Here is a 72,089-nt window from a genome sequence, read left to right as displayed (position 1 = left end):
ATCGTTAGTGGCGATGTCCTCATCATCCTTCCCTTCTTGCATTTGAGTTATCTTCGACTCAAGCTCATCGTCCTCTCCCAAATATGGCTTCAAATCTGCAATGTTAAATGTGGGACTAACCCCAAAATCCACAGGCAGGTCTAGCTTATATGCATTATCATTAATTCGTTCTAGCACTTTAAACGGTCCATCAGCCCGAGGCATCAATTTAGATTTTCTCAAAGCAGGAAACCTATCCTTTCTCAAGTGCAACCAAACCAATTCACCAAGTTCAAAAATCAATTGCTTTCTACCTTTATCACCAGCAAGCTTATACTTAGAATTCATCGCTCGATGTTTTCTTTAGTTGTTTCATGCAGTTTTAACATCAGTTTAGCACGTTGCTTAGCATCAAAGTTCAATTTTTCAGAAGTGGGCAAAGGCATTAAATCAATAGGAGCACGAGGAATCAAGCCATAAACAATCTCAAAAGGGCACATCTTTGTAGTAGAATGCATGGAACGATTATAAGCAAATTCAACATGAGGCAAATATTCTTCCCACAACTTAATATTCTTCTTTAAAACAGCCATCAGTTTGACCATCTTCAAAACATGGTAGACAAGGTTCGATTAACAACTTCAGTTTGACCATCAGTTTGGGGATGACAAGTGGTAGAAAATAGAAGCTTAGTTCCCAATTGTGCCCATAAAGTTCTCCAAAAGTGGCTAAAAAATTTGGCATCACGATCAGAAACAATTGTGTTTGGCACACCATGCAAACGAACAATTTCTCGAAAGAACAAATCAGCAACATGTGTAGCATCATCAGTTTTATAACATGGAATAAAGTGTGCCATCTTGGAAAATCTATCCATAACCATAAAAACGCTATCACGTCCCTTCCTAGTTCTAGGTAATCCCAACACGAAATCCATAGAAATATCCTTCCAAGGAGCACTAGGAACTGGTAAAGGCATATACAAACCATGCGATTTAAACGTGACTTAACTTTTTGACATGTAGTGCAGCGTGCAACAAATCGCTCCACATTGATGACATAAGGAAAAGATTCAATAAATTCAACCCACTTAGTATGTCTACGATTCAGTTTTCTTTGACTATGAATATGTTTTAAAGATTCATGATCAGAATGGATAACAAACTCTTTGGGCCACAAATAATGCTCCCATGTTTCTAATGTGCGCACAAGAGCATACAATTTCTTGTCATAAGTAGAATAATTTAGAACAGGTCCGCTCAATTTCTCACTAAAATATGCAACAGGTTTACCATCTTGTAACAAAACACCACCCAAACTAATTCCACTAGCATCACATTCAAGCTCAAAGGTCTTATTAAAATCAGGAAGTTGGAGGAGAGGTGCATGTGTCAACTTATCTTTCAACATGGTGAAAGCATTCTCTTGTGTGGTGCCCGAAGAAAAGGGCACCCCCTTCTTCGTAAGCGCATTCAACGGTGCCGCAATAGTGCTGAAATCTTCACGAAGCGACGATAGAACCCAGCAAGTCCTAGAAAACTCCGCACCTGTGTGATGGTCTTTGGTACAGGCCATCCCTGAATAGCTTCCACCTTGGCTTGATCAACTTCAATTCCCTGTGGAGTGACAACATAGCCAAGAAAAGATACTCGATCTGTGCAAAAGACGCACTTCTCAAGGTTACCAAATAAACGTGCATCACTTAAAGCAGTAAAAACAGCACGTAAATGATCAAGATATGCCTCCATGGATTTGCTGTAAATCAATATATCATCAAAGTAGATCACAACAAATTTGCCAATGAAAGCACGCAGAACCTCATTCATTAATTGCATGAAGGTACTAGGTGCATTAGTTAACCCAAAAGGCATGACTAACCACTTATATAACCCGAACTTAGTTTTGAAAGCAGTTTTCCATTCATCTCCCAATTTCATGCGAATCTGGTGGTACCCACTACGCAAATCAACTTTGGTAAACACAACAGCACCACTCAATTCATCAAGCATATCATCCAAACATGGAATAGGATGTCGATATCGAATTGTGATATTGTTAATAGCTCTACAATCGACACACATACGCCACGTTCCATCTTTCTTGGAACTAAAATAACCGGAACAGCACAAGGACTAAGGGATTCACGTACATAACCTTTGTCGAGTAGTTCTTGCACTTATCGCTGAATCTCTTTCGTTTCTTTCGGATTGGTCCTGTACGGTGCACAGTTAGGCAGCGATGCTCCTAGAATCAGATCAATTTGGTGCTCAATCCCTCGTATTGGTGGCAGCCCCGCTGGTATTGCACTTGGAAACACATCAGAATACTCCTGCAAAACGTTAGCGACAGCAGGGGGCAAAGAGTGCTGCGTATCATGAATGGAAATCAAAGCATCTTTGCACACCAAAGCATAGGCAACAGAAGTGGTAGCAATCAAGTCATTAATATCAGATTTAGTAGCAAGCAAGCAAGTCCCTCTCAAGCGTATCTCATCTTGCTTATTAGCAACCGACTTGACAATTTTATTGGTCTCACTTTTAGCTTTGGCAGCTCTAGCAGTATCATCACGCACAATAGCTTCAGGAGACATAGGAAGCAACACAATTTTCTTATCATGGTGCAAGAGCGAAAACTGATTTGATCTACCATAATGCACACAATCCGTATCAAATTGCCAAGGCCTACCGAGCAGAATATGACAAGCTTGCATAGGCACAACATCGCACTCAACAACATCATGATATGACCCGATTGCAAAATTAATGCGCACCAGCCTCGTTACGTTAGCCTTACCACTGTTGTTTAGCCATTGAATGTGATACGGGTGTGGGTGTGGTTTGGTGCTGAGTGCAAGCTTCTCCACCAGTTTGCTGCTAGCAAAATTGTTGCAGCTACCTCCATCAATAATCATATGACAAGAACGCTCTTTAATGATACACTTAGTTTGGAACAGCGTGTGTTGCTGATTTTGCTCCGCCTTCTCCATTTGTGCACTAAGCACACGCTGCACAATGAGACTCTCGTAGTGTTCGGCTGCCCTGCATCAATATGTTCGTCTGGTGGTCCCTCATTACCTGCATGGTCAGCAGCAAACAAAGCAAGTGTATCGTCATCAAAATCACTAGCAGAGGAATACGCACCATCATCTTTGACCACCAAAACACGCTTGGTAGGACAGTCACGCTGCACGTGCCCAAAGCCCTTGCACCGATGACACTGGACATCCCTTGTTCTACCCGTGGATGCAACCGAGGAAGCACTAGCGGCTGGCTTCTGGACAGTCTTGGTTGCTAAAGTGGTGGGAGGAGCACGTGGCTTGTCGCTGGATGGAGAAGATGCTGCTGTACGACTCGGTGAAGGAGCTGGTACAGGTGCACGTCCGCCCATAGAAGTAGTCGTGCGTGGCTGCCATGATGTAGATTTACCTGCAGAAATATTAGACCTAGCACTAGCACGTCGTCCCTGTACCTCCCTTTCAGCTTTACAAGCAAGATGGAACAAATGGGTTACGTTAGTATAATCTTTATACGCAAGAATGTCCTGAATTTCTTTATTTAACCCGTCCAAAAATCTAGCCATAGCAGGTTCCTCACCCTCCATTAAATTACAACGTAGCATACCCATTTGCAATTCCTGATAATATTCTTCTACACGTCTAGTGCCCTGCCTCAATTGTTGTAACTTATGTAACAGATCACGTGCATAGTAAGAAGGAACGAATCTAGCCCGCATGACTCGTTTCAAAGCATCCCAAGTTTGTGGCATGTCATCAGCATTTTTCTTGCCATGTTCTATCCACCAAACAGAAGCAAAATCAGTGAACTCACTAGTAGCAGCCCTAACACGCGCATTCTCAGGAAAATCATGGCATGCAAACTTTTGATCAACAGCAATTTCCCAAGTAATGTATGCATAATGGTCATATGTACCATCAAAAGGAGGTATCTTAAATTTAATCTTGCTGAAAGCATCATCATTGTTGCGTACCTCACGGCGGCGAAAACCACCCATACCTCTACGATTAGTGCGTAGCTGGCGGCGATGGCGAGCATCTTGTTCATCCTGTTCAGTATCAGCAATATATTCATCCACCCAATCATCACGCTGTTCGTTGGTCTTCGCATGGAGCTCATCAAAACACCGCAAAAGAGCAGCGAGACTCTTGTCAATATTGCCGACCGCTGTCTCCAGGCCCGTAAGCCGTGTGTTGGTGGCAATCTGCGTAGCCTCCAATTGTCCAATCTTGTCATTCGTCACCTGCATATCATTATCAAGTCCCTCTGTGTGCCGCTGCACTTGCCTTTCAAAATGTTGTATGATGCCCCTGGTACGTGGAGACTGATGCAAGCTATGATCCTCCTCCTCGGAGCCTGCTATGGTGAGAAACACAAGGACAACAAGAAAAACAAGTGAAGTAGTAAAATCCCTACAACTAATAGGGTGTAGCTACTGCAAGGCGCTCACTCTCAACCTGTTGCACAAGTTCTTACCAATTCTTACCTTGCTGCTAGGAGGGGACGACAACCAACAAGTCCGCAACCGTGGAATGAAGTGTATCAGCGCTACAGCAATAAGACCTGTGGAGCTGTAGTCGGATATGTGGAGCTGTAGGTGGGCTGGAATAAGAAAGTACTAGCACCACATTAGTCACAAAAGCAAGCTGAATAATCGTTCAACGGTGGTACTGTGATGGTCCTAGTCTAGACCGTGCTAGAGACGCGAGCCTGAACACAAAGGAAGTCACAAAGCACCACTCCAAACAGAAGGGAAAAACAAACGCAATGAATTAGCCCCTTGCTTCTTTTTTTCTTTTCTTTTTTTAACACTGATCCTTTTTTTCTTTTTTTCTTTTTTTAGGGGAACCTCAAAAATAGATTCTATGAACAAAGGAATACAAGTGAGCACGTCACCACACACACTTTTGCCAGAAAGAGTAGGGGTATACAGGTAATTAAAAGGTACTCTCTCTCTCTCTGGAGTAGGCCGAACACTTAAATATATGTGGGAAGTGTTATTGCCTCTAGTGCACAGTTCGGACTCAGATTCAACCAGCACCGAATTCAACTCAGACTTAATAACAAAGAGGCACCGATTCCAACTCGGACTTGATAACAAAGAGACACTCAGATTCGGCAACCGCAAGATGAATAGGTTACCTGAATTCAAGTCGGTCTCGGCCAACACGTGCTTAACCGATTCCAAGTCGAACTTCACAGCCAAAGTGTATTCTGATTCGACCAAAACAGTGATGAAAAGGCAGCGTACGTGACCAAACATGACAAGAACTCGAAATTCTAAAGGACTACAACTAAGACAAGCAACTTGACACAACCGATGCAGCCGAAAACTCAACAAGCCCTAACTAAGCAGTACTAGTAAAAGCTCAAAAGGGTCTATAGGATTGCGGTGGGGAAAAAAATTCTACTATTTTTGGCTTTTTCTGGAATGTAGGAAAATAAAAATAGCGAAGGATTGGAAGTCTCTCACCGAACAACCTTGTTCTGATTACCAACTGATGTGAACCCGTTAGGGTTTGTTCCTGATCTTTCGATGAGAGGTGTGGAATAACTCGATTGATGGAGAGACGACATTCACGGCCCGACTACAGCCTTCCAAGGATGCTGCGCCTTAGCAACCGATACACCACCTCCTTTGGTTGCCGCGATCTTGTGGAGCGCGACACCCGGCCACTAGGGCACTCATCCTACAAGCAATCGAAGAACTAGCAAGAACAAGTAGAATAAGTACTAAAATTATGAGATATAATTGAAGATCTCAAACCGAATCTCAATATTGATGGGGTTCCGAAAACAAGTGGACGGGCGGCTGGATCAGCACGCGCGTCTACAAGGAAGTAGCAAAAGCTAAACTTGCATCTAACAAAACCCGAATGTTCTTGATGGCGGCTAAAGTTATAAAGAAGTGGGAGAATGACCATAAGGGTGCTGGGGTCGTGTTCCAACCCTAGGACGCATCCGTCTTGGACTCAACTTGATACACGGCCCGTTGGGCCAAATTAGGGTGACGCAGCACCGTGGCTGAAAAGGAGTCTGTAGTTAATCTAGGATTGCGGTTGACTCCAAACAGATATGGAGGTGATTCTGGATCCGTTGGATAGTAGATTTGATAAGCTTTCCAGAAAATACACGACCGACCAAAACGGAGTCCGGATGAAGTCGTGGTGGCTGTCACAAGTCGTGTCTGTCCTGCAGTCCGAAACCAGCCTGCGCGATGCCTCTTCCCTTTTGATCCAATCCATTGTTCCTGAGTAAAATAAGAGTGCACGTGTCTCCATTCTCTAAATATGATGAACCTGAGCTTAAGAGTGAACTTACTTGATGGGTAAGCCAACGAGCACGAGCGCGAGTAATAGGACCAAGAGGTGTTGTTGAAGTAGATACTGGTGTAGGTGTGGATGTATCGTTAGTGGCGATGTCCTCATCAGGTATAACATTCTTACGTCATCTTCTAATTTGAGTAAGACTTAATTTGTTCATTTTCACATCAGACGTGCTGAGAAAAAAAGTGAAATACTATAAATACTCAAGAACAAAGGAAAACATTCCATCAGTGATTTAGTAATCTAATCATAACAAGCAAGGATATTGTATATAGCATATTTATAAATTTCTCACAATACCATTAAAAACAAATAGAAACTTAGTATCCACTTTTAAATTAACCACTTCTACAACTACAAAAAATATTAAGCTAAGGTACCCTCGGTATATATATACTTCAATAATCCAACTCTATCATTATATAACACTAACCAAAGAGCCCAAAAATCTACTTCTAAATTACCTTATTGCGGCCATTTTAACATAATTATACTGAATTCTTCTTGTCTTGCTAGATTCCGTAGACCAAACTAAAGAAAGGCAATATTATGCCATGGATGGCATGTATACCATGCAGTGGTGGAGCCAGGAATTAGACATAGAGGGGCCGGCCAAACAAAAAATCTTCTTATTTAAAATTAACACGCCTAAGAATCTATTACATACTAACTTTTTTCACTCCTTATGTATGCATTGAGAACCTAAAAGCATGCAAACTATTTTTCCATAACCCATACAATTGAAGTGGAAACTACATGAACAAATATTTAGCGATGCCTAGCCTTAGTGTGGAATAATAGAATTGGTGTATAATGCATTGATTGTATTGCTGATCGTCATGGGCGGATTATATAATTGTACATTGCTTAGGGGGCAAGTAGCCTCCCTTAGAGATAAGGCAAGCTAGGATTACACAATCCTAATCTACCATATCTGGAGATATCCCAATATACTCTAACATCCCCCCGCAATCACATCAGGAGCGGTGTAGACGGTGAGACTAGAGAAGGAGAAGATGCCGAAGGCTGAAAGCCGACGAGCTGACGTCCCCGTAGTCACAACTGCCGATGCGTCATGAATGCTGAGGCTGGAGGTTGCTTAAGCAAGGCGGTAGCCCTTTGTGCCAACGTCGAGGTAGCCGAGCATGAGAACGAGTAGCTATGGTTGAAGATGCCGTGCGTAGAGTAGCCATGGTCAACGTAACTGTCGAGGTTGCCAAAGATGAGGGAGCCGCACATGAAGCTGCAGGCGCACGAGGCACCACGAGGATGGTGGTGCACGGGGGAAGACGCTAGAGATGAAGATGACAATGTGTCGAGGCAATCGTAGAGGGAGGTCGATGCCGAAGTCGATGCAGTCAGGCTGTCAGGTGAGACATTCCCATGTTTGCCAGGCCTGTGAACGCATCGGGGACAATGGGCAAGCACCGGTGCTGCCAATACCGGATGTGCAAGTGAGGGTGCACAACCTGATGTTGTCCTCAGAGGGACCAGCTGTAGGATCGAGATGGCGGACTAGAGGGGGGGTGAATAGTCCTTTCTAAAACTAATTGCACCGGCTAACCGAAACTTATGCGGAATTGAAACTATTAGCTTAGCCAAGACTTCACCCCTCTAACTATGACTCTAAGGCACTTCCAAAAAGATCCTACATAAAGCAAATGGAGTGCCAAGCTAGTAAGAGCTATCCTAACAATTCTAATGCCAAGCCACACAAGTCTAAGCACTAGTACTTCACAAACAAGGGGAGCTCCTACACAATTCTAATGGGCAATAGCACAAAGCCAAACCTAAGCTCACTAGATGCTCAAGGATAAGGATACACAATACAAACTCAAGAGCTCAACTTGCTTAGCTACACAATCTAAGCAAGAGCAACTAATTAAACTACACAAACTAACTAGTTACACTATGATCTCTACTTCTAGCTACACAAGCAAGAAGATGATTAGCAAGCTACACAAACTAACTAAACACTAGAGAGCAATTACAGAAGCATAAGATATATATGAATGTAAATACAAGGCTTGTGATTTGGAGAATGCAAACCACCGAGAAGAGTAGACAAGATTGACACGGTGATTTTTATCCCGAGGTTCACTTGGTTGCCACCAAGCTAATCCCTGTTGAGACAAGCTCCAAGATTGCCGCCGATCCTCTTGCTAATGGTGACTCTCAAGTCACACTCTCCCACGTGGAGTGCTCACACCGAGCTCTAGCACATGATCCGGACGAACCACTTGTTGCTCTTCACATCTCGCTCAACTAGAGTTGCTCTTCGCGGCTCCCGCGGGGTGAGCACAATACCCCTCACAATCTCTTCTCCGGAGTACCACACAATCTTCTTGCGGGCTTCAATAGAGCCTCTTCCCACCAAGCCGTCTAGGAGGTGGCAACCTCCAAGAGTAACAAGCACACCGGCTTGCAACACGATCACCTAGTGCCACTCGATGCAATCTCTCAAAGCAATCGCACTAGAATCGCTCTCTCACTCAATCGGATGATCACTATCAAGTTAGAGTAGAGGGCTCTCAAGCACTCTCACACATGGACACCAAGTCCCCAAGGTGCTCAGCCCCCTCAAATGGCCGGCCACACCCTCTATTTATAGAGGGAGGCCCCAAACTAGCCGTTACACTCAAATCCCGTGAAAATAGAGATTTCGCGGACTGTCCGCCTCACAGAAACCGGACCGTCCGCCATTCAAAACCAACGGCTAGAACTGCAATTATTATGTATCAGAGTCGACCGTTAGAGCCCCGGGTGGACTGTCCGCGCCCCTGGGGCGGACTGTCCGCGGTTCAAAACTTCGAACCAACCGATTTGTAAACGTCTCTGACTAAAGCTGGAAGTGACCGGCGGACTGTCCGCTCCCCATGGGCGGACTGTCCGCAGATCAAAAAGTGAGCACACATAGAAACCGTAGTGTTTCTATCCCAGAATTTTCAGTAGCAGGCGGACCGTCCGCCCCCAAGGACCGGACGGTCCGCAGTTTATTTTGGACACCCAAGATAGAACTACCAAGATTCTGCGCCCGTTCCAGCTTTTAAGGGCGGACCGTCCGCCCCCATGGACCGGACGGTCCGCGATTCATTTTGGACCACCAACAGAGCCAAAAACGGCTCTGTTAGAGCTCATCCGGGATAACGGCGGACCGTCCTCCCCCCATGGGCGGACCGTCCGCAGGTCTATTTCCAGCAGAAATGTACCCCGGTAAAACGGCCATAACTCTTAGCTCCGATGTCCAAAATAGGTGATCTTGGACTCTATGGAAAGCTAATTCAGAGGACTACACAACCCAACTGAATACATGGTCCAAAACACAATGGATCAAAGCAGTATTCCACTCCAAGAAACAACCTAATTTCCGAAGAAAACCGAAAAACCTTTCTTGCTTCCCAAAGTTGATCAACATCAACTCCAACTCTTTCTCCTTTGCAAATGTGCAACACCACCGTGAACAACACCATGTGCATGTGTGTTAGTATTTCACAATCATTTTCAAAGGATTTTCACTTGATCTCACCACGCCACTCGATCCTAGCAACATCGCAATGTTAGATCGCTCAAGTGGCACTAGATGACCGATATGCAAACAAGTTTGCCCCTCTTGATAGTACGGCCATCTATCCTAAATCCGGTCATGCACTTCTCTACACAACCTTTGACCGGTGAAATGAAATGCCCTACAAGTCATACCTTTGCCTTGCGCATTTCATTTCATTTTCCCAAATGTTGATGCCACACAAGCACCAAATTCCATCAAGCCTTTTGATCATCTTCATAAGTCAACACTTGGCTTGATCTTCCTTGAATGATATGATCCACTCCATATCATCACATGACCTCTTTGGTCCATCGATCTTGACCTTGCTCGCTCTTCACCGTTGCCTCGGTCCATCGGCGCCAAATCTTGCCCAAGCTTCACCGCCTCGCGGTCCCTCGCTTCAAAGCCTTGACTTGCCCTTCTCCATTGCAACCGGTCCATCAAGCCAAGCCTTGTCTTGATCTTCTCCATTTTGGTCACATAACTCCATGTTATGTCTCATAGAGCAATGAGCTCTTCGATCACACTATATGAGCATAGCATCAACCCTTAGCCATTTCTCCTCCATGGCACATGTTGCTCATACTAGTGTCTTTGCGTGGACTAATCTCCTGTGTATCTCAACATAAACACTTATTGGTCCACCTAAGTTGTCACTCAATTAACAAAACCAAACAAGGGCCTTTCAATCTCCCCCTTTTTGGTAATTGATGACAACTCTACAAAGATATGGAAATTAAGCATATTCCAAGCTAGCACTTTACACACGTGTAAATAGCTAACTTGGTTTGGATTTTATGTTTCTTATCCATCATTAAGACCACTTGTGAAAGATTGGATAAGCACCATAAAGATCCGACTTGGTAGTGATAACTCCCCCTACATGTTTGTTCAAGAGATTTAATTTTTAGACTCACACACATGCATAAATATGAAATTTGTGGGATTGTTATCACTACTAAGTGATGCTAAGGTATATAGGATAAACCTTTGAAGCGTGATACCAATTTGAGTTGCATCCTTGAAGTTCATTCCTTAGCATCAATGAGTAACTAGATGTTCATCAAAAACTCAAGATACCTCATGAGATCAACAATATTAGAAAGGCTCTTGATTCATTTGTAAAAAAAATCTAGCAACAATCTATGCATGCTAGTTATCAAATCATCAATCAAGTTCTATGACTAGCATACATCACACACACGCAATGCATATATATATTTTAAAACTTATGCAAATACAAGCAAGCACACGAATATGCACATATCAAATGCAAACAACTAAGTTCATGAGCTTGCTCCCCCTACTTGTGTGCTCCTTTTGTCCAAGAATATTGATCCTCCTCAATATTGCTCCTCTTGATCCATGTCCATGATCGCACTCTCATCTCATCTCCCCCTTTGTCATCCAAGGATAATTCATATCTTTGTTCATTTCTCTCCCCCTTTGTCATCAATGACCATAAAAAAGGGCCGAAACTACATGAAATTTGCCATGTGAAGATCAATGGCTACCACTTGAAGTTGTACCTCTTGTACTTGTAGGGTTACCACTTGAATACCCCTTGTAGGCAATCATATGAAGCGCTTGTGGTTTGATACAAAGAGTTGGACTTGGGTAGATGGCTGAGTCTTGAATCTTCATTTTTGATGGACACTTTAAATTTGATTAAAACTGACACCACTTGTAACAACAACATGTGAAAGCATGAAGACCACATTGAAATGCCACATGTAGGATACTAGTAGGATTGTTGACCTTGATACCTTGTAGTGGGGCTCCTCCCCCTATGTCAAAGTGTTTGTCAATCTACTTGAATGTTGAGCTTTTCTTGATGAGGGTTGTTTTCTTGATTTGAATTGATCACTTAAAGTAGAGGATCACTTGTGGAACCACCATTGTTGCACTAGATCTACTTGAATGAATACCATTTGTATGACCATGTATATCACTTGTAGAGATATAGTGATATACCTTTTGTTGAATCTAGTATCACTTGTAAAATCATGATGGACCACTTTGTTGAATTTGACATTGATAATCAATTCTTGAACTAGATTGTTTCCATGAGATTCTTTCTCTTTGACTTAATCTAGACTACTTGCCCAAATAATTCAACTCGGTTTGAACAAATGACAAGCTTCTTCACACCTCATTCTAAGGGTTATCTTGACAATGTTGAGTTAAACACTTGAAGCTTATTTTCTATATCAACTACTTGAGTTTACTAGCTCATAAACATATCATATGTTACCACTAGATCATATCAAGCATAGAAGCAATAGTGGCATCATAAAACATTTAAAATTATTTTATTTTTCATGAATGATCACTATATATGACTATATGCACTAATCATATCCTTAGCATAGTATGAATGCATATGTCAATTAATTTCACCTTGCTATATTGGAGTAGAGGATAGTCATTAGATTCTAATTTAGCTCTCCAAATAGCATCATGAAGTCCAATTATAATAGCTTGGTGAAGACAATGAATACCAATATGAAAACCATTCTTCACCCATATGAAATGAATACCACTTATCATGAAATGCACTATCTTGTTGTGGTTGGCTTGCTTCATCTCTTTGATCCTTGCTTGCATGAGAGAATACCATTTGAATATCACTTGAATTATCATGAATCTCTCTATGTTCGGTGTTGCTTGCTTTTCTTGATCTTCCAATTTAAGTACCAAAAATGTGATAAGTACACACTACAATCAAATGGCCTTGTACCTAATACTTGTCATGCTTCTAGCTCCTCTCAAAACCAAACCTAGGTTCCTCAACCACTTGTAACGATGATTCCAACTTGAGGACCTTTCAATTTAAGTGACTCAAGATCAATCCAACATTTGTCACTTTTCTGGCAGATTTTGTACTTCTCAAAGAATACATCAAATCTCTCAAAGTACAAGTTGAATTGCCACGAAAATTTGTGGAGATGTGTGGCACTAAGTCATCTAGTAGCCATAAAAATTTGAGCTTCAATGCATTTCTAGATTGCTACCAGGTTTCACATCTTCACTCATGGGTGCATGCTGAAAACTGCTGCACATGCATTGACAAGATCCGCTGCAAAACCAAAGTATTTCTCATCATATTCTCATGAAATTTGTACAGAAACTAGTACCATAAGTGTAGGGCATGCATACCAAATTTCAAGCCAATCCAATTCTATTTGATCATCCAACTATGGCTATCTTCTCAGCTTACTCAGATTTTCAATAAAGGACAGATTTTGAGCAATTGAGCTATACTTCACCAAATTGAATCAAACTTGATGTCAACTTGTTTGAATACTCTCAGAAGACATATATCTAATTATATCACATACTAAATGTCATCTCATGATCATATCCATTCAAATTAACTCAATTTTGATTACAAGCATTTAATCCATTCAAACATCTTATAGCAAGCAATAAGAGCATATATATCCAATTCAAGCATCTCATATGCACCCAAATGAATGTGATCAACTAGGGATATACCTTTGTAGCTCATGATAAGTTTAGCTGCTTGGATCCACCTGAAAACCGCATGAGCGGACTGTCCGCGTTCCTTGGCGGACCGTCCGCGCTTGCTTAGTGGACACACCATCGGTGTAACCGAAGCTTGCCGGTGCATCTGGCGGACTGTCCGCGGACAATGGCGGACTGTCCGCGCTACCAAAATTCTGACAGCCCAGAATTTTGCCAATTTTCATAATTTCAACTTTGAATTGGTATCATTACTCATATAAAAATCTAAAAATCTCAAATCTTGCATGAAAACCTTCCAAAGACTCATATGAACAAGTTACAACAAGAATTCAAAAATAAAATGAGTAAAATCATAAAACTCATAAATGGATCAAAATTGCTTCAAAAATTCAGAAAAATGAAACAAAGAGTATACATAAGAACCAAATGTCATATGTTTTTTCAAATCATTTTTGAGAAGTCAATGTCATTTAACTCATTTTCCAATATGCAAAATGATTTTTCTTCTAAAACAAGATTCAACTCAAATAAATTTGCAAGCCATCAAATATTTCCAATAAATCATCACAATTAGAATAAGACATTTGTATGTTGTAGTACTTGGACTTCATTGTTTTGACTTGACATTGGGATGAGAATAGCACTAGACTTCAATTACTTGACCCAATCACATAATGAACAAGATAAAACCAATTGAGTCAAGCCTCCAATGTCATTGGTACCTACACACATTTATCCACGTTTTGATGGTACCCAAACTAGGTTGGGTCCTCTCAAGTTAGGAGCAACATACTTTGGCAAAGCCTTAGTATGAATAGCGGGATGTTTTGTAATAGCTACAAATGAGGTACCATTACCATCCTTTCTAAGCATAATATGTGCATCAATTGAAATAGGCTTAGAATTATTACCTAAGGGACATGAATAAGCTATGTGTCCCTTTTCCCGACATAAGTAGCATCTTCTCTTTTGTTGAGCCTTTCCTTCCTTACTCATTTGATGCTTCTCATTGCCTTGCTTCTCATTATTTGCTTGAGCCTTCTTCTCAAGCTTGTTTGGGCAACCCGAAGCTAGGTGACCCAATATTGCACAACTATGGCACTTGATGTGAGCATGTGGATTCTTATCTTGAATCTTGTTCTTGCTCAACATCTTGGCATCTTGAATATGAGTTGGATGTCTTGCTCTTACCTTGTCACCCTTTCTTGTTCTCTTTTTCATCATCTTCAAGTCATCAACTTGATCATCATGGTTGATCTTGACTTGAGGTTGGGGTGCCTTCTCTTGCTCAACTTGTGGCTTTGGTTGAGCTTCTTGTTGCTTCACCAATTGCTTGGTTGGACACATTGAGGTGAGGTGACCCCAAGTGCGGCAATTGAAGCATTTAACATGTTTAATCTTTTCTTCTTCCTTCTTCAACTTGAGGTTTTCTTTGTTGGGGCAACCATTTGCAAAGTGTCCCATCTCATGGCATTGAAAGCACATGAAATGAGATAGCTTCATTTCTTCTTGCTTCTTCATTTTCCTATCATATTTATTCTTGCCCCATCTCTTGCCTTTGGCTTTGCTCTTGTTGGAACCAATGCCGCTCATGTCACCGAAGTTTCTTTGATTTTTTATTATGCTTTCAAGGGTGACTTTTGATTTTGTCCATCTCTCTATCTTGTTGCTCAAATACTTCACTTGACTTTGGAGCTCTTTGTTTTCTTCTACAAGGTTAGTCTCATATTGCATAGTAGAAGAAGAACAAGCATCTATATGTGAAGTACATGGCATAGACAATAAATCATCACATGAGGTGGATACATGTTTCTTGCCTACATCACAAGGGCTAGCAATATTTTGCAATTGATCCTTTGACCCATGTGATGAGCTCTCACTAGTTTTAATTTCTTTATTAGAAAACTTGCTAGTGAGTAAAGCATGGTCTAGTACCAAGTTTTCATGAGCAACACTAAGCTCCTCATGAGTCAATTTCAGCTCCTCATGTGAACAACTCATGACATAAAGTAGATATTTTTGTTGTTCACATGTGTCTTTGAGAAATGAGTTTTCTTTTTCCAATTTGATTGTTTTGGCTAACACTTTCTCAAATAATTTGTTCATACTAGCATATCTATTCAAGAGCTCATTATATGAATTAGGATCAATCACATTGCAATTTGATACCTTTGTGTCACCTTGTGACCTGAAGCAATGTGATGATGGAGATGAGCTTGAAGTAGAAATATCATCCATGTATGAACCAACTTGATCATCAAGTGTGCTTGCAGTAGGATCATCATTTGCAGCACTTGAATCATCACCATCAATCATGTCAAGTGAGCTAGTTGTACATTGATCATCATCATCATCATCATCATCATCATTTGACCATGAGGTGGAGCAATCTTCCACAACTACCATATCGTGGATGTGCTCACCATCCTCATGTATTTCCTGTATGGCCTTAAAATCATCATGATCATCGGAGGCCGCCCCATATTTCTCATTTAGATAACTCCAAATCTCATGGGCGGTTTCCTTGTCCATTACCTCACAAAGAATGCAATCATGCAAAGATCTAAATAATATGTTAGTAGCTTGGATGTCTAGATCTAGGCATTTCTCTTGTGTTTGAGTTAGATTTCTTTCATCCAACACATGAGAAAAACCTACATCTACCATCCACCACATTTGAGGGCAAATAAACTTAAAATTGCATGTCATCCAATTTTTCCACCGTGCAAAGTGTGTGCCATCAAAAATGTGTGGACACTCAACATCTAGCCCATAAGACGCCATCCTCTCGGGTCGGTAAGGACCACAAATGAGAGAACTCGGCTCTGATACCACTTGTAGGATCGAGATGGCGGACTAGAGGGGGGGTGAATAGTCGTTTCTAAAACTAATTGTGCCGGCTAACCGAAACTTATGCGGAATTGAAACTATTCGCTTAGCCAAGACTTCACCCCTCTAACTATGACTCTAAGGCACTTCCAAAAAGATCCTACATAAAGTAAATGGAGTGCCAAGCTAGTAAGAGCTCTCCTAACAATTCTAATGCCAAGCCACACAAGTCTAAGCACTAGTACTTCACAAACAAGGGGAGCTCCTACACAATTCTAATGGGCTATAGCATAAAGCCAAACCTAAGCTCACTAGATGCTCAAGGACAAGGATACACAATACAAACTCAAGAGCTCAACTTGCTTAGCTACACAATCTAAGCAAGAGCAACTAATTAAACTACACAAGCTAACTAGTTACACTATGATCTCTACTTCTAGCTACACAAGCAAAAAGATGATTAGCAAGCTACACAAACTAAATAAACACTAGAGAGCAACTACACAAGCACAAGATATATATATGAATGTAAATACAAGGCTTGTGATTTGGAGAATGCAAACCACCGAGAAGAGTAGACAAGATTGACATGGTGATTTTTATCCCGAGGTTCACTTGGTTGCCACCAAGCTAATCCCCATTTAGACAAGCTCCAAGGTTGCCGCCGATCCTTTTGCTAGTGGTGACTCTCAAGTCACACTCTCCCACGTGGAGTGCTCACACCGAGCTCTAGCACATGATCTGGACGAACCACTTGTTGCTCTTCACATCTCGCTCAACTAGAGTTGCTCTTCGCGGCTCCCGCGGGGTGAGCACAATACCCCTCACAATCTCTTCTCCGGAGCACCACACAATCTTCTTGCGGGCTTCAACGGAGCCTCTTCCCACCAAGCCGTCTAGGAGGTGCCAACCTCCAAGAGTAACAAGCACACCGGCTTGCAACATGATCACCTAGTGCCACTCGATGCAATCTCTCAAAGCAATCGCACTAGAATCGCTCTCTCACTCAATCGGATGATCACTATCAAGTTAGAGTGAGTAGAGGGCTCTCAAGCACTCTCTCACATGGACACCAAGTCCCCAAGGTGCTCAGCCCCCTCAAATGGCCGGCCACACCCTCTATTTACAGAGGGAGGCCCAAACTAGCCGTTACACGCAAATCCCGTGAAAACAGAGATTTCGCAGACTGTCCGCCTCACAGAAACCGGACCGTCCGCCATTCAAAACCAACGGCTAGAACTGCAATTATTATGTGTCAGAGTCGACCGTTAGAGCCCCGGGCAGACTGTCTGCGCCCCTGGGGCGGACTGTCCGCGGTTCAAAACTTCGAACCAACCGGTTTGCAAACGTCTCTGACTAAATCTGGAAGTGACCGGCGGACTGTCCGCTCCCCAAGGGCGGACTGTCCGCAGATCAAAAAGTGAGCATACACAAAAACCGTAGTATTTCTGTCCTAGAATTTTCAGTAGGAGGCGGACCGTCCGCCCCCAAGGACCGGACGGTCCGCAGTTTATTTTGGACACCCAAGATAGAACTATCAAGATTCTGCGCCCGTTCCAGCTTTTAAGGGCAGACCATCCGCCCCCATGGACCGGACGGTCCGCGGTTCATTTTGGACCACCAATAGAGCCAAAAACGGATCTGTTAGAGCTCATCCGGGATAACGGCGGACCGTCCTCCCCCCATGGGCGGACCGTTCGCAGGTCTAATTCCAGCAGAAAGGTACCCGGTAAAACGGCCATAACTCTTAGCTCCGATGTCCAAAATAGGTGATCTTGGACTCTATGGAAAGCTAATTCAGAGGGCTACACAACCCAACTAAATACATGGTCCAAAACACAATGGATCAAAGCAGTATTCCACTCCAAGAGACAACCTAATTTCTGGAGAAAACCGAAAAACCTTTCTTGCTTCCCAAAGTTGATCAACATCAACTCCAATTCTTTCTCCTTTGCAAATGTGCTGATGGAACCCCGAGGGGGAAATCTTCCAATGAAAGCGCGCAGAACTTCGTTCATTAATCTCATGAAAGTGCTAGGTGCATTAGTTAACCCAAATGGCATAACTAACCACTCATACAGCCCGAACTTAGTTTTGAAAGCAGTTTTCCATTCATCTCCCAATTTCATGCGAATTTGATGGTAACCACTACGCAAATCAACTTTCGAAAATAGAACAGCACCACTCAATTCATCAAGCATATCATCCAAGCGGGGAATAGGGTGTCGATAGCGAATGGTGATGTTATTAATGGCTCTACAATCGACACACATACGCCATGATCCATCTTTCTTTGGCACTAAAAGAACCGGAACAGCACAAGGGCTAAGAGACTCACGTACATAACCTTTGTCGAGCAATTCTTGCACTTGACGCTGAATCTCCTTGGTTTCTTCCGGGTTGGTCCTGTACGGCGCACGGTTTGGCAATGAGGCACCTGGAATGAGGTCAATCTGGTGCTCAATCCCTCGAAGTGGGGGCAGCCCCGGTGGTACCTCACTTGGGAACACATCAGAATATTTCTGCAAAAGGTTAGCAACCGCAGGAGGCAAAGAATGCTGCACATCGTGAAGGGAAATCAAAGCATCTTTGCAAACTAAAGCATACACAAATGAGTTTGAGGCAGCCAAGTCATTGATATTAGATTTAGTAGCTAGCAAGCACTTTCCCTTCAAAGTTATCTCCCCTTGTGGAGCAAAAACAGATTTGGTATTGTTGTTGTTCTCACTCTTAGCATGTTCCTGAGATTTAAATTTTCTGGCTCTAGTGACATCATCTTGCATAATCTCTTCAGGTGTCATTGGATGCAACACAATCTTTTTATCATGGTATAGAAATGAGTACTGATTTGATCTACCATGATGCAAAGAATCTCTATCAAATTGCCAAGGTCGTCCTAGCAGAATACTACAAGCTTGCATAGGCACAACATCACATTCAACTACATCTTTGTATGAACCAATGGCAAAATTGATTCGCACAAGTTGAGTTACCTTTGCCTTACCACTGTTATTCAGCCATTGAATGGAATATGGGTGTGGATGTGGTTTGGTAGTAAGTGCAAGTTTCTTCACCAAGTCGCTGCTAGCCAAGTTGTTGCAGCTACCGCCATCGATGATCATGCGGCACGAACGCTCTTTAATGACACACTTTGTTTGGAACAAGGAGTGGCGCTGATTTTGTTCCGCCTTCTCCATTTGCGCGCTCAGCACACGCTGCACAATGAGGCTTTCATAGCGGTCGGCTTCAGCTGCATTAATATGTTCTTCGGGGCAGCTCTCAGTTCCTGTATGGTCAGCCGCAAGCAGTGCAAGTGTATCGTTATCAAGCTCACTAGCAGAGGAGTACTCACCATCATTTTTGACGATCAAGACACGCTTGCTGGGGCAGTCACGTATGACATGTCCAAATCCCTTGCAACGGTGGCACTGAATGTCTCTCGTTCTGCCCATTGATGCCACCGATGAAGTGGGTGCAGCCGGTTTTTGCACGCTCTTTGCTGCTGAATTTGCGGGGCTCTCACGATGCTTGTCGCTGGAAGGTGAGGCTGCTGTACGAGGTGATGATGAATATGGTGCAGCAGCACGTACGCTTGATGGAATGCTCGAGCGGGGTTGCGTGGAAAAACTCCTCCCTGCAGAAATGTTACTCTTGGTACTAGCACGTCGCCCCTGCACTTCCCTTTCAGCTTTACAAGCAAGACGGAACAAACGGGTTATGTTAGTGTACTCTTTATAAGCAAGGATGTCCTGAATTTTCTGGTTTAACCCACCCAAAAATCTAGCCATAGCGGGTTCCACATCCTCCTCTAAATTGCAGCGTAGCGTACCCATTTGCAGCTCTTGATAGTATTCTTCTACACATTTAGTACCCTGTTTTAATTGCTGCAGCTGGTTCAACAAATCACGTGCATAGTAGGATGGAACAAATCTAGCCCTCATAACTTTTTTTAATGCATCCCAAGTCTGCGGTGTGTTATTAGGATTTTTCTTGCCATGCTCTATCCACCAAACAGATGCAAAATCAGTGAACTCACTAGTTGCAGCCCTAACACATGCATTCTCAGGAAAATCATGACAAGTAAATTTTTGTTCAACAGCCATTTCCCAAGTAAGATAAGCATCAGGATCATATTTACCATCAAAAGAGGGTATCTTAAATTTTATCTTGCTGAAAGCATTGTCATTGTTATGTACCTCACGCGGTCGCGCTCCACCCATACCTCGACGGTTCTGGCGTTGACGTCTCCGAGCTCGATCCTCATCTTCAGTGTCAGCAGAGTATTCAGCCCTTGAATTTTCTGCGTTGTGCTCTTCCTCTTGACGATGCTGGTTATTGACCTTCGCGTGGAGGTCATCAAAACGTTTCAGAATAGCAGCAAGACTCTTGTCCACGCGACCAACCGTTGTCTCCAACCCTGCAAGCTTGGTGTTGTTGGAAATCTGCGCGGCCTCCATATGCCCAATCTTCTCATTTATGACCTGCAAATCATTATCAATTCCATCGGTGTACTCCCTTACTTGCTTCTGAAAATGCTGCACGATGCCCTTTGTGCGAGGTGTAAGCAGGTGTTCATCATCCTCGTCCTGATTCCCTGAACCTGCCATGGGAAAGGTGCAAAAGAAAAACAGGAGACAAGTAAAGTAGAAAAGTCCCTACGACTACTAGATGTAATTTCTGTGTGGTGCTCTCTCACTCTAAGCCTGTTGTACAAGCTCTTACCAGTTCTTACATTGCTCACAGGAGGGTCGGCAAAACAAGTCGGGTACCAGGAGGAGAGTGTATCAGTGCTGCAGCAACAACTCCTGTCAAGCTGAAAGTCGAGTATGTGGAGCTGTAGGTGGGCTAAACGATGGCAAGGAAATACTAGCACCACATTAGTCACAGAAGCAAGTTGAGTAATCGTTCGACGGTGGTCTTGTGCTGGTCCTAGCCTAGACTATACTAGAGACGCGAGCCTAGACACAAAGGAACCACAAAGCACCAACCCAAAACAGCAAGAGCAACAAGGTAAGAATCAGCCCCTCTCCTTTTTCTTTTTCTGTTTTTTTTCTTTTTTTTTTCTTTTTTTTTTTGGGGGGAACACTCAAAACTGATTATATGAACAAGGGATTACAATTGAGCAACTCAGCACATACACTTTTTGCGAAGAGAGCAGGGGTAAAAGGCTGAACTGCAGCTATTGCAGCACCACAGGGTCTGCAATCCAGATTTCAAGCAAGCACAATTGATATGACTCGGATTCAGCGAGCGGGTGTTGCTAGATGGTGACAAGAACTCGAAACTCTGAATGGACTAAAACTAAGACCAGCAACTTGACACAACCCGAAGCAACCGAAGATTCAACAAACCCTAACCAATGCAGTTCTAGTAAAGGCTCAAAGGGTCTATAGGATCTCGGGAAAACCTACTCCAACATTGTTTCTGGGCTTCTTCTGGATTATAGGACAGTAAATAGCAAAGGGTAGGAAGTCTCTCACCAATGAACCTTGCTCTGATTACCAATTGATGGAACCCCGAGGGGGAAATCCCGATCTTTCGGTGAGGGACGAACTGGATAACTCGATTTGGAGGAAAAGAGGGGACGTTGGCGGTCCGACTTTCAGCAACCGGGGGATTGCTGCGCCAGCAACCGATACACCTCCTCCCTGGTCGCCGCGCCCTTGCGAAGCACGACACCGGCCACGAGGGCACCCGACCTGCAAGCAAATCGAAGAACTCGCAAGAACAAGTATACAAGCACTGAAATCGCAAGGAAGAATCAAAGACTCAGCATGGATTAATCGAAAGTGGAGTTCTGAAATACAAAGAGACGGGTGGCTGGATCAGCACACGCGCTCCAGGAGAAGTAGCAGCAGCCAGTTCGTGAAATCAAAACCCGCCTCTCCCTGGTGGCGGCTGGAGTGTCTAAGTACCTGGGAGGGTCACTCCCCAACCCTAGGACGCGCCCTTGCTGGGCTCAACTGATACATGGCCCATTGGGCCGAAATATGGTGGCGCAACATCTGTGGACAGAACCCTCCTCTGTAAGGAAAAGACGATTGCGCCCAACTCCGAAAAGGTTTGATCATGAGGCTGGATCCGTTTGAAAGAGGACTTCATAAGCTTTCTGCGAAGTACTGGAACGGCCCAATCCGAGTCCGAATGAAGTCGGGACTGATGTCACAAGATGGTGTTGTCATGCTGTCCGAAACCAGCCCATGCGAATCCCCTCTCCTTCTTATCCTCTCCATCATTCCTAAGCAAAACAAGAGTGCACGTGTTTCCATTGTCTAAATATAATGGACAAGAGCTTAAGAATGAACTTACTTGATGATTGAGTTGACGGGCACGAGCACGAGTAATAGGGCCAAGTGGTGGGGATGTCGCAGCTGATGGTGTAGCTTGTGGTGTGGAAGTATCGTTGGTGTTGATGTCCTCATCATGTGCCAACACCACCACGTGAACAACACCATGTGCATGTGTGTTAGCATTTCACAATTATTTTCAAAGGATTTTCACTTGATCTCACCACGCCACTCGATCCTAGCAACATCGCAATGTTAGATCACTCAAGTGGCACTAGATGACCAATATGCAAACAAGTTTGCCCCTCTTGATAGTACGGCCATCTATCCTAAATCCGGTCATGCACTTCTCTACACAACCTTTGACCGGTGAAATGAAATGCCCTACAAGTCATACCTTTGCCTTGCGCATTTCATTTCATTTTCCCAAATGTTGATGCCACACAAGCACCAAATTCCATCAAGCCTTTTGATCATCTTCATAAGTCAACACTTGGCTTGATCTTCCTTGAATGATATGATCCACTCCATATCATCACATGACCTCTTTGGTCCATCGATCTTGACCTTGCTCTCTCTTCACCGTTGCCTCGGTCCATCGGCGCTAAATCTTGCCCAAGCTTCACCGCCTCGCGGTCCCTCGCTTCAAAGCCTTGACTTGCCCTTCTCCATTGCAACCGGTCCATCAAGCCAAGCCTTGTCTTGATCTTCTCCATTTTGGTCACATAACTCCATGTTATGTCTCATATGCAATGAGCTCCTCGATCACACTATATGAGCATAGCATCAACCCTTAGCCATTTCTCCTCTATGGCACATGTTGCTCATACTAGTGTCTTTGCGTGGACTAATCTCCTGTGTATCTCAACATAAACACTTATTAGTCCACCTAAGTTGTCACTCAATTACCAAAACCAAACAAGGGCCTTTCACCAGCAGAGAATGCCTCCATGGTGGTTGCAGGAGCAGAAGAGTGGCGAGGTAGAAGATGCCAACGCATCCTGCTGTTGCTAGAGTAGGTGAAGTAGTCGGGGAAGAGATGGTGATGCTGGCGACGTGGTTGTGCTAGACGAAGCGAGGAGGGGTACCCATACTGTCTGGCGCAAGGCTGAATGATCCGGATAATGCGGCGGCGGTGCTCGAAGGAGACGGCAAAGAACTCAAATAGCTTGATGAAGATCATGCGCGTAGGGCATGGCGACGTGTAGTCAACAACGAGGTCGTGGATGTGGTCAGCAGCGGTGAGGATGCAACGGCAAAGGAGACCACGGGTGGCGCCGCTGCTACCCGAAGAGGTGACACAGCGGCAGGCCTCCATGCTTAGGGTGGAGGCGCGCAAGATGAGGACGGACGTCACGGGAGTCGGCTGATCAGACTGAGTATGTGCGAGGCGAGACAACGATGGGCGAAGTGGACGGAGGCATCCCGATTGGTGGAGGCGACAACGAGCCGGCAAAGGATGACATGCGGGGCGAGACCACAAGGTGAGCAGCGTAGAAGGGCATCCCCTAGGGCACTATCCATGTCACCATGCCGCACGTTGGAGACGAGGAAAAAAGGCCGGTGAAGTCGACGCCGACGTTGAAGTAGAGGCGTGAGATTGATAGGCGGTAGGCGACTCAATCTCGATGTAATCGAGTAAAAAATCAGAGAATTTAACCAAAACAAACCAGCAACAGCTTCTTGTGTAGAGCCTTCGGGTGTGTGTAGCACATGCCCTAGCTCACCCTCTTATCTCTTTCCTTCTCCTCCCACCACGGTCAATAGCCATGGCAAGAGAAAGAGGGAGGCAGCCAGAGGTGGGGCGGCCCGGTGGGAGGAGGACCGCAACGGGCCCCATCGAGGGTGAACACGATAGGGGCGGAGCCCATCCGCCGCCGGTGGAGGACCCCAGCGCGGATCCGCCTGAGGAGGCGGGAGTGGCGGCTGATCCTGCTAGGGGAGAGGCGCGAGGGGTGGGGCACAGCCGCACCACGGGGCGGAAGATCCCGGGCGGAGATGCCATGTCCCATGGCGCGGGCAGGGATGGCATGGTTGGTCGACGCCACGGCCACTGACGGGTGAAGGCTCGGTGAGGCGGAGCAGTGGCGTCTTGTCGCACGGCGTGGAGCGGCGGGGTAGGAGGCCGGGGCGGACTAGGTCCGCCGGCGGTGGAGGAAACCGGCACGGATCTGCCGGAGGAGGTGGGAGCGGCGGAGCTATCCCGCCGGTGGTGGATTCCGTTAGGATAGGAGCAGGAGGAGGGAGGCCAAGGCCAGCCTGTGGTGAGTTCATCATGATCTGTTGTTGCTGGATGACCTTCTACAACAGCGGCGGATCGATTCGATCGACCGCACAGGCTGGGAGGGGGCTGCCCCCGGCTGATGTCATGGGCTACCTCCCCGGGGCTCAGGGGCGTGCTAGGGCGTCGTGAAGGCGGCGCGCTTGAGAGGTGCCATGGGGAACAGGGTGGCGGCAGTGCGACAGGAGGGGCACCGGCGGTGCTAGGGTTTGGGCAACAGAAAAAAAATGAGTTTCGGCTGAGCCATATGGACGGATAATATAGGAGTATATTGCTTAGGGAGCAAGTAGTCTCCCTTAGAGATAAGGCAAGCTGGGATTACACAATCCTAATCTACCATATCTGCAGATATCCTAATATACTTTAACACTTAGTATCAGGATCTTAATGGGAGCTGAACACTTAGTATCAGGATCTCAATGGGAGCTCCGCACACTGTCGTGTGTTTTTAGTCTGAAGTAAGGTTGCGAGGTAGGGATCAGAATGGCTGTGTAGGATTAGAAACAAGAAGTGGACAATGAAGCTTAAATTATAGTACACAAAAAATATGTAGAAGGGGATTTAAGGGTGAAAAAAATTGGCAACAGGTTAGGGGGCCGTGGGCCCACGGCCCTGCTGGCCACCCCCTAGCTCACTTTTAAATTAACCACTTCTACCGCTACAAAAAATATTAAGATGAGGTACCCTCAGTATATATATACTCAATAATCCACCTCCATCATTATATAACACTAACCAAAGAGCCCAAACATCTACTTCTAAATTACCTTATTGCGACCATTTTAACAAAATTATACTGAATTCTACTTGTCTTGCTAGGATCAGTAGACCAAACTAAAAAAAGGCAATATTATGCCATGGATGGCATGTATACAATGTACAATTAATCTGAAAAAATAATAAAAAGTCCATTCTGCACAAAAGTGTGTTCAAGTAGAGGATTATATTAAGAAAACATGGTCACCAACGCACATTGGTCACCTCTAAACCCTAAACTATAGACAATTCAGAGATATTTTCTTATAACTTGCTAGCATGGTGCAAGGATTGATAGACTAGTTACTACAATTATAATTTATTTTGCTTAGCGTATTTCCAGAAAAGGCCTAGGAAGTGCTGCGGGCTTTTGTTATCCTGTCATAGGCTTCTTTTTGTTCTTATGTCGCAATTGCTTCTTTCTTGTTTCATTAATTAAACAATACTTGAGTGGCCCTAAAAAATGTTTTCATGGGAATATAATAAATGTTGAATAAGAAATCTATTTAATCAACATATATTGGAGAGTGAAAATGTTGAGTTGAAAAGATAGATAGCAAAATGTTGAAAAGGAATATAGATGGAATGATCTTGTTGCCTAAACCATACAAAAAGTTGTTGCCTAAACCATACAAAAAGTTGGGAGTGGATAACAACATGCAAAGTTTGTGAAGAAAAATGAAATTGGAAAATAGTTTCTGAAACCAAAAAGGGAAATAGTCTAATGAACCTTTCTTATTCACTGAACAAATTATGGCTAAACCATAAAAAAGTTCGGCATGGATCATGAAAATACGGAGTAGAAAATGTTGAGGAATTATAGATTGTAGATAATAAATGGTGAGTAGTCAAAGTCTGTGAGAAAAAAGTAGAATGTGAAAAATAGTTGGAAAAAACATTTTAATTGTGAAAAAATATTGCATGCTTCAGAGAAACTATTCCTTTGTTCAAAAAATTGTTGGCTGAACCATTAAAAGTTGGAATGTTGAAAAACTTTTGATTAGAAAAATGTTTCTAAGATAATTATAAAAATGTTTAGAGAAAAAATGTTGATTGATATTCTTTGTAAGAATCAAATATAGGAAACTTTTTTGAATGTTGTATCGCTAAAACATGTGTTGGGTAACATAATAAAAGTTGGAAGTGCATGGTAAGATGTGAATGCTGAGGAAGTATTGAGCAAACGTTTTTGGTACTCGATGTCCCTCCTCCACACATTCCTCACCATCGCCTATGTGAGCGGAAGCATGGCCACCGTCGTACATGCTAGCGCCTATATATGTGACTGGGTCAGTGCTCGATGCCCTCCCGCCGACACGCTAGCTATATCACATCTAAGGGTGGTAAAGGACTTAAATTTTAGCCTAGATAATCTAAGAGCCGTGTTCTAATCTTACACAATTTTGAGCTAAAAATATATAAGGGTCAAATTGGATTGTGAAGAGTGCATTATAGCCATGATCCATTACCACCCCTATCATATCTTCCACACAATCACAGCTAAGAATATATAAGGGTGACTTTTTTTTCGTCTTACCCAGCGATGTACGTCGCCCTGGCCTTCGTACATCGCCCCCTCCCCCAGATGTTGCTCCCGTCAATTAGGCGATCTTCGCGAGGCCTCCCTTCCATACCGTCCGTGCGATTGTGAAGTCTGCCTTATCCTTCCGCTCGCCGCCAGCATCCCGTCTCTCCGTTCCCTCCCCTGTTGCGTGTGCGAAAAAAAATTGAAGCCTCAAAACCCTAACATTGGTCCTCGCCGCCACCTCTATGGCTCCTTTCCTCTGTCACCTCCACCCACGGCTCCCCTCCCTTCCCCATGGCTCCTTGCCCGCTTCCTATCTTATCGAACACCGGCTCCCGCGCACGCCTCTTCCCGCCGATGCCACCATGCCGCTTGCCCTCTCCTTCCTCCACCTCACACCTACCCCGCCCCTTCCCATCCCTTCCGAATCCACCGCACCAAATAATCCCACCCTCACCCCTCCCTCTGCACCTGAAACTCCTCGCCAGCAGCTGCAGCGGCGGCTGAAGGAGAGAACCTATCTGCTCCTGTAGACGTTGAGATGGTTCGCAGGCGGGACATAGTGTGACGGCGCGGTCCGCGACGGTGGTAGTCCTGTGCGACCTCGACAACAAGCCCTGGCGCGGGCTGCCGTTCCCCGGCAGCCACGTCCCTCATCGCCCTCTGCCTCCCTCCTCGGGCGCGTTGTCTCCGTGTCTGCCTTCGCTAACCGCCACGCATTCTCCCACCTTCTTGCCTGGGTTGCCGCTGAGCGCCGTGGACCGCTGGGCCCTGAACCGCATAGAGCGCGCGCGATAGGGGTCGCCACCCCTTCCGTGCCTCCAATCTTCCCTCGTGAGGCGGCGGTGCGTGCCCCACACCTCTCTTGTGCGTCCACCTTCAAGGTGTTGCACCAATCGGCAGTGGCAGCGAGGTCTACAGGTGTGCGGGTGGCAGCAGTGGGCTGGCGAGTGACGCACGCTCTTCCCTCTTCATCTTCCCTGCTTGAGGCGATGCAATGCTACACATGAAGAGCCAGGGTCATCAGACCGGATGGTCACAGCACCGGCGTCGGCGAGCAGGGCAAGCATGGCTCCACTGGTAACGGAAGGTAAGAAGAGGCTGTTCTTGTCGCAACCCAAATGTTAAAAACATGATTAACATGTAACTAGTAGCATCATGAGCATCATTAAAACATAACGAATCATCATACACATATGTTGCATGAGTTGTTTATTTATTTTACCTTGTGTGGACGAGTGTTTGTTAAGTAACTTGAATTTCTGCTATGCAACTGTGCCCTCAAAATTTTATTCAAATACTAGACTTAAAGTGATGAATTTAAAATATTTTTGCTTAATTTTGTGGTAGCAAACCGGGGCATAAAAATCTTGGAATGTTTAAAAACTGCTGTTTTGTTTATTTTACTATGAGCAATCTAGAATAGATTTTTGAGTGCTTATTGTTGCATTGTGTTCTTTTGATTTTATCTTCCTTCTGTAAAATTTTAGTGATTTTTTGGATCGCGGGAAGTCACTGGTTTTCAAGTTTGAAATCGAGCCGGTATTTTTTCCTTTTCCCCTCCTCCACGGCCCACCCGTCAGCCCCTCTTGGTCTGCTCATGTACGTAATGCTTTTAGGACTGCGAGTCCAAATGTTGAGCGAATTTTAGTTGCTAGCATTCTTCCTCCTAAGTTTGATATTGACCATATCGATTGGGAAAATGTCACTCAAGAGGAGTTGGATTGCACGCAACTCAATGCTTGTGTTACTAACTTGTTGCGGAGTGTTCTTTGTGAAGATATTCAGAAAGCTATCTTTGAGATGAAAGAAATATATCATGATGCACATCTCATTTGGGCCACTCTCAAGTATAAATATGACGAGGCAAAATGTGATGCTCAAATACAAGAAGTTAGTAAGTCTACTGAGGGTTGCACAATATCATCATCAGAAATTGAAACTCAAATGACAGCAAGTAAAAATCAAGAAAGCAAAGATTCAGTAGACAGTAACTTCACCTTTGTTCTTGCTGCATATCCGGAAGTTCCGGATATGAAAGCCAGAACTTCCGTATATGGGAGAGAGGCTGAAAGACATCGAACAAATGATGAGTCCTCTTCTGCTAGTTCTGCTCAGTCACACTATGATCATCATCAGTGCTTTGTGGCCATGTCTGAAGATGAATCTGATTTAGATAGTGATAGTGATGATGATGAGGAATTTATGCTTGAGCTTGAAAAAATGAATAAGAAAAGTAGAGAAACAATTATTGAGATGATGAAAAAAGTGATGAAGCAAGATCAAGAGATTGAAATACAAAGAAAGCTTCTCAGTGATAAAGATGAAGAAATCAAATCTCTTGCTCTAATAGAAAATAAGAATCAAGCTCTCACAGCTCAAGTGGATGAACTCACTATCAAGCATATGGATTTGCAAGCTCTTCATATGGAGCTCAAGGGCTCTAATGAAAAGCTTCTAGAATCATATGCCATGCTAGAGGTAACTCATGAGGTTATGATCTCAATGTCAACCAACTAACGATACTTGCTCACAAAATGAAAATAAAGAAAAACAATCTTGGTTTGAGCAAGTGACTGAAAGATTGTAACGATGACCTAATTCAAGAGTATGAAGTGCTCAAGCAAGAGGTTGAAAGGCTCTCGAAGGAGTTGATAAAGATGAAAGGCAAGAGTATTATACAACCTTCTCAAGATAACTGTGAAACCACGGTGAAGAAGCTTGAGAAGGGATCAACCGTGCAAAGCTCATGCAACCAAGTACACAACTCTAACAAGAGCAAGCCTCAAGCAAGAAAAGAATTTGGATCATATCAAGTGTTCCAACATGGGACATTATGCTTCAATGTGCTTAATCAAGCTGGAAGGCCAGCAAACAATCTGCAAGAGACAAAAAAGCCTTGACAAGAGAAGATGCTTTGGATGGTGCAAAAAGGGACACAAAATTGCAACTTGTCCAAGCAAGTCAAATGTGCTGTTTGGCAAAACCGGAAGTTCCAGATTTGGCTGTGCAACATCACCTCAAGCTGAACAAAGGTTTCAAGAGAGCTCAAGCACAGTACTTGGAGAGGAAGGATGTCAAAAACAAAGAGAACAAGCCAGCAAGCAATCTCAAGCACAAAGTGTGTTACACATGTCGAGGAAAGGGACATCTTGGTAAGGATTGTCAAAATGGTAACACTTCTAAGTCCAACTTGGTCAACAATCTTCATGTACAGCTTAGGAGGTCCCATGATGGCGTTTCTGCTGGTAGGATGATAAAGTCATCAACTATTCCGCCAAAAGCCATTTGAGTTTTTAAATCCTTGTTGACTAACCTTTGTGGACCCAATACAACTTGGTACCAAAATGTGCTTGAGAGAATTAGCAGGTACTTAGAGAGGCATTGAAAACTTGGCAAAACTTGAGAAGAGCTTCATCTTGTTAATACTATGTCAAGTTTGGTTTTCTCATCTCCCATCTTGAAAAATTGCCAAGTTGAAATCAAATTGATCTATATTATATTTCAATGCATCTCCGGTAACAAGTACCTTCCTATAGCTATCTAGCTTCCTATATCTGAGATTGCTTTATGTGATTTCAAGTATAGGATTTACTTAGTCTCTTGTGTCAATTTAAGAAAATTATATAATGTGATACATGATGCCCTTAACAAGCTCTATGGTGGAGCAAGTGTTTTCTCGATGACATAGGAGAATCTACAAGCCTTTTCTCTCAAATTCTCCGAACTTATTCTTCATCAAAACAAGTCTTTTTGGAGAAGATAAGCTAACATCGAAACTTCCGACATCATGTCGGAACTTCTGACGTCCATCAGAGGTATCACCATTGTTCCGATCAAGGGTCCTCGGGTCGAATTATTTTATCCATCAAAACTTCCGACCCTATGTCAGAACTTCCAATAAATCACCTGTATGAGGAGTACCAGTAAACCCAGAAGTTCCGGTTTCTCCATTCCGGAAGTTCCGGATTCTGCATGATGGACAAGATTGAGATATAATAAAGGCTAACCTATTATGTGCTTAAATGAAATTTATCTCAAGTGATTTATACTCACATAACAAAGCACAGTAAGCATTTCTTGAACTATCTTCAATTGTCATAATATTGTTTTTACTTGACCAAAATATGAAATAAGCCTCCTCTAGTTTCTTAGATGATAGAAAGTGCATATCTCAAGTATTCCATCCTTGATGCACATATTAAAGGGGAGCCAATTTCATATCTTGTGTCATTGCATTTAACCTTGCTTTCAAGTCTCCATGTGTGTAGAGTAAATAGAGTTATATCTTGAAAGAACAAGGTTTTATCATGAGTATGCTACATGACTTCAAGGTCATCAATCCAACATGAAAAGATGAACATGTACTTGTCTTCCAAACATATATGTGTGCATCATATTCTTGCGAGGAACTTAATCCATGTTGTGAGGCTTCATTGTTTGGTGGCTCATTTCCTTCCATATACAAAAGCTATCAAACACAAAGCTAGAGCTTGTGCTACTATTGGTTATCTCTTGTCCTTGTGAGCTTCTCATGATTTATCAAGGAAGATATCACAAGTGGTACGAATGGTACATAAGTGCAAGCTTAAATATGAAATCCTTCTATTGTGAAGGATAAGGGATCTCAAGGGCCAAGGTATGTCCAACTCATATGTATATGCATTGATTTTTGCATCTAGGCCCTCTACATGCTAGTGTGCACATGTTTTTGCATAAGGTAATCTCAAATCATTAGTATGCCTTAGATATTTAGTTGATACTTTAACTATTTGACTTAGTGTCAAGAGAACTTTAAAATGTTGTAAGGAATAAGCTAAATATACTAAGGATGGTGCTTGGCTTGTTTTGCTAAATGCTTGTGTGATATAGGATAGATTTTTCAAAAATCTAACTAGCATGCTAGATGTGTGTTTTTTTTGGAAAATTATTTAGCTTTTGGTCTTTGTGACCATGTCAGGTCATCTTGTGGTTATGGCTACCTCTGATTGTTTGATGGCTAACCACAAGTGACAAGACTCTCTCAAGTCCATAAGATCTAATCAAATCTTATCTGAAGGGCTATTTGTTGGAAATTCTATACCCTCTCTAAAAATCCGTGTGCAAATCCAAAATCTAGGATAGGTTTCCTACTCTAATGAATATTTGAGACTATGGAACCTTTCTCACCTCTAAAATATCTATCAAAGTCACTCAATCCTCAGAACTTCAGCTTGTACCCCAGGATCAAGTGAAATCCGGAAGTTTCGGATTTCACAACCCGGAAGTTCTGGATTTCAACGGGTATGTCCTTGTTGGACCCGTGGCATACCTCTTCCTCTCTCATTCTTCCTCCCACAACACAGCCCGACAACATACTGTTTAAAAGAGGTGCCTTGGTGGCGATTTGGAGGTTTGGCCAAGGATTTCAAGGTGTCAAGGCCGATCTTGGTGGTTCCAATCCAGAGATTTCGGATCCCTCTTCCGGATTCTATTTCAAATCCTTTTCACCATAAGTCAAGGTAAAAAATCAATGTTTTCACCTAATCTCCATATCTAGGGTTGCTCTTTTCGATTCCTCTAGTAGATCAACTACATTTGCACCCTTGTTGCTACTCCAAGTGATGGATTCAAATTTCTATGGTTGATTTTGCTGGGACATAAACTAGGGTTTCTTGCAAAACCCGGAAGTTCCGGGTTTCCCAACTCGGAAATTCCGGATTTTGTAGAGATCCCCTGTTTCATGGCATTTAGCAAAGTAAAATCATGCTTAAAAATCATGGAGTAGCACTGTGACTCATTCTACATCATCTAGAGATCTATCATCAAATGTTTGAATATTTTGGATGTCCCTCTGAGTAAAACTCGGAAGTTCCAGATTGCACCACCCGAAAGTTCCGTATTTACACAGAGAGCATGCAACTTGTCCATATCATCCAAACTCTCAAGTTTTTCTCGATCAAATCATTCCTGTCCTAAATCCTTGATGTCTTGTCATGATCACAGACCACTCAGAAGGTGATGAGAGATTTGTTCTTCGAAGAAGGAGCAAGAATCCAAACATTACTCTAGTAAGAACAATAAGGGCCTCAATGAAAACATGCTAGGGGCACACTTCACATTGATGATGAGCCAACTCCAGAAATTCAGAAAGAAAACGATGAAAGTGACACCAGTGATGATGGGGAAGAAAGTGATGAGAATGACAAAATATCTCCTCCAGGGTTGAAAAGGAGTGGTAGGCACATGAGAGGCAGCAGTGGTGGTCATGGTACTAGTAGTGGAAAATGGTGGTGAAAATGGTGGTGATCAACATGGTGAAGATGAGGAGGATGATGAGCAGTCCATACAGCCTGTTTTTGTGACCGGGGTTGTGATGAGAAAGCTTAGTGTCCCTCATGACTATGTCAAGGTTGACTACATGAAGCGGGGGATGACAGTGAAGGCAAGAAATGAAAGAGAGAAAAATCCTCTGAATATGAGAAGAGGAAGAAGCATAGAATATCGCTTCCAAACAAAATTTCATTAAGATTTCTATGAGAGTGCTATACTCAACAAGAAATACAAGGTTGCTCGCTCTTAATATATAGACTACCAAAAATTTGAGGACATGCAGGATCCTATCTTTAATGAGATAATTGCCCAATGCAAGGGAAAGCATGTGTACAAAATAATAGGCTTCAAATATGATTGGAACAATGAGATCATTGCTCAATTCTATGCCACGTGTGATTTTGAGAATGACGGAGATGTAAGATGGGTTCACTGGATGACCGAAGGCAAATGGTATAGGATTAATTACTTTGAGTTTGCTGCCATGTTTGGATTTGGGAGAGCTGACTATGGGCGCAACATGATACATATCGGCTCACATCTTTCCAAAGAAGACATGAAGGACATGTACTTGCGTGGGAGAGAGTGGGAATATGGTGGACCCAAAGGCTTGATTCCTTTCTATGGCTATCTCATCAAGTTCTTTCAAAAGACACTTGCTCCAAGAGAGGGTGATGCTCACAACATCTTAGCCTTTGGAAGAAATCTATTTCTAGCTCTATGTCTGAGTGAGCCGGAGTTTAGCGTGTTTGACTACATTTGGGAGGAAATTAAGTCTATTTCGGAATCACCTCAAAAGTGCTATGGTTATGGTGCTTATCTCATGTACATGATTGACCAAAAGACAAATAAGAGATTTGAGTGTGATTATGTGCATACTCCCATTGACATTAAGAAAGATTATCACCCCAAACCCACTCTAGCTCAAGTGATACAAGCAAGGCAACAGGCTGCTGCTCAAGGTGATGATGCGGTTGCCCCTAATGCTCCTCCACATGCTTCTAGTGCTCCATCACCTCTTTCTCGCTCTCAATCTCGACGTGGTAGCTCTAGGGAGCATAACTGGAAAAGCCTCCATCTCCAATAAGAAAGATATTCAACATGATATTTGGAATGTGCAAATTCACAAATGATGTTTTACACAAGGAGAGGCAAAGAAGGAAGAAAGACACTTTGAGGTTAAAGAAAATTCAAGAAGCTAGCTATCCACATGATCCTCCTTCTCCCATTGGCTCCGAAGGACAGCAAAGTGACCCAGAAAATCTTGAGCAATTAAATACTAGATATCAACAAGAAGATTATTGGGGACAACTATATGGTAGTGGATCATTCCCTAGTGCTTCTTATGTCAATTCTACATTTGTTGATCCCTCCACTGCTCCTATGCCTCCACCTCCTCCATTCCTGCAACAGCCACCTTCTAATGCTCCACCATCATATGGGTTTGATAATTTCACATTTTGGATGTTTGGACAACACCTTGGTGATCCCGGTCAAGGATCAAGCGGATATGGGGGTAGAAATGAGGATGAAGATGATGATCAGCAGTAGACGCTTCCAGATGAACTCCCCTTAGCCCTTTGTTGGTGATGGATAAAAAGGGGGAGAAGAAGTTGAGATTAAAGTTTCTATCAATGTCTTTGCCCTGGCAAATCCGGCAGTTTCGGTTTTCCAAATCTGGAACTTCCGGATTTGGGTGTGGTATGCCACATGTCGTGTAATTATTCTTTTTAGCTCGTATGGACTTGAGAACAATTTGTGATGTATGTTATTGTGTGGTGAACCATGTTATTGCTTTAATTTAAGACTTGATGCATGTTAGTATGATGAAATGAGTTGAAACGATTTTATTTTTTTTAATCAGCTCTACTTGGTGAACCCGGAGGTTCCGGATTTACATACTTGAAAGTTCCAGCATTTTCTGGCAGAACTAAATACTTTCTTTATCTTGCTATTGTGTGAGATATATGTCATATGCATCACAAATAATTTATTCACACTCTTGTTTTGCACCAACGGAGGCTAAGATTTAGGGGGGAGTTCAATGTTATCTTTTGAATATGTGCAAAATGGCATTTGAGGCCAAAATTGTTGAATCCTATTCAATGCACATATTTAGGGGGAGCTCATCCTAAATCTGAGTTTTCAAAATCTTCATTGATATATCCTTTTGTAAGCTTTAATCGGGGTTGTCATCAATCACCGAAAAAGAGGAGATTGAAAGTGCATTCAGGCCCCTAGTGGGTTTTCGTGAATAGAATCACACCGCAATTAAATAACTAATGATCTTGTTGAGTATATGAGCAGGAGTTGATTGTTATATCAATGGAATATTTATGATGAAAGATATTGAAAGTAAAGATAAATGGCTCATATGACAAGACATGTGACTAAAGCTATGATCAAAGTGATAATATTGACAAATAATGATTACTATATGGATTGAGTTACGTGTTTGATGACAACTATTTATTCTCATATCCAAATGAAGCTTGTTAACAAAGTCATAGCACTAGAAGGGAATTTCTTGTGAAGAATGGACAATCTATCAATAGAAGATAAGTCGCAAAGAATTGTGAAGAATGGATTTCATTGATGATTTAATTATGATAAAAACCTATAGGGAACTCTATATGATGCAAAGATAAAGAGTTGGAATTCGGGATAGTGTTTCGAGGGACTAAGCTTGGCGAAAGAAAATTAGATTGTGCCGAGGTACCAACACTAGGGTGAAGAAACTTTCTTTGGATTTAACTTGAAGAATCTTGGTCATGTAGACTATTTATATTAGCAAGTATCAATCTTTCTAGAATCTTATTGTGAAGATGGTGGTTTGAACAAGAAGTGAATTTCATTCAAAGATAATGATTCAAGTCACTAGCTCAAGGAAGTTGTGCTCAAGTTATAGAAACCAAGTTGTGATGCGAACCCGCTAGGGTTTGTTCCTGATCTTTCGATGAGAGGCGTGGGATAACTCGATTGACGGAGGAGATGATGTTCACGGCCTGACTACAGCCTTCCAAGGATACTGCGCCTTAGCAACCGATACACCACCTCCTATGTTTGCCGCGATCTTGTGGAGCGCGACACCCGACCACTAAGGCACTCGTCCTGCAAGCAATCGAAGAACCAGCAAGAACAAGTAGAACAAGTACTGAAATTACGAGATGTAATTGAAGGTCTCAAACCGAATCTCAATATTGATGGGGTTCCGAAAACAAGTGGACGGGCGGCTGGATCAGCACGCACGTCTACAAGGAAGTAACAAAAGCTAAACTTGCATCTAACAAAACCCGAGTGTTCTTGACGGTGGCTAAAGGTTATAAAGAAGTGGGAGAACAACCATAAGGGTGCTGGGGTCATGTGCCAACCCTAGGACGCATCCGTCTTGGACTCAACTTGATACACGGCCCGTTGGGCCAAATTAGGGTGACGCAGCACCGTGGCGGAAAAGGACTTTGTAGTAAATCTAGGATTGCGGTTGACTCCGAACAGATATGGAGGTGATTCTAGATCCGTTGGAAAGTAGATTTGATAAGCTTTCCAAAAAGTACACAACCGACCAAAACGGAGTCCGGATGAAGTCGTGGCGGCCATCACAAGTCGTGTCTATCCTGCAGTCCGAATCCAGCCCGCGCGATGCCTCTTCCCTTTTGATCCAATCCATTGTTCCTGAGTAAAACAAGAGTGCACATGTCTCCTTTGTCTAAATATGATGAACCTGAGCTTAAGAGTGAACTTACTTGATGGGTAAGCCAACAAGCACGAACGCGAGTAATAGGACCAAGAGGTGTTGTTGAAGTAGATACTGGTGTAGGTGTGGATGTATCGTTAGTGGGGATGTCCTCATCAGGTGCACAATTAAGGTTCTGTAGTTGTTGGTCGCAGATGTACCAAGAACCTCCTCAGCACCGTCATCGAAACCTAAAATGTTAGCTGCAATAATATTTTCATCTTCAATATCAGAAGCACTAACATACCCACCGTCAGCAGTAGCAATGATCGCCCGTTTGCTAGGGCAATCTCGCTGCATATGGCCAAATCCCTGGCAGCGGTGGCACTTGATGTCGGAGGTGCGACCAGCGGAAGTGTTGGGCACCATAGCCTTTGATGCAACACCAAGAGGCGTCTGGGACTTGCTGCTGTCTTGTCCCTTTGATGTTGAAGGTGCGGTGCTGCGTACAACACCGGTGGAAGTTGTGCTCAAGTTATAGAAACCAAGTTGTGATGCGAACCCGCTAGGGTTTGTTCCTGATCTTTCGATGAGAGGCGTGGGATAACTCGATTGACGGAGGAGATGTGATGAGGACATCAACTACAACACGAGTACGTCTACGCCAGCAGCACCTTTTCCGGCGACACCAGATGCTCCTCCACCCCAGGCGCCACCTCCTTTTGGGCCAATCACTCGGGCCCGTGCAAGAGAACTAAACTTCGTCATGCTACTGAAGAACGAAGGCCCAGAAGAATAGATGCTGGCCCAACTGAGGCCTTTGCGTGGGCGCCTAGGGCTGACCACCACTAGGGGCTGCGCCCCCTTCCTGGCCGCCCTTTCCTAGGGTTGCGCCCCTCTCTTCCTCTATTTAGATAGAGTCATCATTGTTTTCCAGACTTGAGTTTTGTTTTACATCTAGCTTTAGCTACTCTCGAACACGCGCAAATACGCGCTGTCCTCGTGAGATTCAGAACTCCACCTTCGAGTGATATTGTGATTGCTCGCATCTTTTTCTTATTCGTTCTTCAATTGCGTGCAGGAAACGATCTTCGTGATCAGGCTGATCTTGCATCAACAAGGTCGGTAACCACAGGAAGTTGGTTCAGCGATTGCATTGGCGCTTCGGGCTCGCTCGTCGTAGTCGGATCGTGAGGGTCATCTTCCACCAGATCGAAATTAACTCCACTCACCGAAAGATCGGGCACTCCGACTCTATCAAGTGGTATCAGCTTTCCAGGTTGATCGGTGAGTTTATCGAGTGTTTTTCTTTTGCCCTTCCTACAGTCCACCAAAACCAAAACAAAAATTTATTTTCAGGTTAGATCTTGTCCCAGCAACCTTTTTAGCCTCGCGCATTCTTTCAATACTTGCGTTGTTGAATTTGTGTGCTGTACACTTCAATTGTTGCTGGTTACTTGTGTTTTTGTTTTCTCATCGCCTTGTTCCTGTCTCTTCACACCTAGTGCGCCGCCCTTCCATCTTGCTGCTCGCCTTCCTTTTTGCCCCACGCACGCCGCAACCCTACCACACACGCCGCACCCTTCTTCCCTGATCGCGTCCTGGTCACACGTGCCGTAGCGCCGCCGGCCCTGTTTCGTCCTCCCGCACTCCTGTGTGAAAGGAAAGTCCAAAAAAAAAGGAAAGAAAGCAATCAAAAAAAAAAGGAAAGTCAAAAAAAAAAAAGAGGAACGGGCAAGGAGTCCGGGCACAGGACGGCCGCACATCCCCCTTACACACGTCGGGACCGAATCAGACTCGATCGCCCTTCCCTCCACCCCACCTCCACAACGCGCCGTGACCGACTCGGTCACCTGCCCAGGTCTTTTTTTTCCCCCCCCCTTCCCCACGCCGTGCCAGTTTTTCACATCCGTATCTCTCTTTCTTGGTACCATATTCTGAGGTTTCACATCCGGAATACCCCTGTACTTTCGGAAAAAGTGTGTGTCGTAACTTGCTGTTTGAGATCCTCTGTGTTCATATTATCGGTTTTGAGGACTCTTGGCAAAAAAAAAAACAGAAACGCAGAAACAAAACAGGGGGAAACCGAAAGGAGGTTACCTTCGTTTGGGCGTTCTCCGCAGGACGCCCAGGTTCCTTGTTTTCTCTCTTGTGTTTTTTTTTCCTTTGCCCCCCATACCCTTGCTCACCTTTTGCACTTTGTTTCCAGCAGCTTTGATTACGTGTTTGGCACTATAATTCAACCTTGCAATATTGTTTGATTGTGCTAACCCTTGAATTGAGTGCAGCCTACCCAGAACTCCACATAGTTCTACGACGAGCAGACTTTGTTTCTCCAGGCAATCGCTCCTCCAATCTTTCGCCGGTTCTACCTGTTGCTTGCAGATCACCCCTGTGTGCTTGGTACGAACGGATAAGAACTTGATAACAGCACTACTGTGAGCGCCTTGTGAGCCGTTACACCCTTGTCGTCGTCGGCTTTGTTTTTGTGTTTGCGCTAACTATGGCAGGAGACGAAGGCACAGCGGATGAACAGCTGCAGGACATGCGGACACGAGTTGACGGCCTTGCTGCGGACATCAAGACGATGCATGAACGGCTTGACTCGACGATCACGTCATCGACCGAGAGGTTCGATCAGCTCGACCTCGCTCAGACGGCCGCTAGGACCACGCTCGACACCATTGTGGCACGGCTAGACGCATTGAACACAACGATCACGGAGTTGCAGCAGGATTATGGCGGTGACACGGAGCCGGATGAGGGAGCTCGTCGCGGTCGTGCCCGCCGTGTGGTACGCCATCAACATAATGACCCATTTGCTAAGATTAAATTTAAAATTCCATCTTTTACTGGCAAATATGATCCTGCTGCATATCTTGATTGGGAACTAGAGGTCGACCAGAAATTTTCATGCCATGACATTCCTGCTAGTTCTCAAGTTAAAGCTGCTATTAGTGAATTTACTGATTTTGCTTTAATTTGGTGGCGTGAATATAAGCAAAAACATCCCCCTCCCACCACTTGGACTCAATTAAAAGCTGCCATGCGACACAGATTTGTCCCTTCATATTATGCACGAGATTTGCTTGAAAAAATGCAGTGCTTTTGACAAGGTCAACAATCTGTTGAGGACTACTATCAGGAGCTACAAAAAGGTATGATTCGTTGTGGTTTGTTTGAGACAGACGACGCTGCTATGGCACGTTTTCGCGGTGGTTTGAACCGCGAAATTCAGGACATACTTGATTATAAGGAATATAATGATATGACCACATTGTTTGCATATGCTTGCAAAGCTGAACGTGAAGTGCAGGGTCGCCGCTCGAAGACATTTTCTAACTCTTTTGCAGGAAGAAGCCCGGCAACCAGCTCGGCACCTGCCCTGCATGCGCCATCCACGACCAGCACTACACCGCGCGAGAGGCCGGCCAAACCTGCAGCACCCCCGTCCACAGGCGCTGCTCCTTCCACAGGACGTACACGGGATATTCAGTGCCATCGTTGCAAAGGATTTGGGCACATGATTCGGGACTGCCCAAACAAGCGCACCTTGCTCATACGTGACAATGGTGAGTACTCGTCCGCTAGTGATTCCGAGGACACTCATCATACTATGCTTGCCACTGACCATGCAGCTAAGGCGGAGTTACATGTCAACCCGGGCGACGCCGATAGGTATGAAAGTCTTGTTGCGCAGCGTGTTCTTAGTACACAGGTCGTCCCGCCCGAGAAGAATCAGCGACACACTCTGTTCCATACAAAGGGCGTTGTGCAGGAGCGGTCGATTCGCATCATCATCGACAGCGGCAGCTGCAACAACTTGGCGAGTACCGTGCTGGTCGAGAAGTTGTCCTTACCCACTCGTAAGCATCCAAATCCATATCACATTCAGTGGCTTAATGATGGTGGCAAAATTAGAGTAACACGGTCCGTGCGTGTTCCTTTCTCCATGGGTGCTTATTCTGATTTTGTCGATTGTGATGTTATTCCCATGGAAGCATGCTCTTTGTTACTTGGTAGACCTTGGCAATATGATACTGATAGCTTGCATCATGGTCGTTCGAATCATTATTCTTTCATGTTTAAGGGTCAGAAAATAATTATACATCCAATGACACCTGAACAAATTGTTAAAGATGATCTTGCTCGAGCTGCTAGGAATGCTAAACAACTTGAACCATCACCATCGACTTCTAATTCTGAAATCAAGTTGAATGCTCCTGTTTTACTTGCTCAACGTGCTGATTTTGATGATCTCCGCGATGCTCACTTGCCCTGCTATGCACTTGTATGCTCTAGTATGCTCGTTTCACTTGATGATGCACCGTCTTTGGATATTCCTCCTGCGGTTGCTAACCTTTTGCAGGAGTACGCTGATGTCTTTCCCAAAGACTTGCCACCGGGTCTTCCCCCGCTCCGTGGAATTGAGCATCAGATCGATCTCATTCCCGGCGCACAGCTTCCGAACCGCGCACCATACCGTACAAATCCGGATGAGACGAAGGAGATCCAGCGCCAGGTGCAGGCGTTGCTTGACAAGGGTTATATTCGTGAGTCTCTTAGCCCTTGCTCAGTTCCTGTGTTACTTGTTCCAAAGAAAGATGGCTCATGGCGTATGTGTGTAGACTGTCGCACTATTAATAACATCACCATTCGTTATCGATACCCTATACCACGCCTTGATGATATGCTAGATGAGCTTAGTGGCGCCATTCTTTTCACTAAAATTGATTTGCGTAGTGGTTACCATCAGATTCGAATGAAATTGGGTGATGAATGGAAAACAGCTTTTAAAACGAAATTTGGGTTATATGAATGGTTGGTTATGCCGTTTGGTTTGACTAATGCTCCCAGCACCTTTATGCGTTTGATGAATGAAGTTCTAAGGCCCTTCATAGGATTGTTTGTTGTTGTCTATTTTGATGATATCCTTATTTACAGCAAGACTATGGAAGCGCATTTAGAACATTTGAGTGCTGTTTTTGATGCGTTGCGTGCAGCTCGCTTATTTGGTAACATGGAAAAATGCATCTTTTGCACGCAACGTGTTTCGTTTCTTGGCTATGTTGTGACTCCGCAGGGCATTGAGGTGGACAGCAGCAAGATTGATGCCATTCGGGAATGGCCTACACCGACGACGGTTACACAGATTCGGAGCTTTCTTGGACTTGCAGGATTCTACCGTCGGTTCGTCCGTGATTTCAGCTCCATTGCAGCCCCTTTGCACGAGCTTACAAAAAAAGGTGCGCCATTTGCTTGGGGCGACTCGCAGGAGGTAGCGTTCAACACTTTGAAAGATAAGTTAACACATGCTCCCCTCTTGCAATTGCCCGATTTTAATAAAGTGTTTGAGCTTGAATGTGATGCTAGCGGTATTGGGCTAGGTGCTGTTTTGTTACAAGAAGGAAAACCGGTTGCTTATTTTAGTGAGAAATTAAGCGGTGCTAGCCTGAGATATTCTACTTATGATAAGGAGCTTTATGCTTTAGTTCGCACTTTGCAAACATGGCAGCACTATCTTTGGCATCGCGAGTTTATCATCCATTCTGATCATGAGGCTTTGAAACATATTCGTACCCAAACAAATCTGAACCGTCGTCATGCTAATTGGGTAGAATTCATTGAGTCTTTCCCTTACATTATTAAACACAAGAATGGGAAGGAAAATGTCATTGCAGATGCTTTGTCTCATCGATATACCATGCTGTCCCAGTTAGATTTTAAAATCTTTGGCTTGCAAACTGTGAAAGATCAATATGTTGATGATGCTGATTTTAAAGATATCTTAGCTCATTGTATGGACGGGAAACCATGGGGCAAATTTTACTTGCAGGATGGGTTCCTGTTTCGCGCTAACAAGCTGTGTGTTCCAGCAAGCTCGGTTCATCTTTTGTTGTTACAGGAAGCACACGGAGGCGGTCTCATGGGACACTTTGGCGTCTACAAGACGCATGAGGTCCTGGCCGCCCACTTCTTTTGGCCCCGGATGCGCCGTGATGTCGAGCGCCTTGTTGCCCGCTGCACTACTTGTCAGAAAGCTAAGTCACGACTGAACAACCATGGTTTGTATATGCCTTTGCCTGTCCCTACTTCCCCTTGGCTTGATATTTCTATGGACTTTATTTTGGGATTGCCTAGAACTAAGAAGGGGAGGGATAGCATTTTTGTGGTTGTTGATAGATTCTCCAAAATGGCTCATTTTATACCATGTCATAAGACTGATGATGCTAGCAGTGTTGCTGAATTGTTCTTTCGCGAGATTATTCGTTTGCATGGTATTCCGAATACAATTGTCTCTGATCGTGATGCTAAGTTTCTCAGTCATTTTTGGAGATCACTTTGGAATAAAATGGGAACTAAATTGCTGTTTAGCACAACTTGTCACCCTCAGACTGATGGACAAACTGAGGTGGTTAATAGAACTTTGTCAACCATGCTTAGGGCTGTTTTAGACAAAAATTTGAAACGTTGGGAAGATTGCCTGCCTCATGTTGAGTTTGCTTATAATCATGCAACACATTCTTCTACAAAGATGTGCCCTTTTCAGATTGTTTATGGTTATATTCCTCGGGCGCCTATTGATTTGTTTTCGCTTGATGCTGCGGACGCCCCACACATAGATGCTGTTGCCCATGTTGAACACATGATTAATTTGCATGAACAGACTCAACAAAACATTGCTGCTGCTAATGCTAAATATCAGGTTGCTGGTAGTAAAGGTCGAAAACTTGTTACTTTTGAACCTGGTGATATGGTTTGGTTGCATTTGAGAAAGGATCGGTTTCCTACTTTACGCCGTTCTAAATTGATGCCTCGTGCTGCTGGTCCTTTTAAGGTGCTAACCAAGATTAATGATAATGCTTATGTCCTTGACCTGCCTGCGGAGCTTGGTGTTTCCACTAGTTTTAATGTTGCAGATTTGAAGCCATATGTGGGCGAGGATGAGGAGTTGCCGTCGAGGACGACTTCAGTTCTAGAAGGGGAGGATGATGAGGACATCAACTACAACACGAGTACGTCTACGCCAGCAGCACCTTTTCCGGCGACACCAGATGCTCCTCCACCCCAGGCGCCACCTCCTTTTGGGCCAATCACTCGGGCCCGTGCAAGAGAACTAAACTTCGTCATGCTACTGAAGAACGAAGGCCCAGAAGAATAGATGCTGGCCCAATTGAGGCCTTTGCGTGGGCGCCTAGGGCTGACCACCACTAGGGGCTGCGCCCCCTTCCTGGCCGCCCTTTCCTAGGGTTGCGCCCCTCTCTTCCTCTATTTAGATAGAGTCATCATTGTTTTCCAGACTTGAGTTTTGTTTTACATCTAGCTTTAGCTACTCTCGAACACGCGCAAATACGCGCTGTCCTCGTGAGATTCAGAACTCCACCTTCGAGTGATATTGTGATTGCTCGCATCTTTTTCTTGTTCGTTCTTCGATTGCGTGCAGGAAACGATCTTCGTGATCAGGCTGATCTTGCATCAACAAGGTCGGTAACCACAGGAAGTTGGTTCAGCGATTGCATTGGCGCTTCGGGCTCGCTCGTCGTAGTCGGATCGTGAGGGTCATCTTCCACCAGATCGAAATTAACTCCACTCACCGAAAGATCGGGCACTCCGACTCTATCAAGATGACGTTCACGGCCTGACTACAGCCTTCCAAGGATACTGCGCCTTAGCAACCGATACACCACCTCCTATGGTTGCCGCGATCTTGTGGAGCGCGACACCCGACCACTAAGGCACTCGTCCTGCAAGCAATCGAAGAACCAGCAAGAACATGTAGAACAAGTACTGAAATTACGAGATGTAATTGAAGGTCTCAAACCAAATCTCAATTATGGTGGGGTTCCGAAAACAAGTGGACGGGCGGCTGGATCAACACGCGCGTCTACAAGGAAGTAGCAAAAGCTAAACTTGCATCTAACAAAACCTGCGTGTTCTTGTTGGCGGCTAAAGGTTATAAAGAAGTGGGAGAACAACCAAAAGGATGCTGGGGTTGTGTTCCAACCCTAGGATGCATCCGACTTGGACTCAACTTGATACACCGCCCGTTGGGCCAAAATTAAGGTGACGCAGTACCGTGGCTGAAAACGACTCTGTAGTAAATTGAAGATTGCGGTTGACTCTGAACAGATATGGAGGTGATTCCAGATCCCTTGGAAAGTAGATTTGATAAGCTTTTCAGAAAGTACACGACCGACCAAAACGGAGTCCGGATGAAGTCGTGGCGGCCATCACAAGTCGTGTCTATCCTGCAGTCCGAATCCAGCCTGCGCGATGCCTCTTCCCTTTTGATCCAATCCATTGTTCCTGAGTAAAACAAGAGTGCACGTGTCTCCATTATCTAAATATGATGAACCTGAGCTTAAGAGTGAACTTACTTGATGGGTAAGCCGATGAGCACGAGCGTGAGTAATAGGACCAAGAGGTGTTGTCGAAGTAGATACTGGTGTAGGTGTGGATGTATCGTTGGTGGCGATGTCCTCATCAAGTTGGATGCACTCCTCAGATTGAGAATGATCAAGGCACGATATGGTACACTTTTGAGAAACTCAAATAGTTGAAATATAATCTATCTTTGATCTTGAGTATAGGTGTGCCGTACTATCAAGAGGGATGCATCATATTGTGTTTTGCTTAGTCTCAGTGCTCAAGTAACACAAGTAAGTTGAGAGAGACACAAAAGCCTCAAGTGCACATTGGGTGTAATTAACGGGGGCAACCCGAAAGTTCCGGGTTTCCCAACCTGGAAGTTCCAGGTTTTGCTTATGTGGCACTAACGGCTAGTAGGTTTGAAAACCCGGAGGTTCCGGGTATGAGAATCTGATGAGGACATCGCCACCAATGATACATCCACACTTACACTAGTATCTACTTCGACAACACCTCTTGGTCCTATTACTCGCGCTCGTGCTCGTTGGCTTACCCATCAAGTAAGTTCACTCTTAAGCTCAGGTTTATCATATTTAGACAATAGAGACACGTGCACTCTTGTTTTACTCAGGAACAATGGATTGGATCAAAAGGGAAGAGGCATCGCGCAGGCTGGATTCGGACTGCAGGACAGGCCCGACTTGTGACAGCCGCCACGACTTCATCCGGACTCCGTTTTGGTCATTCAAGTACTTCTTGGAAATCTTATCAAATCTACTTTCCAACGGATCTGGAATTACTTCCGTATCTATTCGGAATCAACCGCAATCCTAGATTTACTACAGAGTCTTTTTCAGCCACGGTGCTGCGTCACCCTAATTTTTGCCCAACGGGCCGTGTAGCAAGTTGAGTCCAAGTCGGATGCGTCCTAGGGTTGGAATATGACCCCAGCATCCTTGTGGTCGTTCTCCCACTTCTTTATAACCTTTAGCCACCGTCAAGAACACGCGGGTTTTGTTAGATGCAAGTTTAGATTTTGCTACTTCCTTGTAGACGCGTGTGCTGATCCAGCCACCCGTCCACTTATTTTCGGAACCCCATCATAATTGAGATTCAGTTTGAGACCTTCAATTACATCTCCTAATTTCAGTACTTGTTCTACTTGTTCTTGCTGGTTCTTCGATTGCTTGCAGGACGAGTGCCCTAGTGGCCGGGTGTCGCGCTCCACAAGATCGCGGCAACCATAGGAGGTGGTGTATCGGTTGCTAAGGCGCAGCATCCTTGGAAGGCTGTAGTCGGGCCGTGAATGTCGTCTCGTCCATCAATTGAGTTATCCTACGCCTCTCATCGAAATATTAGGAACAAACCCTAGCGGGTTCGCATCAGAATCCCGAAGTTTCGGGTTCTAACTATTACATAACGGCTAATTTGTTTGGACCCAGCTATTTATACCCTTGAGCCCCCTCCTTGGTGGGCTGCTATTCCAGGTATTTTTCTGTTGCTTGCTGGTTGTCCTAAGAAAGCTTGGTAGCCTTGTTGAGCTCTCCCCAACCTCTCTTTAAGAGATTGTGTGATTCTTGTAATATCTTTAAGTTGGGTTTGAGAGAGTGAAAGCTTGAGAGCACTAGAGAGCACAGCAAACCTTAAGCACTTGAGTTTGGTCGAAATCGTGTGTTTTGCATTTGTTACTTTTGGAGCTTTGGCTTCTAGATGGTTAGGGGTGTGTTTGGTTGAGCTGTGGCTTTTGGAAAAGCTACTGTGAGCTGTGGGATGTGGAAAAGCTGCTGTGAAAAAGCTGCCATGAAAAAAGCAGAAGACCATTTGGTTAGAGCAGCTGTGAGCTGTGGGAAACTGTGTGTTGTGGATGAAATACCTATAATACCCCTGAAGGTTTGTGGGACTGTATATAAACCAAAATACTTGTATAAACATAATATGTTCACTATTTCGCATGTGAATGTCTTTTTTGGAGAGAAAACATTAAATTTTCTAAGTTTTTCATCCATATGGGCGGCGTCGGGCAGCGCGGGGCGACGTGGTGTCGGGGCGGCAGCCAGGCCGAGCAGCGTCGGGCGGCGCTGGGAGGGCGGCATCGGGCGGGGAGCGGGGGCGACGGGCGGGGCGGCGGCGGGAGGCGTCGGGGCGGCCGGGCGGCGGGGGGTGGGGGGGGATGGGAACTCTAGAGCGGATGGGGACGGGAGGTGGATAGAACGAACTATTTTTTTCCATAATCAGTGGCAGGTGGGTAATTTTTTACCCCAAAAGCCACCGAAAGCAGGGGGAGGTGCTTTTGCATTTATACTAGGGTGAAAGCTGCTTTTGGGCAAAAGCACCTGGGCCGTTTAAGCCCATTGGTTGGCTTTTGGCTTTTGCAAAAGCAAAAGCAGGTGCAAAAGCCCAACCAAACGCACCCTAGGTGTTGCCCGGCGAGCACCCAATTGTGTGGGCTGTTGCGGGAAGCTTGTAAGGGTCGGTTTCCATCTCCGCAAGGGAAGGGAATCAAGATAGTGGAAGGCCAAGGTGTGCTTGTATAGCGCCTTGGCGGGGAGGCTTCACGGAGCTCCTCAACAGAGAGTAGGATTCACTGAGCTTGTGTAGCACATACAGTGAATCCGAACTTCGGTAAAAATCCTTATGTCAATTGTGTTCAATTTTATCTTGTGGATTTGAGGGCCTCTCCATTGAACACTTGTGTTCTTAGAGAGATTGTTGTTTGTTTAATTACAGGGACTGTGTGGACTGCTCCAGAATCTCCACTTACCCTACTCTACATCTGAGGTTTGAACTTGTATCCATTTACTCGCACTAGATTTATTGTCTTCACTCTGCTCTGTGTGAACCCGGAAGTTTCGGTTTGTAGAACTCGGAAGTTTTTAGTTCATCTACTGCCCTGCTCAAATTTGGAAGTTCTAGATTTGATAACCCGAAAGTTCCGGGTTTGGCAGGCTGTGAATTTTAGCTACTGCTTTGGAGTGAAAATTTATAGGTGCGCCTATTCACCCTCTTCTAGGTGACATCACGGTCCTTTCAGTATACGTGGTTATGGCTCATGTAACCTTATGTTGCTTTGAATGTTTATTTCATTCAAGCAACTAAAATTGTGAGGTGGGTTGGGCAAAATAATTAAATTGCTAGAGAGCTAGATGTTGGATTAGAGAGCTCATGCTTATGCAAACTTACTTAACCCTAAATCCTTTATCTTGTGAGCTCTCTTTGCATACTCCTAGGTTATTAAATTGCGTAAGTCTTGCGAGTATCTTTTATACTCATGTTGCTTTCTAAACTAAGTGCAGGTGAGCCGGAAGTTGTGTTTGGCCATTTCTACCCCGCCGATCTTAGTGCGGGGGAGGAGTAGGTCGTTGTGGCCTCAGTGGTGTCCTTGAGCAAGACGCCATATTATTTTATCATGCTTTTATCAAGTTTATCCATTGCGTAGTTGTTTTTTTGGGAGAGCATGATAAACACTAAACCTTAAGTTTCATATCTCTTTAATGTCTCTTTAATGCTATTTGTGAGCCCAAGACTTGTAAGTTGTTGTTGAACCTTTAATTTCAAATTTGAACCCTACTATGTTGAACTTGTAATGTTTAATTGTCGAACCTTCGAAATGCTTAAAATTAGTCTTTGTGGTTCATCGGCAATATATGTGATTGTAAACGGTATTTGTGTATGCTTGATCTTGGGCATATGGTGGAGCACATATCGGGACTACCGGATTTGATATTATTTTTGGCGAACGACGTGTCGGTTGTTCATATCTTTAGATGTGGGTTAACACGTGGCACGCTCTTGGATGAGCGCGTGTTAGCGCTAATCTTATTGATAATGACCGGCAGTTTGCTTAAAATGGTGTCAAATTAGGCAGTTTTTATGGTTTTTCCATAATGATTTTTTGCGGAGTAATTTTGCATCCAAGGACCTGCAACGATGCCTTTTGGTTGTTTCAGGATGATTTCACATGCTTCCTTGCTTCAACCTTTAACCTTTAAGGAGTGGTAGTGTATCCTAAGCAATGGTTCCCTAGGCGGCATGCATGGCCACGTCAGAGCAACAGCTAGCACTGATAGAAGGATGAGTCCCGATCTTCAGAGAGGTATGGTAAACTTGATTGGTGGAGAACTCGATGTTGATAAACCAAGGGTCCGAACGAACGGAACCTCGCAATCACTACACCACTGCTCCGTTGGTTATTACCCGTGTCACACAGATGACCTCGCCATGAAGGCTTATCCCTACAAGCACAATCAAGAACACAAGCAAAAATAGGAGATGCAATCAAACAAACTTGGTTACGAGATGGGGTCTCACAAACCGATGAACGGTGACACTGTTCGACGAGATTGAATCTAAGCAAAATCCAAACCTAATATGGTGATGGCTATTGAATAAAAAGGAGTTAGGGGCGTGCAAGTCCCCTAGATGCAACCCTAATGGGTTCCAACACGGTACACGGGCCAACGGCCCAACAGACGGTGACACAGCACCCTGACAGATTCTGGACGCCCAATTGTTTCGACGATTCCCATCGACTCAGAAGAAATATTGAGGTGGAACCAGTGCTATTGGAAGCTCTATGAAATTCTCGTTCCAAGCATATATAGAACGTCCAAATCCAACTTCGTATGTGGCCAGAGCGTCAATTTTGGTGAAGTCAGGTTCTGGAATCTGAGGTGGATTCGAAGTCGAGTTGGACCTAGAGTCCTCCTTGGTGTGGACGTCCTAGCTCCTCCTCCTTGACTCCTTGGCCTTCTCCAAGTTCTTTCTGGTCCTCTCCATTGTTCCTAATCAATAAAACATGCATGGAACCAAGCGTAAGTTCTGAAAAATAATTGACAAGGTTAGAACATACCTAGAGATCCAACTGTCGTGCACATACTCTAATGATTGGTCCTTGCATTGTATGCAAAGGAGAGGAGAGATGTCCACATCATCTGATGAGGACATCAACTACAACACGAGTAGGTCTACGCCAGCAGCACCTTTCCTGGCGACACCAGATGCTCCTCCACCCCAGGCGCCACCTCCTTCTGGGCCAATCACTCGGGCCCATACAAGAGAACTGAACTTTGTCATGCAACTGAAGAACAAAGGCCTAGAAGAATAGATGCTGGCCCAACTGAGACCCTTGTGTGGGCGCCTAGGGCTGGCCACCACTAGGGGCTGCGCCCCCTCCCTGGCCGCCCCTCTCCTAGGGCTGCGCCCCTCTCTCCCTCTATTTAGATAGAGGCATCATTTCTTTCCAGACTAGAGTTTTATTTACATTTAGCTTTAGCTACTCTTGACACGCGCAAAACAGCGCTATCCTCGTGTAATTCAGAACTCCACCTTCGAGTGATAATCAGATTGCTCGCATCTTTTTCTTGTTCATTTTTCGATTGCGAACAGGAAAAGATCTTCGTGATCAGGCTGATCTTGCATCAACAAGGTCGGTAACCACAGGGAGTTGGTTCAGCGATTCCATTGGCGCTTCGGGCTTGCTCGTCGTAGTCGGATCGTGAGGGTCATCTTCCACCAAGTCGAATTTATCCCCACTCACCGAAAGATCGGGCACTCCGACTCTATCAAGTGGTATCAGGTTTCCAGGTTGATCGGTGAGTTTATCTAGTGTTCTTCCCTTTCCTACAGTCCACAAAACCAAAACAAAAATATATTTTAGGTTAGATCATTGTCCCAGCAACCTTTTGAGTCTTGCACTTTCTTTCAATAATTTGCATTGTTGAATTTATGTGCTTACGCGTTAAATTGTTGCTGGTTGCATTGTGTCTCTCGTTCTTTATTTTTCTCGCACCGCTGCCGCAAAACCCCTACGATCGTGGCCCCCCTAATCGCCCCACCCCCCTGCCTTGTGTGTTTGGCAAGTCAAAAAAAGGAAGAACAGAAAAACAACCGCGCGCGTGATTCCTGATCGCGCCTCTCACGCGCCGACCCTCCCCTTTCCCTTTTTGTTTCCGGATCACGCCTCCCTGTCCACCGGTTGTGTATTTCTTTTGGCAAGTTTAAAACAAAAAAAATAGGTCTGCCTAATCCTGATCGACCTCAATTGAGAAAGTTTTGGTTGCCTCGGAAGTCCTACCATACAAATCCTGATCTTCTTGTTACCGGAATACCCCTACCTTTCCTGAAAAAGTGTGTGTGGTAACTTGCTCATTTGAATTCCTTTGTTCATATAATCAGTTTGTGAGTTTCTCCAGAAGAAAAAAAATAGAAATGAAGAAACAAAAAAAAGGTGAAACAGAAAGGAGGTTATCTCATTTGGGCGCATCACGCAGGACGCCCAGGTGTGCGCACCTGCTGCTACTTGTTCTTCTCTCTTGTGTTGCCTTTGCCCCCATACCCTTGCTCAACTTTTGCACTTTGTTTCCAGCAGCTTTGATTATGTGTTTGGCACTATAATTCAACCTTGCATTATTGTTTGATTGTGCTAACCCTTGAATTGAGTGCAGCCTACCCAGAACTCCACATAGTTCTACGACGAGCAGACTTTTATTTCTCCAGGCAATCGCTCCTCCAATCTTTCACCGGTTCTACCTGTTGGTTGCAGATCACCCCTGTGTGCTTGGTAAGAACGGATAAGAATTTGATAACAGCACTACTGTGAGCGCCTTGTGAGCCGTTACACCCTTGTTGTTGTAGGCTTTGTTTTTGTGTTTGCGCTAACTATGGCAGGAGACGAAGGCACAACGGATGAACAGCTGCAGGACATGTGGACACGAGTTGACGCACTTGCTGCGGACATGAAGATGATGCATGAACGGCTTGACTCAACGATCACGTCGTCGACTGAGAGGTTTGATCAGCTCGACCTCGCTTAGACGGCCGCTAAGACCACGCTCGACACCATCGTGGCACGGCTCCACACACCTTGAACACAACGATCACGGAGTTGCAGAAGGATTATGGCGGTGACACGGAGCCAGAAGAGGGAACTCACAGCGGTCGTGCCCGTCGTGTGGTACGTCATCAACATAATGACCCATTTGCTAAGATTAAATTTAAAATTCCATCTTTTAATGGCAAATATGATCCTGCTGCATATCTTGATTGGAAACTAGAGGTCGACCAGAAATTTTCATGCCATGATATTCCTGCTAGTTCTCAAGTTAAAGCTGCTATTAGTGAATTTACTGATTTTGCTTTAATTTGGTGGCGTGAATATAAACAACGACATCCCACTGCCACTCCCACCACTTGGACTCAATTAAAAGCTGCCATGCGACACAGATTTGTTCCTTCATATTATGCACGAGATTTGCTTGAAAAAATGCAGTGCTTTCGACAAGGTCAACAATCTGTTGAGGACTACTATCAGGAGTTACAAAAAGGTTGATTCGTTGTGGTTTGTTTGAGACAGACGTTGCTGCTATGGCATGTTTTCGCGGTGGGTTGAACTGCGAAATTCAGGACATACTTGATTATAAGTATTATTCTAATACGACCACATTATTTGCATATGCTTGCAAAGCTGAACGTGAAGTGCAGGGTCGCCGCTCGAAGATATATTCTAACTCTTTTGCAGGAAGAAGCCCGGCAACCAGCTCAGTGCCTGCCCTGCATGCGCCATCCACAACCAGCACTACACCGCGCGAGAGGCCGGCCAAACCTGCAGCACCCCCGACCACAGGCGCTGCTCCTTCCACAGGACGTACACGGGATATTCAATGCTATCGTTGCAAAGGATTTGGGCACATGATTCGGGACTGCCCAAACAAGCGCACCTTGCTCATACGTGACAATGGTGAGTACTCGTCCGCTAGCTATTCCGAGTAACCTCATCATACTATGTTTGCCACTAACCATGCAGCTCCTGAGGACGTACATGTCGCTCCCGGCGATGCCGATCGGTATGAGAGTCTTGTTGGGCAGCGTGTTCTTAGCACACAGGTTGCCCAGCCCAAGAACAACCAGCAGCACACGCTATTCCACACCAAAGGCGTTGTACAAGAACAGTCGATTCGCATCATCATCGACAGTGGCAACTGCAACAACTAGGCGAGCACAGCTTTGGTCGAGAAGTTGTCCTTGCCCACTCGCAAGCACCCGAACCCGTATCACATTCAGTGGCTTAATGATGGTGGGAAAATCAGAGTAACACGCTCGGTACGCGTTCCTTTTTCGTTGGGCTTTTATTCTGATTATGCTGATTGCGATGTTGTTCCTATGGAAGCATGCTCTTTGTTACTTGGTAGACCCTAGCAATATGATACAGATAGTTTACATCATGGTCGTTCGAATCATTATTCCTTCATGTTTAAGGGTCAGAAAATCATTATACATCCAATGACCCCTGACCAAATTATAAAAGATGATCTTGCTCGGGCTACTAAAGCGGCAAAACAACTCGCCCCTACACCAGCTACCCCTGTTAATTCTGAAGTCAAGTTGAATGCTCTTGTTTTACTTGCTACACGTGCTGATTGATGCTTTACACGATGATCATTTGCCCTGCTATGCACTTGTATGCTCTAGTATGCTCGCTTCACTTGATGATGCCCCGTCTTTGGATATTCCCCCTGCTGTTTCTAACCTTTTGCAGGAGTACGCTGATGTGTTTCCCAAAGACTTGCCACCGGGCCTTCCTCCACTCCGCGGCATTGAACACCAGATCGACCTTATCCCTGGCGCCCAACTTCCAAACCGCGCCCGTACCGTACGAATCGGATGAGACAAAGGAGATCCAGCGCCAGGTGCAGGCATTGCTTGATAAGGGTTACATTCGTGAATCTCTTAGCCCTTGCTCGGTTCCTGTTTTACTTGTTCCAAAGAAATATGGGTCATGGCGTATGTGTGTCGACTGTCGCGCTATTAATAACATCACCATTCGTTATCGATACCCTATACCACGCCTTGATAATATGCTAGATGAGCTTAGTGGTGCCATTCTTTTCACTAATATTGATTTGCGTAGTGGTTACCATCAGATTCGAATGAAACTGGGTGATGAATGGAAAACGGCTTTTAAAATGAAATTTGGGTTATATGAATGGTTGGTTATGCTGTTTGGTTTGACTAATGCTCCCAGCGCCTTTATGCGTTTGATGAACGAAGTTCTAAGGCCCTTCATAGGATTGTTTGTTGTTGTCTATTTTGATGATATCCTTATTTACAGCAAGACTATGGAAGAGCATTTAGAACATTTGAGTGCTGTTTTTGATGCGTTGCGTGCAGCTGGCTTATTTGGTAACGTGGAAAAATGCATCTTTTGCACGCAACGTGTTTCGTTTCTTGGTTATGTTGTGACTCCGTAGGGCATTGAGGTGGACAGCAGCAAGATTGATGCCATTCGGGAATGACCTACACCGACGACGGTCACACAGATTCGGAGCTTTCTTGGACTTGTAGGATTCTACCGTCGGTTCGTCCGTGATTTCAGCTCCATTGCAGCCCCTTTGCATGAGCTTACAAAGAAAGGTGCGCCATTTGCTTGGGGCGACTCGCAGGAGGTAGAGTTCAACACTTTGAAAGATAAGTTAACACATGCTCCCCTCTTGCAATTGCCTGATTTTAATAAAGTGTTTGAGCTTGAATGTGATGCTAGCGGTATTGGGCTAGGTGCTGTTTTGTTACAAGAAGGAAAACCGGTTGCTTGTTTTAGTGAGAAATTAAGCGGTGCTAGCCTGAGATATTCTACTTATGATAAGGAGCTTTATGCTTTAGTTCGCACTTTGCAAACATGGCAGCACTATCTTTGGCATCGCGAGTTTATAATCCATTCTGATCATGAGGCTTTGAAACATATTCGTACCCAAACAAATCTGAACCGTCGTCATGCTAACTGGGTAGAATTCATTGAGTCCTTTCCTTACATCATTAAACACAAGAACGGGAAGGAAAATATCATTGCCGATGCTTTGTCTCGTAGATATACCATGCTCTCACAGCTAGATTTTAAAATCTTTGGCTTGCAAACTGTGAAAGATCAATATGTCAACGATGCTGATTTTAATGATATCCTCACACATTGTATGAATGGCCAACCATGGGGCAAATTCCACATGCAGGATGGATTCCTGTTTCGCGCTAACAAGCTGTGTGTTCCAGCAAGCTCGGTTCGTCTTTTGTTGTTACAGGAAGCACATGGAGGTGGCCTCATGGGACACTTTGGCGTCTACAAGACACATGAGGTTCTGGCTGCACACTTCTTCTGGCCACGGATGCACCGTGATGTCGAGCGCCTTGTTGCACGCTGCACTACTTGTTAGAAAGCTAAGTCCCGATTGAGCAACCATGGTTTGTATATGCCTTTGCTTGTCCCTACTTCCCCTTGGCTTGATATATCTATGGACTTTATTTTGGGATTGCCTAGAACTAAGAAGGGGAGGGATAGCATTTTTGTGGTTGTTGATAGATTCTCCAAAATGGCTCATTTTATACCTTTTGTCATAAAACTGATGATGGTAGCAGTGTTGCTGAATTGTTCTTTCGAGAGATTGTTCGTTTACATGGTATTCCGAATACAATTGTCTCTGATCATGATGCTAAGTTTCTAAGTCATTTTTGGAGATCTCTTTGGATTAAATTGGGAACTAAATTGCTGTTTAGTACAACTTGTCACCCTCAAACTGATAGGCAAACTGAGGTGGTGAATAGAACTTTATCCACCATGCTTAGGGCTGTTTTAGACAAAAATTTGAGACGTTGGGAGGATTGCTTGCCTCATATTGAATTTGCTTATAATCATGCAACACATTCTTCTACAAAGATGTGCCCTTTTCAAATTGTTTATGGTTACGTTCCTCGGGCACCTATTGATTTGTTTTCGCTTGATGCTAAGGATGTCCCACATATAGATGCGGTTGCACATGTTGAGCACATGATTGACCTCCATGGACAAACACAACAAAACATTGCTGCTGCTAATGCTAAGTATCAGGTTGCTGGTAGTAAAGGAAGAAAACTTGTTACTTTTGAACCTGGTGATATGGTTTGGTTGCATTTGAGAAAGGATCGGTTTCCTACTTTACGCCGTTCTAAATTGATGCCTCGTGCTGCTGGTCCTTTTAAGGTGCTAACCAAGATTAATGATAATGCTTATGTCCTTGACCTGCCTGCGGAGCTTGGTGTTTCCACTAGTTTTAATGTTGCAGATTTGAAGCCATATGTGGGCGAGGATGAGGAGTTGCCACCGAGGATGACTTCAGTTCTAGAAGGGGAGGATGATGAGGACATCAACTACAACACGAGTACGTCTACGCCTGTAGCACCTTTCCCGGCGACACCAGATGCTCCTCCACCCCAGGCGCCACCTCCTTTTGGGCCAATCACTCGGGCCTGTGCAAGAGAATTGAACTTCATCATGCTACTGAAGAACGAAGGCCTAGAAGAATAGATGCTGGCCCAACTGAGGCCCTTGTGTGGGCGCCTTAGACTGGCCACCACTAGGGGCTGCGCCCCCTCCCTGGCCGCCCCTCTCCTAGGGCTGCGCCCCTCTCTCCCTCTATTTAGATAGAGGCATTATTTCTTTCCAGACTGGAGTTTTGTTTACATTTAGCTTCAGCTACTCTTAACACGCGCAAAACAGCACTGTCCTCGTGTAATTCAGAACTCCACCTTCGAGTAATAATCAGATTGCTCGCATTTTTTCTTGTTCGTTCTTCGATTGCGAATAGGAAAAGATCTTCGTGATCAGGCTGATCTTGCATCAACAAGGTCGTTAACCACAGTGAGTTGGTTCAGCGATTGCATTGGCGCTTCGGGCTCACTCGTCGTAGTCGGATCGTGAGGGTCATCTTCCACCAAGTCGAATTTATCCCCACTCACCGAAAGATCGGGCACTCCGACTCTATCATCATCCTCCCCCTGTTGAATTGGAGTCATCCTTGACTCAAGCTCATCTTCCTCACCCAAGTATGGCTTCAAATCTGAAATGTTAAATATGGGACTAACCCCAAACTCGGGAGGCAACTCAAGTTTATATGCATTGTCATTTATCTTCTCAAGAATCTTAAAAGGTCCAGCGGCACGTGGCATGACCTTGGACTTTTTCTCAAATCTGGAAACCTATCTTTTCTCAAATGAAACCACACCAAATCACCAGGTTTCAATTTTACCTCCTTCCTACCTTAACTAGCAGCAATTCGATACCTTTCATTCATTTTTTCAATTTGCAACTTAGTAGCTTCATGCAACTTAAGAATAAATTCAGAACGTTGTGTAACGTCTAAGTTCACAATTTTAGAAGGTGGTAAAGGTAGCAAATCAATTGTAGCACGAGGATTGAAACCATATACTACCATAAACGGACTTAACTTGGTTGCGGACTGTTATAAGCAAACTCAATATGTGGTAAACACTCCTCCCACAACCTCAAATTATCTTTCAAAACAGCCCGCAACATAGTAGATAAGGTACGATTAACTACCTCCGTTTGCCCATCAATTTGTGGATGAAAAGTAGTAGAAAACAACAACTTTGTTCCCAATTTATATCATAAAAGTTCTCCAAAAATAGCTCAAAAACTTAGCATCCCTATCAGAAACAATAGTATTTGGTACATCATGCAAACGCACAACCTTATTAAAGAACAAATCAGCAACATGTGAAGCATTGTCGGTCTTGTGACAGGGTATAAAATGTACCATTTTAGAGAAATGATCAACAACCATAAAGACACTATCCCTCCCCCTCTTTGTTCTAGGCAATCCTAAAACAAATTCCATAGCAATATCCTCCCAAGGTGCACGAGGAATAGAAAGAGGCATATAAAGACCATGTGGATTAAGTCGAGACTTAGCTTTGTTGCATGTGGTGCAACACGAGATGTAGCGCTCCACATCACGCCGCATCCGTGGCCAAAAGAAGTGAGCGGCCAGCACGTCCTCCATCTTTTTAACATCAAAATATCCCATCAAACCACCGCCATGCGCTTCCTGCAACAGCAAAAGACGAACGGAGCTAGCTGGAACACACAGCTTGTTAGCACGGTAGAGAAGGCCTTCACGCAGCAGAAGTTTTTGCCACGTTATTCCCTCTCTACAATTTTCAAAAGCATCTTTGAAGTCCAAATCAGTAGCATATAATCCCTTTATGGTCTCTAAACCAAAGATTTTATGAGAAAGTTGGGACAGCATGGTATAATGTCTTGATAAAGCATCGGCAATCACATTATCTTTCCCTTTTTTATGTTTAATGATGTAAGAAAATGACTCTATGAACTCAATCCATTTAGCATGACGTTTGTTCAGAGTAGCTTGCCCTTTAAGGTACATCAAAAATTCATGATCTGAATGTATGACAAATTCTTTAGACCATAGGTAATGTGGCCAAGTTTGTAAGACTCGCACTAAAGCATAAAGTTCTTTGTCATATGTAGAATAATTCAGTAAGGACCATGTAATTTTTCACTAAAGAAAGCAACAGGTTTACCTCCTTGTATAAGCACTCCTCCAATGCCAATCCCGCTTGCATCACACTGAAGCTCGAAGGTCTTCTCAAAATCAGGAAGTTGCAGCAATGAAACTCTAGTAAAAACTTGCAAGACCAAGAAAACTTCGAACCTGCGTGACCGTAGTTGGAAGTGGCCAGCTTGTGATGGCAACAATCTTTGCCTTGTCCACCTCAATGCCCTGCGATGTAACAACATAACCAAGGAAAGACATAAGATCGGTGCAAAAGGTGCACTTCTCAAGGTTACCAAATAAATATGCATCGCGCAAGACATTAAAAACAGCACGCAAATGTTCAAGATGTGCATCATATGACTTGCTGTAAATAAGGATATCATCAAAATAAAACACCACAAATTTACCAATGAAAGCATGTAAAACCTCGTTCATAAATCTCATGAAAGTGCTGGGCGCATTAGTTAAACCAAAAGGCATGACTAACCATTCATAAAGACCGAACTTAGTTTTAAAGGCAGTTTTCCATTCATCCCCCAAAGCCATACGAATCTGATGATATCAACTACGTAAATCAATCTTGGAGAAAATAACAGAACCACTCAACTCATCAAGCATGTCATCCAAATGAGGAATAGGATGGCGATATCGAATGGTAACGTTATTGATAGCTCTACAATCAACACACATGCGCCAAGTGCCATCTTTCTTAGGAACCAAAAGAACAGGAACAAAACAAGAACTAAGGCTCTCACAAATGTACCCGCGGTCCAGAAGGTCTTGGACTTGTCGCTGAATTTCCTTAGTCTCGTCAGGGTTGGTCCTGTAGGCGGCACGGTTTGGCAAGCTCGCCTCTGGAATCAAATAAATCTTCTGCTCAATGCCTCGCACAGGTGGTAATCCGGGGGTTATCTCCTTGCTATTTTTATTACCTTTACCTTACCGTTTTTGTTAAACCATTGAATGTGATAAGGATGTGGATGCTCCCGCATGGTCAAGCCAAGCTTCTTGACCACCTCAACATTCACCAAATTGTTGCAGCTACCTCCATCAATGATTGTATGCACACGACAGTCCTTGATGACAAGCAACATGTTGAAAAGGCTGTGACTTTGGCATTTGTTGTCCTCTCCAACCGTGGCGCTCAAAGCTCGGTGCTGATGTGAACCCGTTAGGGTTTGTTCCTGATCTTTTGATGAGAGGCGTGGAATAACTCGATTGACGGAGGAGACGACGTTCACGGCCCGACTACAGCCTTCCAAGGATGCTGCGCCTTAGCCACTGATACACCACCTCCTTTGGTTGCCGCGAAATTGTGGAGCGCGACACCCGGCCACTAGGGCACTCGTGCTGCAAGCAATCGAAGAACTAGCAAGAACAAGTAGAACAAGTACTAAAATTACGAGATGTAATTGAAGGTCTCAAACCGAATCTCAATATTGATGGGGTTCCGAAAACAAGTGGACGGGCGGCTGGATCAGCACGCGCGTCTACAAAGAAGTAACAAAAGCTAAACTTGCATCTAACAAAACCCGAGTGTTCTTGACGGTGGCTAAAGGTTATAAAGAAGTGGGAGAACAACCATAAGGGTGCTGGGGTCATGTGCCAACCCTAGGACGCATCCGTCTTGGACTCAACTTGATACACGGCCCGTTGGGCCAAATTAGGGTGACGCAGCACCGTGGCGGAAAAGGACTTTGTAGTAAATCTAGGACTGCGGTTGACTCCGAATAGATATGGAGGTGATTCCAGATCCGTTGGAAAGTAGATTTGATAAGCTTTCCAAAAAGTACACAACCGACCAAAACGGAGTCCGGATGAAGTCGTGGCGGCCATCACAAGTCGTGTCTATCCTGCAGTCCGAATCCAGCCCGCGCGATGCCTCTTCCCTTTTGATCCAATCCATTGTTCCTGAGTAAAATAAGAGTGCACGTGTCTCCTTTGTCTAAATATGATGAACCTGAGCTTAAGAGTGAACTTACTTGATGGGTAAGCCAACAAGCACGAACGCGAGTAATAGGACCAAGAGGTGTTGTTGAAGTAGATACTGGTGTAGGTGTGGATGTATCGTTAGTGGGGATGTCCTCATCAGGTGCATAATTAAGGTCCTGTAGTTGTTGGTCGCAGATGTACCAAGAACCTCCTCAGCACCGTCATCGAAACCTAAAATGTTAGCTGCAATAATATTTTCATCTTCAATATCAGAAGCACTAACATACCCACCGTCAGCAGTAGCAATGATCGCCCGTTTGCTAGGGCAATCTCGCTGCATATGGCCAAATCCCTGGCAGCGGTGGCACTTGATGTCGGAGGTGCGACCAGTGGAAGTGTTGGGCACCATAGCCTTTGATGCAACACCAAGAGGCGTCTGGGACTTGCTGCTGTCTTGTCCCTTTGATGTTGAAGGTGCGGTGCTGCGTACAACACCGGTGGAGGGAGGTGTGGCCACACGTACGCTCGAGGAGGGCGCCGTTTTGGCTGGCGCCGGAAGCTACCGTGGCGTGAAGGTGTTGTTCCGCCGCTGCTGTTGGTGACCCTGTAGTTCTTTATCTGCCAACATAGCAAGTTGAAACAAACATTGTATAGAATGATATTCCTTATAATCAACTATGTCTTGGATCTCATGCCGTAAGCCCCCATAAAACCTAACAATCTGGTCTTTTTGATCCTCAACTACCCCACAACAAAGCATACCTTTCTGCAATTCTTGGTAGTACTCTTGGACAGACATGTCACCTTGATCAAAGCGTTGTAATTTCTTACGAAGATCATGTCTATATGATGGAGGAACAAACCTAGCGTGCATCTCTTCTTTTAACGCAGTCCATGTCTATGGGGCATTACGTGCATTGACAAGTTCATTCCACCAAATGATAGCATAATCTTTAAACTCACTAGTGGCTTGTCTAACTCTATGACGCTCAGGAACAAGATGGGAGCTAAATTTTTGTTCTACATCATCTCCCAATCCAAGTAAGTCTCAGCATCATAAGATCCATAAAATGGTGGAATAGAAAACTTAATCTTAGCATAAGGATCATTATCTTGCTCAGGAGCATGAGGACGATGTCTACCATTACCTCCCATACCTTGACAATGACGTAGAAGGCGACGGTGCTGCTATGCATCAACCTCGTCATCGTCAAACTCGTCCTCTGTATTGTTGTGAGGAAGGCTGCCGACAGCAAGGACGATGGGGCGTAGAGCATGGTGGGGAAAATGAGCCTCCACCGCGTCCAGCGCAAGACCATCAACACTTGTATGGATCCTCTGAAAGATGTCTGTTGTAGTGGTCTGGTACTTGTTGAAAGCGTCAGTCATCGCCCGCATCATGTCTTTTAGTTCCATATGGGACACACACTCATTATCGTCGGAAGGTGTAGAAGGAGAGGTCTCGTCCATCGGCTCCTTTCCTGTCATGGTTAGAACAAAACAGAAATGAAGGCAAAAGGTTGTGAACCCTATGACTACACTCTCTTAAGTGGAAGTGGAAAACAAAGTAAGATGCATCTTACCCCGCTCTTACAAGTGTCTTACCAGCACTGCAGGTGGCAAACGGTGACCGGTATGATAACACGAAGAGAGTGGGTGTGATTGCAAAGGTTACCTATTCTGCTCGGAAAAAGGTGGAGCTTGGAAAGGCTCAAATGCAGTATATGTATGTGGCACACAAGTTAGTAATAGATAGCAATGCTGAATAAGTGTCCAAAGAACTTGACCTAGTTGCTGGCCTAAAAATGTATTAGAACAGTTGTAGCAGTAATTAAGGAATAAGGATGAAAGATGATGAACAACAAAGGTAGTTGTCAGACCCGGGGCCACGGGACTGTGTACATAGCGTAGTTTAAGAGATTAAGTCCGTCTTATCTCTTATTTACCTCGTTTATCTCTTATTTATTCCGTTCAAATAGGAGATAGAGCTGACCGATACAGAGGGAATCTACTCAAGATATGTTCTAGTACGATTCCTCGGCTGGTGTTGGTTAGTATCTTTGTAACCCTGGCCTCTCGGATATATAAGGGAGGTCAGGGACCCCTCTCAAAACACGATCTCTAGGTCATTCTACACCAAAGGCAATACAAACTACCATACAGGACGTAGGGTGTTACGCGTCTTGCGGCCCGAACCTGTCTAAGCTTTGTGTTCCTTGCACTTTCGAGTTCCTGATCTCGGCGTCTCCTCACCCAAAACTTACCACCTTGGGTATATCCCTTGGTGGGCAGCCGGTTAAACACCGACAGCTGGCGCGCCAGGTGGGGGGCGCGTTGAAGATCCACCGGCGAGCTCGATGGCATCTTTCAAATTCATCAGGTCAGTTCCCTGCCAGGGTACGACATTTGTTTTTGGTTCGTGGGTCTGCATCGCAGATGGTGTGGGCAATTTTTGGCGATTCCTCGTCGACATGAAGCCAAAGACCTCCGCTGCGGATTCCTGCAGCGACCTCGACAAGTTTGTTGATGGGCTCGACAACTTAGTGCTCCATGCTTCTGCAACAAGGATCGAGATGGAGCCTGCTCCAAGCTCGACTTCTCCCAGCGTTGCGGCAACCTCCCCTGGGTTGGACTCGTTCCAATCTAGGGATCTGCATAGCCGATCCCAACTCGGTTCATGCAAACCGGCCACTGATTTTCAGGAGGCCAACGTCTCTGGGTCCCTCTCCATGTTGGAGAAGGACCTGGACTTTCTGCTCCAGGATGGAAAGCCAGAAGCCACCGCGTGTCGGGGGGCTTCGGGTTGTTCTGGCGCTAGCAATCTGGTGATCACCTCTTTGCCTGAGGGGCGCATCGTACATTGGAAGGGCATGGTGCTCTCCGATCTGCTCGAGGTAGAGGGTCGACTTGTGGCTCACCTCGAGCCCTTGCCCTTTCAAGAGGGCAGGCCATTGGCTACCGTGGCGGAGGGGTCAACTGAACTAGTCGACGCAAGCTCTCATGAGCTTTCCTCCCGCCAGGTGCTAATGGCGGAAGAAGGCGAGGACGATGGGGATCTTCCTATCGTCAACTTTGAAGCGATCTCCGAAGATGAGATCACGGCCAACGCCAGCGACGAGAACGATGCCGATCGTGAGGCGCGGAGGGCCAGGAACAGGGCCCGCACAATCCGGCGGAGGAGGGCCAACGAGCGTAGGCCATCTATGCATCGTGAGCTTGACCCTGAGTTTGCTGCTGTAAGCGAACAAGGTTTCAAGACTCCGGTGGCCAACATCTCTAGGGTGACGGCCATCCTCGAGCGCAGTCATGATCCGGACATGCGTCAAGCACTCCTTTACGCGCAAAGGGCTTGGATCCAGTTGGATCAGCACAACCCAGCGTCCACCATCAGGGAGGAGCGTGTGGGTGAGAGTCGGAGCCAGGCTCACGGTCGAACGGCTGGCGGCCGTCCTCGACATCAGCTTAGCAACAACAATGCTTGCGGGAGCCAGGCTCCTGGCGGGAGGCAGCAGCCACCGCAAGGGGGTCATCCGCGTCAGGCCAATCATCGACTTCCTCCAGAGGACCTGCGTCAGCACATCAATGAAGGTCGCGACGCGCGAACCATGATCTCCTCCAGGCGCAAGGTCCGTGATGAAGTCGAAACTGAAGGTACTGACTGTAGCGACCGATTCCCTGCTTTTTCTGCACGTTTCAGCAGCTACAAGTACCCGGAGGGCTTCAAACCGATCGGCATCACCAAGTATGACGGCAAGCAAGCCCCTCAGCAGTGGCTCCGTTGCTACTCCACGGCCATTGAGGTCGTAGGGGGGTCGAATATCACCAAAGTCGTCTACTTCCCAATGGCTCTGGACCCTGCGCCACTCACTTGGTTGGAGAGTCTCAGCAACAACTCGATCGACTCCTGGGAGCGCCTCAAGAAGGTCTTCATTGACAACTTCCAGGGAGCGATTGCTCGTGCAGGTACTCGTCATGATCTTGCTCAGTGTAAGCAGGAACGTAACGAGCTACTGCGGTCCTACACACGTTGCTTCTTCGACGTCCGCGCCACCACCGCGAACATCTCGGAGGACGACTGTCGGTGTTTTTACCGTCGGCCTACCTAGGGATATCCTAAGGTAGGTGTTTATTTGGTGAGGGATCGCCGGATCTGGAACTTGAAGGTGAACGCAAGGACACAAGACACAGATTTAGACAGGTTCGGGCCGCTAGAGTAGCGTAATACCCTATGTCCTGTTTGGTGGTATTGAATATTGCGCCCTGCGCTTGGGTGTTGAGCTGCCTGTAGGCGGCTCTCTGTTGGATATCTCCCTCTTGGTGGCTCTAATTGCTCTTCTAGTTGCTCTACCTATCCAGGTACCCTGCCCTCCTTTATATATATCCCAGGGGGCAGGATTCCTAGTAGGATTAGGAGTCCTAATTGGATTACAGCATATGAGTCCTAATAGGATTACAGCGGAATCCTAGTAGGAACCAGACTTCTTTTAGCTCTCGGGTAGCTTCCTTGCGGTACCCAGGGGATCTATCCCTGACAACGACATCATCGATTGTTTCTACAACGGCATCACCGACCCGGGCATCTATAGGGATTTCGGGTGGAACAGGCCAAAGACTGTTGCGGGCCTTCGTGATATGATGCACAATTGGTCCGAACAGGAGGAGAAGATGCGGGAGCGGTTCCCGCGGCGTCAAGATAGCAATCTGAGGCGCCCAAACGACAACCGCAACGACAAAGGCCAGCGGGACTTTTCGGGTCCACCCCGGAAACGAAAGCCAGATGATATCATCGCGGCTATCGATCGTCCTTCGCGGGGCAAGAAGTCGACGACGCAGGAGGAGTTTGAGAAGCTCTTGCAAAAGAAGTGCCCGTGGCATCCAGGTGCCAATCATGCCGCCATCGACTACTACCACCTTTGGAGAACGTTCAGCAACTCCGGTGGTGGAAAGAAGACCAAGAAGCCTGTGGATAAAGAACCCAAGGACGACGATCAGGAGGACCATGGGCGCAACCCGAAGTTTCAAGATGCTTCGAAGGTCGTCAACGTCATCTTCGGGGGAGATGAGGATTTTGGTTCCAGGCGGGACCAGAAGCTGCTTCTCCGGGAGATTTTGTCCGTCGAGCCGGCGGTACCACGACCACTACGTTGGTCGGAGGTCCCCATCTCGTTCTCTCACGACGGCCAGTGGACGAGCTTTTCGGAGCCCGGTAAGTTCCCCTTGGTCCTGGATCTTGTGGTGGCGGAGGTCAGGCTCACCAAGGTCCTCATCGATGGCGGGAGCGGGCTCAATCTCATCTTCATCAGCACTCTGAAGAAAATGGGCCTGGATTTCAAGGACATGCTGGTTCCCAGCAAGTCCCCCTTCTACGGCATCGTTCCGGGTAACGCGGCACACCCGCTTGGTACGGTAGTCCTCCTAGTCACCTTCGGCACGCGGGAGAATTTCATAATGAGTTTATCAAGTTCGAAGTGGCTAACTTCGAATCTTCCTATCATGCAATATTGGGTCGTCCGGCACTCGCCAAGTTCATGGCAGTGCCGCATTACGTTTATCTGCTTCTCAAGATACCAGGACTCAGTGGAGTACTCACTATCCGTGGCGATTTGAAGAAGTCATACGACTGCAATCAGGAGGCGATCCAGTATGCTTCGACTACTCGCATGCCAGATGCTTCGAGAGAAGTACTCGCGACCGCGCAGCAGCTTTCCCAGTCCGGGCTGGAGATCCCCTCCAAGAAGGCCAGCAAGTCGAGCATCCAGTCGATTGATGACGTGGCCTTCAAGACGATCCAGCTCCAGGAGGGAGATTCATCTAAGACCGCTGTCATCGGCACGGGCTTAGGTGACAAATAGGAACTCGCACTCGTCAGCTTTCTTCGGGCTAACCGAGATATATTCGCGTGGAAACCAGCGGATATGCCAGGGGTGCCCAGGGAGTTGATCGAGCATGCTCTAAATGTACACCCAAAAGCTACGCCTAAAAAACAACGCCTGCGAAGGTTTGCCCACAAATGGGAGATCGCTAAACTTCTCGCGGCTGGATTCATTAGAGAAGTAATCCATCCAGAGTGGGTAGCGAATCCCGTTCTTGTAAAGAAAAAGAACAATGAATGGAGAATGTGTGTCGACTACACTGATCTCAACAAGCACTGCCCAAAGGACCATTTTGGGCTGCCGCGCATTGACCAAGTTGTCGATTCGACAGCTGGTTGTGTCCTTCTTTGCTTTCTTGACTGTTACTCAGGTTATCATCAGATCGCGCTCAAGGAGGAGGACCAAATCAAGACTGCATTCATCACCCCGTACGGGACTTATGCCTACAGAACCATGTCCTTCGGGTTGAAGAATGCAGGAGCAACCTATCAACGTGCGATCAAGATGTGTTTCGCAGATCAGCTGCACCGGAATGTGGAAGCTTATGTGGATGACGTGGTCATCAAGACCAGGGAGTCCAGCGATTTGATTGCAGATTTGGAGGAAACATTTAGCAGTCTGCGCAGATTTCGGTGGAAACTCAATCCTACCAAGTGCATTTTTGGAGTACCTTCAGGGAAATTGTTCGGGTTCATCGTTAGCAACCGGAGCATCGAAGCCAACCCTGTAAAGATCACAGCCATCACTTATATGGAGGCCCCGGCCACAATCAAGGATGTGCAGAAGTTAACAGGTTGTATGGCGGCCCTGAACAGGTTCATCTCCCGACTCAGGGAGAGAGGACTACCTTTCTTCAAGCTCCTGAAGCGCCAAGATAAGTTCCAATAGACGGAGGAGGCCGAGCGGGCCCTGCAGGATCTGAAACATCATTTTCAGTCCCCTCCGATCCTTACAGCACCATTGCCAGGGGAGGATCTACTACTCTACATCGCGGCAACAACTCATGTTGTCAGCAGTGCTATCGTAGTCGTGCGAGGCGAAGAAGGCCATGCGTTTGGAGTGCAGAGGCCCGTCTACTTCGTCAGGGAAGTCCTCTCCGAATCCAAGGTACGGTATCCAGCTGTTCAAAAGCTTTTATATGCAATCTTAATCACATCAAGAAAACTGCGCCATTACTTCGGCAAGTACAAGATCACTGTGATCACGGATTTCCCGTTGGCGGACATTCTTCATAATCAAGATGCCACGGGGCGCATATCCAAGTGGGCAGTGGAACTGGGGGCTTTGTCAATCGACTTCAAGCCACGCACTGCAATCAAGTCACAGGCTCTAGTCGACTTCATGGCTGAATGGAGGGAGAACCAAGTCCCAACACCAGTAGACAAGCCAGAGCACTGGACCATATACTTTGATGGGTCCCTCAAGCTCGACGGCAGTGGCGCTGGCGTTCTGCTTATTTCTCCACGAGGTGAACAATTGAAATATGTCCTTCAGATCTTGTGGGCGGTATCCAACAATGAAGCCGAATATGAAGCCTTGCTTCACGGGCTTCGTTTGGCGATATCACTAGGAATCAAGCAACTACTTGCGTTTATATGGCGATTCTCTTCTTGTCATTCAACAAGTCAACAAAGAATGGGACTGCAACAAGGAGACGATGGACGCTTATGTACAGGAAGTGCGCAAGTTGGAAAGCAAATTTTCTGGTTTGGAGGTTCACCATGTGTTGCTCGCACAATGTTGGCGCGGATATCCTGTCTAAATTGGGGTCAACACGTGCTCAGGTCCCGCCGGGAGTTTTCGTCCAGGAGCTCATGCAGCCATCCATCAAGCCTTCTCCGCAGGTAACCATCGACGCGGGTCCTCAACAACCCGATCGAGAGGTTATGGTGCTGGGGGAGAACTGGCGAGAGGCTTTTATTGACTTCATCCGAGATCAAAAGCTACCAGCGGGAATTGATGCCAGGAGCACGGAGGCGGCACGCGTCCTGCGCAGAAGCAAGGGTTTTGTCTTGGTCGACGGCAAGCTCTACCGGCGCGGCGCTCGGTCAGGAGTTCTCATGGAGTGCGTCACAAAGGAAGATGGCTACGACATACTGCGGGAGATCCACGAGGGCGTCTGCAAATCATGCGGCTTCAAGAACGCTGGTGGGGAAAGCATACAGGGCTGGTTTCTGGTGGCCCACCGCAGCAACCGACGCGGAGGATCTCGTGCGCAGGTGCCAGAACTGTCAGTTCTTCGGTAAACAGACTCATGTTCCAGCTCATAGCCTCATCACCATACCGCCATCATGGCCTTTTGCTTGTTGGAGCCTCGACATGATTGGGCCCTTCATAACGGCGCCAGGCGGTTTCACCCATGTTCTGGTAGCTATCGACAAGTTTACCAAGTGGATTGAGTACAAGCCGATAGCCAAGCTCACACCAGATCGGGTTATCGACTTCATCTCGGATATCCTGCACCCTTTCGGCTTCCCCAATACCATCATCATGGACTTGGGTTCCAATTTCACGGCCAACCAGTTCTGGGAGTTCTGCGAGAATGCATGCATCGAGGTTAAATAAGTCTCTGTCGCACACCCAAGGGCCAATGGACAAGTCGAACGGGCAAATGGTATGATAATCGACGGCCTCAAGAAGAGACTTTATGATGAGAATAGCAAGAAGGGGGGCAAGTGGATACACGAGTTACCACATGTCGTTTGGGGGCTTCGGACTCAGCCGTCCAAAGCCACAGGACAAACGCCTTTCTTCCTTGTATATGGATCGGAAGCTATTTTACCGGCCGATATCATGTGAAAGTCTCCAAGGGTCGAAATGTACAACAAAGGCGAGGCAGACGAGGTGAGGCAGTTAGAGCTCGATTCTGTCGAAGAGGCTCGCTGCACCGCTCTTGTTCAGTCAGCCCGATACCTGCAAGGAATCCGGCGATATCATGATCGCAACGTGAGAGAGCGGTCATTCAGCATTGGTGACTTGGTCTTGCGTCGCATCCAGGACGAATCCGGCCTACACAAGCTCAACTCAAGGTGGGAGGGCCCGTTCATCGTCAGCAGGTCACAAGGCCCGGATCATATCGGCTACAATATCCCGAGGGTCAGGATGTCCCAAACTCCTGGAACATTCAGAACCTGCGCAAGTTCTACCCATAAAAAGATGCCCGGTGATAGCTGAATCCCCGGGGGCTTAGAAGGTCTCCTTTCCTCGAATCAATTTGGAGGCTATGTGCCACAAGATTTGGGTCGTACGTCCCTTCATTGGCGCACGATGGCCGCGGTCACGTGCAAACATTTATATAAATTGACTTCTTGTCGTGAATGTTACGGAGGCTACCGCCACGTTCATATCTTATTGACTTCATTTTTTGACGGAACCCTCAGCTCAACCCAAATCCTCTACATACCGATTTCCACCGTGACCTTGGATGGTCGCAAGCGACAGCAGTCGCATTTTTCCCCAACATTCTCGATCCGTTCGACTGGTTTATACCCAGTTTGTTGGATGAGCTCGCACAAAGAGCTACCTCGACTACATCCTGCGTGGTTGCACCCAGAGTAGTCTCGTTTCTGCCAAGAGCACGGCACACCAGCGGCGACGCCCGCGTTTGCTCCCAACAAGTCTGATCCGTCCGTCCGGGTCCTACCTAACTTGTGGAGCGCGCTCCTACGAGGAGCGACCCTGACTACGTCCAGAGTCGATGCACTCGGGGTAGTTTTGCCTTAAGCCTGGCATTCGCGCGACGTTGCTCGCATTCTTTTCTAACAGTTTTAGACCCATGAGTCCGGGTTGTTGACAACTTGTTAGATAAGTTACCACATGGAGCTATGGCTACCTCTAGGGTCGCTGCACCCAGGGTAGCGTCTACTACTCAAGTCTTGTAAGCCTGGATCCCAATTCAGCCTAGGCGCATACACTAGTAGAGACATCAAAAGAACCCATATATACAAGGAAGTGACTACTTGTTTCTAGTACCCTAATCCTGCATTACACTTTGAACTATGCGCTCTGATATAGGTTGGGCCTCTAGGAGGTATCCGTCAAGTTGATCCTCGGTGCAGTCCGCCGCCATGCCTTGTGCAAATATTTCCAGCTGCGCGTTTGGCAAGAAGGACTTCACGACCGCGAGGGCGTTGTTGATGCATGTGACAGGAGCCTCGGAGAGGAACTTGAATACTTTTTTCGGGGCCTCGCGGAGCCGCTCTAGTAGGGGTCGCGGGCTTGTTTCACTTTCTTCCGGTGGATCCACCATATCCACCAGCTCTCGAGCGGCCTCCCTGAAGTCTTCGAGTTCTTCGCCAAGCGTCTTGATTCGCTGAAGGCTATCGACGAACTGTCGCTCAGTGTCGCCGATCACCTTCTGCAGCATCTCGACGTCATCTGTACGGCGATAGAGCAGATTCTTCACGTCAGCAAGTAGCTCTTCTTTACTCATTAAGATTCTTCTAAGCTCTGTGGTGGAAAGCTTTTCAGAATCCAGGATGAGTCATACAGTGCAAGTACCCGAGGGAAGCAATGGCTTACCTTGGTGCGCTTTCTTTTGCTCCTTGAGCTGCTCCTAGTGCGCATGCTTATTTGCCTCGAGCTCCCTCTTCTGTTCCTCGAGTTGTTGTTGGAGCTTGGCGTTGACCATCTTGAGATGAGAGTTCTCCGTCCTCTCGTCGTCAAGGCGCTTTCTCAGGGCAGCAAGTTCCTTGCGATCGTAGGCAAGGGTCTTCAATTCCTCTGCTTGCTTCTGGAGTGGGCGATCACTCTCTGCATAAAAAGGGGGAAACCAGATAAGCAATTCGATATAGTCACTGGCAGAGAGGTTTTCAGGTCTTACCATGGCAAAATCATGCGCCTTCTTGAGGTTCTCCATGTTGCCATCAGTCAGCAGCAGGTCACCGGCCAGGCCGGTGGTGACGGCATCTTGACAATCCGACCCGGCCAGCAGCAGCTCAACGGGTCTCCCGGAGGTTCCCACGACTGCTTCAGTAGTCGGCTGCTGTGCACCTGCAATCACAAAAATCCTCAGTATACAGCATGCAGATCCCGGTAGCTAGCCGGGGCGGTCAGATGCTCACTTGCACCATCCGTAGGAGCGGTGCTAGGGGCCTCGACTTGCTTCTCGCCACCGGCCCCGACCTCGACTTATCGGAGCTCGGGAGGCGGCAGGTCGGGCAACGTCGCGTCTGCCCCAGGGGCAGGCTCTGCGGGCTCTGATCACGCTGGGGACGATGGCTCGGGGGCTGACGCAGCTGTGACTGGCCCAGCGCCTGATGATTCCTCTCGGGTCGAAGACCCGGGGGCTGGGGTAGTCGAAGCTAGCGTCAGCTGGAGGTCTGCGGCACTTGCAGCTCTAATGAAGTCGAAGTTAGTCACCACACAAGTCGAAAGAGCCTAAATTTATTGTGCAATTAGAGGCAGACTTACAGTACAGACTTCTTCTTCATAGCCCTTTTCATACGAATGGCCTGACGCAGCGTCCTCATTGCTGGCGGTGGGGTTTCACCAGCCTGTGGTGCAGTCCCCGCCACGGCGATGGTGACGGCTGCGGCGGCCGATGGGCCTGTTTCTTCT

General features: G+C 45.6%; 1 protein-coding gene across 1 annotated transcript; it reads right to left on the bottom strand.

Annotated features, from left to right (window-relative positions):
* Positions 1-15,462: 15,462 nt before the first annotated feature.
* LOC112873053 (coiled-coil domain-containing protein 1-like) lies at positions 15,463-27,329 on the bottom strand. The gene is made up of 4 exons (XM_025936084.1): positions 27,257-27,329; positions 20,525-20,784; positions 15,525-15,890; positions 15,463-15,471 (listed from the first exon to the last, which is right to left on the bottom strand). Exons 1-4 carry the CDS (start codon positions 27,327-27,329, stop codon positions 15,463-15,465), a joined length of 708 nt encoding a protein of 235 aa, XP_025791869.1.
* Between the last annotated feature and the right edge of the window lie 44,760 nt (positions 27,330-72,089).

This window comes from Panicum hallii, chromosome 9 (assembly GCF_002211085.1).
Source record: "Panicum hallii strain FIL2 chromosome 9, PHallii_v3.1, whole genome shotgun sequence".
NCBI classification, from domain to species: Eukaryota; Viridiplantae; Streptophyta; class Magnoliopsida; order Poales; family Poaceae; genus Panicum; species Panicum hallii.
The sequence above is the reverse complement of the archived record's forward strand: the minus strand, read 5'-3'. Positions and strand labels throughout refer to the sequence as shown.

Excerpts from the sequence above, each read along its gene's own strand:
- LOC112873053 (XM_025936084.1), bottom strand. The coding sequence starts at position 27,329 with ATGGGGAAGGGAGGGGAGCCGTGGGTGGAGGTGACAGAGGAAAGGAGC. Across the intron at positions 20,785-27,256 it reads AGGTGGCGGCGAGGACCAAT|GTTCAGGGAATCAGGACGAG; the intron begins GTTAGGGTTTTG and ends TTCCCATGGCAG. Across the intron at positions 15,891-20,524 it reads TTGATGACCTCCACGCGAAG|GTAATGGACAAGGAAACCGC; the intron begins GTCAATAACCAG and ends ATTCTTTGTGAG.